Source organism: Phocoena phocoena, chromosome 8 (genome assembly GCF_963924675.1).
Source record: "Phocoena phocoena chromosome 8, mPhoPho1.1, whole genome shotgun sequence".
Lineage (NCBI taxonomy): Eukaryota > Metazoa > Chordata > Mammalia > Artiodactyla > Phocoenidae > Phocoena > Phocoena phocoena.
The window spans coordinates 43,884,129-43,956,217 of record NC_089226.1 but is presented as its reverse complement, the minus strand read 5'-3'; the positions used below and the strand labels follow the sequence as shown (position 1 = coordinate 43,956,217).

Here is a 72,089-nt window from a genome sequence, read left to right as displayed (position 1 = left end):
CTGTTTTGTATATAGGGTCACTTGTATTGTTTTTGAGATTACACATGTAAGTGATATATTTGTCTTTTTCTGTCTTCATCTAAGGAAACTTGACAATTCTGACAATTGAAGAAAAGTATTTTTAGCAGAATGATTAGACTTGTTGGATTTCTGGAAATTAGGAGTCTTTCAAAAATAATTCCTCCAAGCTTTCCTGGTGTGTGTGTGTGTGTGTGTGTGTGTTTGAAACTGCGGAAGGTAAGAAGTGAAGTCAGTTTAATAAATCCTCTCACTGTGGCCATTGTCCAGTTTGCTTATTGTACAGATTGCTCAACAATTTCAAGACAGCAGGAAAACCTTCTTGTCTTTCATATTCAGTGCAAAGCTGTTATTTCAAATGAAGATTGTTGACAGAATGCCTCAGACCTTAGCCATTATTTCTGCTGACAGCCAATATCTAAATACTGTGTTTAATAAATTTCTTCTCAAGTTACAAAGTCTACTTACCGTTTATTGAAAATAATTATGACCATAATATTTGATGGCTAAATAAATTCTATTTGATGGACATAAGTGACTCAACGTTCCCCCTATTATTGGAGAGTTATTTTGTATTTTACGTTTCCACAAGTATTAATAATCCCTTATAAATATCCTATATTTCAGTACCTAGATCAGTATATTTGGTAAAACATTAAATAATGAAATGCCTTGGATTACATATCTAGAAATGGAATTACTGCATTGCAAGATTTAAATATTAAAAATACTTATAATGTATCGCCAAAACTTTCCAGAAACATATCATTTTACATCCTCACCATTAACTTTACTCTGAAAAACAATCTTTAATAATTTGGTAAGAAAATTATTGTGAAAAATTTTGGTGTAAATGTGTAGCTCAAGTTTTAAATTATACTTCTTAAATTACAACTAAGATTGACTTTTTCGTCTTCAGTGAATTTAGCCATTTGTATTGGTTCATATCCTTTGCCCATTATTATCTAATATGGTTCTAGTGTTTTTTTCTCATTTACTTACAAGAATATTTTATATATTATGTGAATATTTCACATATTTTACACAGTATATGAACATTTTACGTATTGCTCATGTGAATATTTTACATGTTAAACCCTTTGTTTAATCTGTTCATAGTTTTTTCCCAGTTTGCTCTTTCTTTAATTTATATTTAATTTTAAATGGTTTTGGCATATATTTCATTTTAATATATTAAAATGTTGAGTGGGTCTTTTCCTTTGTAATGCCTTTCATGGTCTTTATGTTTAGAAAGTTAGAAAGTTATTTGCCCATCCAGAGACAGATAAATATTATCTTATGGGGTTGTTCATCTTTCCATGTTAACTGTACTTTTAATTTGGATATTAGTGATAACTTTAATTCTAACTGGGGTTTTTGGGTTTGTTTTATTAACTTTTTTTATTGTTTTGTGAGTATGGTATGAGGAATAAGGGAGATGTAAGTATGATTCCTAGTCCTAGTGTGTTGTGCTCCTCTCTATTAGTTTGTAGGAGCTTTTCTTTGTCCCAGTGCTCTTAAATTTCTTCCGTCTCAAAATTCTGGTTCTTTAGTTTTATGAAAACTTTTTAGTTCCTTCTTTGACAACTTCCTCTAGTTTTTCCCTCTGTACATTATCTCCTGTATTTGGATATCAGACCTCATGGACTGGACCTCCAATTCTTGTGTCTTTTCTTCTTCCAATTTTCTATCCCTTTATCACTATGCTTTATCTTCTGAAATTTTCTCTCATCCTTATCTTGTAAAGCTACTTCTATTGTCTTTTTCATTTCTCCTATAAAACTTTAAATATTTAACAGCTCATTTCCCCTTAGCTTTTTCAAGTGTATATAGCTTCCTTATCTGCCCCCCACCATTGTCCTATTTTTATTTCACAGGTGCACTTATTTCTTCTCTCAGAAAATACTAAAACCCGGACCCATATTGTGAAAACAAGCTTCATGTAACAATCCTTATGCTTAAAATTGACATCGCAATCTCGTATTTCTGTTGTATTCTATTTTGTTCCCGTTTAAAAAATATGCTGCTGCTAACCCATAAAGTCGTTTCTATGACCCACTAATGGCTCGTGTCCTGCAGTTTGGAAAGAAATATTATATAAATCATGTCAAGGCTTTTGATCTTTCAATGTCAGAGACACAATCACATTTGTTTTCTGTGCAGAAATGGACAGACTGGAGTGGCCCAGAATAAATGAAGACAAACATTTATAAAGATCCAGATGAGAGATGGTAGCTTGAACTGGGGTGGTGGTAGAGACAGAAGCAGAGAGCCTACTAGGGTGCCTTCACTCACATCTTATTATTTAATCTTATTTCCTCAGTGTGCCCCGTGGGGAACTGGACCAGAGCTTTCAGATGCTTGTCCAAGATGGCATAATCAGTGAGTCCTGAGCCAGATTTGAGCCAGGCCCGTCTGCTTCCTAAGCTTGGCCTTTCCTCTAAGTCACAGCAAATCCATGAGGTGAGCCTATAAAATAGGAGAGAAATTGTCAGAAGAGCACCTTTTGGAGCTTAAGAACCAATTCCTTGGAGGCTTCAATAACTGAAAAGGTTGACTATGTTTGGCCTCTGAAATGAAACCTATATTTATTTCTTAATTAAAAAAACAAAAAAAGGCACATACAGTGTGATGTCACAGTAACAACCTGACTTGGAGTCCCCTCTGATCTGGAGTTGATGACCCTGGTCATGTGGTACTTGTCCCTCAGCCAGGTCATCCCTACCCTTGTACATCTCTGCCATGTCCTCCATGCAAGGCTGTGAGGATTAGGGTTTTCATGGGATTTTTTAATATTTATATTACTGTCTAAGATTATACATGTTCCCCAATGTCGATTCATGTTGTCAACTCTAAACACAATTAAACAACTAGAAATCAATCCCTCTCTTTCTCAGGTTCTTTATACATACTCTATTATGCTACTTGTCATGTAAGGGTATTAATCGTTCCTCTGTCTCCTCTACTAGATCATGTACTTTGGGGTACAGGGTGGTCCCTTCTTATTCTCTGCGTCCCATTGGCTACCACAGAGTCTGGAGTGATAGATGTCAAAGTTGATAATTATGTTTGTTTGAAAAAATGCAGAATATAAAATTCTCAGTTTTTATGACTAAAGCATTTATATGATTTTAATTCACTGTTTTTCAAACTTTCTTGATCCCTGCCCCCCCACTTTGATAAGCATAATTATCTCTGCCACTACTCCCCCACCCACTTCGGGAAATTCTAGTTTTTCCCCAGACCCCTGTCAGTGACCAACACGCACATAACACAGAACATTTGCACATCCCACAGCCAGGCTGGTTTTGTCTACTTTAGTTCCTTTTACTTTATAGTACAAACAAGAAAGCTTCTTTTTGTGTGCCTGCTTTCCAAAGAGAAGTTATATGATGATATTGAGTTTACTTTTGCAAATTACAAATGTCCTCACCCCAAGATTCTAGAACACAGTACGTCATGGGAGTACCTTGATCTAATTAAAGTTTTTACTGACAGCTCATTCTAGGGGAAGCCTGTCTTTCCCAGCATCTTTATGAGCGATAATTCACTGTCTCCATTTGATCACCTCTGGTCCCTTTTCTTTGCCACTGACTCTCTTCTCCTGGGGACGAGGTTTCTAACCAGATCCTCTTAGGCCTCAGCACTCACACCCATGCCAATCCAACATGTGCCAATAGCTGTCAGCAAAGACCTGAAGGGGAAGAATAATGGCTGATGTGGAATAAAATGACATTCTACTTGGATTTCAGTAGTTTGGTTGATTCTCTTCCAAGCTGTTTGAAGACATGAGTCAAACTAGACCCTTCTGCAGCCCTGCAGTCCTCACCACCTCATCTCTCATATCCAGTTTTGAATCCCTTCATCCCTGCCAATCCATTCTGCAGCTGGAGTGACTTCCTAAAATACATATGATGACATCATTCTACTCTTACAGCCCGTCAGTCGCTCTCCATTTGCCTTAGGATGAAACCCTGCTCCCTACCTGCCCCCCAAACCACTGAGATCTGATCCCTTCCTCTTGGGCCTCACCTCTGGCCTGTGCCACCTGGCCATCTTTGCTCTGAGCAGTACTATTCAACTTCTTGCAGTTTCTACCACAGACAGTGCTCTCTCTTGTCCTTGAGACTTTGCATCATAAAATACTTCCCTTGGCCTGGAATTCTCACCTTGTATTCCCATCCCTTCAACTCTTTCATTTACCTTTTTTAAAAAACACAATCCAGCTAAACATTAGGTCCTCAAGCCATCCATCTTCCTAACAAGCATGTCCTCACTCACCCCTTCCCCTCCTCCTGCCCTACGTGATGTTAAGGGCCATTTCTGATTGTGCCTTTTTTTTGCAGCTTGTGGGACCTTAGTTCCCTGACCAGGGATCGAACCCAGGCCCCTACAGTGGAAGCACAGAGTCCTAATCACTGGACCACCAAGGAACTCCCTGATTGTGTCTATTAATCCCAGCATTTCCCCTGTATCTAATTGCTACCTTCCCCCTCATATATATACATAGTGCCTGCTATACAGTAAGTATTCAATACACGGATTAAATAAATGAATAAAAGAAAGGGAGAAAAACCCGTGAAATTTCATTTGGAGTTCATGGCTCTAGTTCATTCATTCATTTTCAGAATGTTTTTAAAACATCTACCATGAGCACTGGCTAGATGCCGAGTATTCAGGGAGGAACGAGGTTAGAATTGGTCCCTGCTCTCATGCCAGCACTTTGCAGGGCTCCATGGGTAACCAGAAAAGAAAGCAAAATTTAACTGATTCTCTGCCTTAGGCAGGGAAGAGCAACGCTGGGGAACTTTCACACCATGAGTGAGTTCTGTAACGTAGACTTCATGCTGTGTCACCTCTAGCCCAGGGCAAGACAGATACAGAACTTTGTACCCCAGATCTTGAAGTAGGTAGGGAAGACAGACAGACAGACAAGGAGTTCCGATACAGTGTGAGAAGTGCTCTTTAAGAGAGCTATGTGCTATGAGGGCAGAGAGGGTCGCTGTAGCTAATCTGGGGAGAAGTAGCTCTGGAAAGGCAGTAGCAATGGTGTAAAATCATACTTAATGATGAGATATGTTGAAACTGGCTTGTAAACTAGAATAATGATTAAATTTCTAGGTACCTGAAGCTACTTCTTTGTCACTCGTCTCTGTTGATTGTCAAACTCTTGTATGAAATTGACAGGTAGTGAGGAAATTAACCCCATTTGGATTATCCCTTGGGATACTGTTGCGTGATGGAGGTGGTTCGAGTGTTAGAACAGAAGTCGGATCTGCGGGCATTGTGCGCAGGTCGTGGTGAGATTCAGTGCTGAAAACAAGGGCGCGGGCCCGTTAAGCCGGCGGGGATTCGCGGTACCTTTGTGCTGCGATCTCATCTCAGGCTCTCTTATCCAGCTCTGCCGGACCTAAGCCTTCTTCCTGGGCGAGGCCCCAGGGGGGCTTCTTTACTCAGAGGGTCCTGTAGGGACCAGGGACCGCTCAGGGAAGCCTGGGAGCTGCCCAGACATCCCAGGCCAGGTGCAGCCGACAGGGGGCAGGCAAGAGGCAATAAGGTGCTCCCAGCGCTGGTGTTCCTCTGGGGTAAATACAGCTGGGATTTCCTGATTTTTTTTTTAAACTCATTATTATGCTAACTTAATTCATTTCTCTTAATAAAAATGTGTTAAGGGGGCTTCCCTGGTGGCGCAGTGGTTGAGAGTCTGCCTGCTAATGCAGGGGACACGGGTTCTAGCTCTGGTCTGGGAGGATGTCACATGCCGCGGAGCAACTATGCCCGTGAGCCACAACTGCTGAACCTGCGCATCTGGAGTCTGTGCTCCACAACAAGAGAGGCCGCGATAGTGAGAGGCCCGCGCACTGCGATCAAGAGTGGTCCCAGCTTGCCACAACTAGAGAAAGCCCTCGCACAGAAACGAAGACCCAACACAGCAAAATTAAATAAATTAATTAATAAACTCCTACCCCCAACATCTAAAAAAAATATATGTTAAGTTCTGACTGCCATATAAAATATGAAGAAGTGAGATAGCACCAAATGCTGGCAAGGATTTGGAGTGACAGAAGCTCTCATTCATTGCTGGTGGGAATGCTAAGTGGTACAGCCACTGTGCAAGAAATTTTGGCAGTTCTTACAAAACTAAACATGCTTATGTCCAGCAATCTCTCTCTGTTATTTGCACGAAGGAGTAGAAAACTTATGTATCAAGCACCTGTTCAAAGATGTTTGCAGCAGCTTTATTCATAATTGTTAAAACACGGAAGCAACCAAGTCTTCCTTCACTAGGTGAAGGGATAAATAAACTGTGGTACTTCCAGACAATGGAATAGTATTCAGTACTAAAAAGAAAGGAGCTATCAAGCCACAAAAAGACATGAAGCAACCCTAATTGTATACTACTAAGTGAAAGAAGCCAATCTGAAAAGGCTGTATACTATATATCATTCCCACTATATGACATTCTGGAAATGGCAAAACTATGGAGATAGTAAAAAGATCAATGGTTGCCAAGGGGTGGGAGAAGGGAGGGTGGAGCACAGAGGATTTTTAGGGCAGTGAAAAAACAAAACATTCTGTATGATAAACGTTCTGTATACACTTGTTCAAACTTACAGAATAAGTCAGTATACATTTATTCTATTCAAATAGAATATACAGCAACCAGTAAATGCTAATTTTACACTATGGACTTTGGTGATGACGTGCAATGTAGTTTCATCGACGGTAACAAACATTGCTTGTGAGGGAGGCTGTGCATATGAGGGAGCGCAGGGCGTATATGGGGATCCCCTTGCTCCACTCAATTTTGTGGTGAACTTACACTGCTCTAAAATATAACATCTATTTAAAAATAGGGCTTCCCTGGTGGCGCAGTGGTTGAGAGTCCGCCTACCGATGCAGGGGACACGGGTTCGTGCCCCGGTCCGGGAAGATCCCACATGCCATGGAGCGGCTGGGTCCGTGAACTATGGCCGCTGGGCCTGCGCGTCCGGAGCCTGTGCTCCGCAACGGGAGAGGCCACAGCAGTGAGAGGCCCACGTATCGCAAAAAAAAAAAATAATAAAAATAAAAATAAAAAAGAAAGCAGCCTTAAGAAATAAAGTGTATCAATGGCCTCAAAATTCTGGCCACATTTAAGACAATAACTTCCTTAAAAAGACAATGGGATTGTGTATGGTCAATAAAAAAAAAATCAACTTGTTTTTCCACATGTTTTGAAAAATACATTTGTCTGAAAAAATATCACCCAGATATAAGTCATTGTTAACCATAATATTCTCCAGTCCCCCACTGGTGCATTTTAATGTAATATTTCCTTAAGAATGTGTACTCCAAATAAGCAATCTCCAGCCATCCAGAAACAAATAGGGAATTTTTAAAATGCTAAAACACAAGCACAAATAATAAAATTAGTTGAAAATCCGTTTTCTTTCCATTAAAAAAAAAACTTTTAATACTACTTAGAAAAGATAGACAAAGGGAGACTTCTTAAGGTGGAGTAATAGACACTGGGTTCACCTTCCTGCATGAGACAAAAACCGAAATAATTCATGTCTCGTAGATGTATACCCACATTACAATGAATATAAACACAAAAAAATAAAGAATACCAGAAATTATAACTGCATGGGTAAATATATAAGACTTTTCTTGTGATATAAAAGCTCTTTTAAAGTAATTGATTACTGGGGAATTCCCTGGAAGTCAGTAGTTAGGACTCAGTGCTTTTACCGTGGTGGCCCAGCTTCAATTCCTGGTTGGGGAACTAAGATCCCTGCAAGCCAGGGATATAAATATATATATATATATATATATATATATATATATATATATGTTTTCGTGCAAACATAAACCTATTTCATATCTCTAGGATAAATGTCCAAGAGTTCCAAAGATGGGTCATAGGGTTAGCACATATTTAGTTTTGTGGGAAACTGCCATACTCTTTTCTAGATATATTATACCATTTTATATTCCCACCACAGAATGTGAATGATCTACTTCCTTCACATCCTTGCCTACATTTGATGTTGTCACTATTTTTTATTTTAGCCATTCTGAAAGATGTGCTGTGACATAGCATTGTGGATTCAATATGCATTTCCGTAATGGCTAATGATTTTGAATATATTTCCCTGTGCTAGTTACCATCTGTATCATTTTCAGTAAAAAGTCCATTCATGTCTTTCACTTATTTTCTAATTGAATAGCTGGTTTTTCTTACTGTTGAGTTTTCAGAATTCTTTACATATTCCAGACTCAAGTCCTTTGTCAAATATGTGGTATATAAATGATTTATCCTGGTCTATAATTTGTCTTTTCATTTTCTACAGGGTCTTTTCCAGGGTAAAGTTTTCAATTTTGATGAAGTTCAATTTTATAAATGTTTTTCTTTTTGTGAATTGTGATTTTGTTGTCAAGCCAAAAAATTTTTGCCTAGCACCAGGCCCCAAGAATATTTTTTTCCTTTTCTTTTTTCTAAAAGTTTTATAGTTTTACATTTTACATTTAAGTCTGTGATCCACTTGAGATAATTTTTGCAAAAGCTGTGAATTTAAGTCAAGGTTCATTTTTGTGCCTATGGATATCCAATAGCTCCTGCACCATTTATTGAAAAAACAATTCCCCCTTTGAATTGCTTATGCACCCTTTTAAAACATCAACTGGGTATGTTTGCATGGGGTTACTGTTTTTAATAAAATAAAAACAATATTCATCAGTTATCAAAGTTTAATATTTTGTAGAAGGCATACTTCTGAAAGCAGAATAAAACACCTTCCCAGGTCAAATGGGTCAATGTGCATAGTACTACTTCCTTTAAAATATTAAAATGATCAGCCAAGACTATAATAAAAACTTATTGCGTGAAATTGCTTTTTTTCTATACATTAGAATGAGTTTAAAAAGGCCCCTTATATCCTTGAATCAGTAAAACCTTAGTTCAGAGGCTGAAATGGATGCATTACTGCCACCTTGTGGAAGTGTTCTCCCTTTACAGTCTATCATAAAAAGCAATGAGGGTGTGTGATCCTGGCAAGAGCCATTTTCCGCTTTCCCAATTTCTTAAATATGATGCAACTTCTGGCCTTTTTCCCTTTCTTAAAAACACTTGTAGATATTTGCCTCAAGAAATTGCATTTACGATAATATATTTTAATAGATAGTTTAATTTGTTAAATAACGTGTCAGATAATAATAATACTGATTAAAATTAAAACTACAAACCAAGCAGGTTATTTTCCTGTGAAATTAAAATTATAAAAAATATTCCAATTAATCTTGAAGAACACATTTTGAAGGACTTGTACTCAGGATATCCACTTATTTTAAGAACTTGAGTCCCATTGGAGTTTGTATGTTTTCTAGACCAGTGCATATCTAAATTAAGGTACATTTAAGTTACCATGTGTCTTGTCAAACTGCAGATCCTTACCGCGTAAATCTAAATTGAAGCCTAGGAAATTCCCTGGCAGTCTAGTGGTTAGGAATCGGTGCTTTCACTGCTATGGGCCTGGGTTCAATCCCTGGTTGGGAAGCTAAGATCTTGTAAGCCACATGGTATAGACAAAAAAAATAAAATAAAATAAAATGAAGCCTAAATTGCTCTAAGGTGATACTGATGCTGCTGCTCTTTGACCAAACTTTCAGTAACAAGGTTAAAGACTAGTGGTTTGCAGACCTAGCTGCATAGTTACCTGGGTAGCTCTTTTTTTTTTTTTTTAAAGGAACATTTATTTATTTATTTATTTATAGGCTGCATTGGGTCTTCGTTGCTGCATGCGGTCTTTCTCTAGTTTTGGCGAGCGGGGGCTACTCTTTGTTGCGGTGCATGGGCTTCTCATTGCAGTGGCTTCTCTTGTTGCGGAGCACGGGTTCTAGGCGTGCAGGCTTCAGTAGTTGTGGCACGTGGGCTCAGTAGTTGTGGCTCATGGGTTCTAGAGCACAGGCTCAGTAGTTGTGGTACACGGGCTTAGTTGTTCCGTGACATGTGGTATCTTCCCAGGCCAGGGATCGAACCCTTGTCCCCTTTGTTGGCAGGCAGATTCTTAACCACTGTGCCACCAGGGAAGTCCCCTGGGTAGCTCTTAATTATATCAACACCTGGGATCAGACCAATTAAATTAGAATCTCTGGGACTGGGCTCCAATCACTGGCATGTTGAAAACTCCCAAGTGATTCTAATATGCAGTCATTATGTTTGAAACCTAAGAAACCCCATATGTAGAAAGAAACAGACATCTATAAGTTTACTAACTGTAAGGGGTATCATTGTCTCTAGCCTCCTCTTGGAAACCTCAAATGAATGTCAAAGTTGAGATAGGATCATACAAAATGATCCTGAAAATACCTAACATTGAACACATTGATAGACATTTGTATACAACCTGACCCATAGGACGTGAGGTCAGTTTCCTCAGACCACTATCAAGAAAAATGTCTAATAAATAAATGGAAAGGTATCCTGTGTTCATGGATGAGAAGAATTAATACTGTTAAAATGTCAACACTGTGAAAAGCCATCTATAGATTCATGAAATCTCTATGAAGTTTCCAAGAGAAATATTTTTTGCAGAAGTAGAAAAAACAATCCTAATGTTTATATGGAACCACAAAGATCCTGAATAGCCAAAGCAACCCTGAGAAAGAACAAAGCAGGAGACACGTCCTGATTTCAAACTATACTGCAAAGTTATAGTAATCAAAACAGTATGATACTGGCATTAAAAACAGACGAATAGGGCTTCCCTGGTGACACAGTGGTTGAGAGTCCGCCTGCCGATGCAGGGGACACGGGTTCGTGTCCCAGTCTGGGAAGATCCCACATGCCACGGAGCGGCTGGGCTTGTGAGCCATGGCCACTGAGCCTGTGCGTCCGGAGCCTGTGCTCTGCAACGGGAGAGGCCACAACAGTGAGAGGCCCGTGTACCGCAAAAAAAAAAAAAAAGGAACAAGTAACAGGTGCCCTTGCTCACTCCCCAAGGGTGGAGAGCAAGCTCGTTCCTTAAAAAATAAAATAAAATAAAATAGTATGAATTATATTGCTATTATTATGAGTTATACTGCCCTTGGTCACTCTAGCTGGTCAAGAAGAGGTACCAGTCTCAGCTCACTGAAGGAAAAGCATGAAATAATTTTAGCTTTTCCAACAACTGCCTCCAATTATAAAATTGTTGAAAACTGCTTTTTTGTTATTTTGTCTTGTTAGCAAGCCTTGGACAATACTGTAGAAGAAGGCCAGGAATGCCCTTAGCCACTGGCCATTTACCAATGCCTTCATCTGTAGGCATATGGACGTAATACACTAGCGCTCGGAGAGCACAGTACCACAGGCCTCCCTTGGGGATTGCCTGCTTCTTTGTGATGCTGGTGATCTCTGCTGATGTGGTTGTTTCCTGGTCTCTATGCACTTGGTCTGCATGTGTTTCCTTAGTGTTGTCTTCCCTTGAAGGGAGGCAAGCTTCAAAAGCTAGATCAAGTAGGTTTAGCTGCCACTCTAAGGAGTCTGAATTTTGTTTTTAAGTTTAATGAGAAAGCTTTGAAGGATTTTAATAATAACATGATCTGATTGACTCCATAGAGTTTTCTTCCTAAAGTAACAACAGGAGCAACAGTGGAGGAAAAGCCCCGCTAGGGGTCTGTTGCAGAAGTCTAGATGAGAGATGACTGTGGCTAGGATTAGATGAATACTGGTGGAGCAGCTGGATTCATGATATATTTTGATTGCAGAGCCAATAGAACTTACTGGTGGATTAGATGCAAGATGTGAAAGAACAGGAAGAGTGAAGGGCCAGAGGTGCACCAAAAATCTACAAGACAGCTGTCAAAACCATTGCAGAAGGTGGGAGAATATCTTGGTGCTCAACTGGGGACGATGATGTGAATAAGAAGCAGATGATATAATCAGAGGGTAGTAACTTCAAAAGAGAACACCCAGTGGTTTATGAAGTCAGAGCAAAGGTCCATCCTTCCTTTCTGACCCCATAAGTCCCTATGTGAATCATTCCTACTTCCCCATGAAGTGGATTTTTCTCTGGTTTTAGGACAAGGGGTATCATCAAGTAAAAATAGGTGTCAGGTAAGATGGAATAGAGAAAGTGCTGTCAGAAGGAAGATCAAAAATCTGGAGAGATTTATTCATAATCTAATGATAGGGAAAGTACACAGGGACTGAGGATGTAAATGAGGATAGAGGATGAGAGTGTTGGAAGAAAAAGCATGCGTGGTCCCCTGATCCTAGCACTATTATGTACAAGCTATCATGGAAAATAGGCTGAAGGTACATGTTAATTATAAGGGATGAGAAATACTGGATAGGAAAACATGGTTTAAAGGCCAAATAAATATAACTTACCAGCGCCAAGGTACCACCTGTAATGTTAGCATCATGGTACACACACCCTGTATTGATAGGAGGACATGGGTGGCAGCCCTCTCTCTGTTTTACACTTTAACTTGGTGGATCTTTTCTAATTTCTACATTTACTGTTGAGTAGAGGAATTGTGACATCAGGAGGAAATCATCCAATCATGGTTTTCTGCTTTTCTTTTAGAATTTCTCCTCAATTAATTTTATTAGTCTTTTACACTCTTCATACTATACTCCTGTCTCACTTCTCACCTGCTTTATGTGTTATGGTTTATTGTACAATATACTAACATTCTCACATCTTAAGTTTGAAACTAATTTTGGGCAGTTTTTGGACTCCAGATTTTAGAAATACTCAATTGGAATGTATTTTTTGTCATGAATCTCAGCCATCATGACATTAACTTTTCACTTTTTTGGGAAGAGAATGTTGCTATCTCGATGACCAGATCATCCTATTACCGTGTGACATCATTAATGGCATCATGTCTATATCTGTACAGTGAGCATCTAGGCGATCCCTCTTTTATGAAAGATAATGCAACATCTTCAGGGAAAATGTGAAATTTGACACTAGATATTATTTCTTCTCTATTAAATGTTAATTATTGGTATGTTTGTTAAGAAACCTACATATACTGCTTTATTAGTACACAAGTCACACTTTGTTTTCCAACCTTGCTGTGACCCATCTGATAGGATTTGGACTTTGAAGTTACAAGATTGCCTCTTCTAGAATGTGAAAGGAGAAGGGAAAAAAGGATTATATAAGAACAATTTAACTTCATGAATGGAGAAGATAGTGAGATCCTGTCATGTTAGAGACTCTGAATACTGAGCAGATCAAATGTGTTAAATACTTTTACTGAGAGATTGATTTTCCAATACTAAAAGTTTCCTATACAGTTTTTAGCTTTGCAAGAAAGACTGAAAGGGGTTGGCATAAATCAAACAATGTTGCTTTGTTAAGTGTGCTTTGTAAGATGCAAATATCTTCTAAGATGCTAATAATTAGAAACTGTGATAGCAGCATTCTTTTATATGCTTAATTAAGAAGATGAAACAGTGACTCTGTGTCTATATTTTTACAAAGGTGAAAGGCTTGCTGAGCCAGCTAACTGGACTATTTACAATGGATTGCCAAGATAAAGATTGCAGATGCCACCTATTAAGGCAGCGACAACCTTCACATTTAAGGTAATACTGCTCCTTCTTAGAACTTCTTACATTTAATTACCTATTCAATATTTGCCTTCTCATTGTTGTAGGCTTCCTAAAGGCAAGGACCATGTCTTCAGAATTTTTCACAATGTCTGGAATGCTATAGCCTCATTGAATGACGAATAATCTAATTTTAATTTGGGAGTATTGATCAAGTTGGGAAACTGTGCTAATTAATACACTGATCTCATCTATTCATCAACATATAATTAGCTATAAAAATTGAGATAGGAGTAGGAAAAAAACAAATTTCACAAATAACTTAGTCATTTTTTTTTTAACATGTATAGATGGGAGAGACCCAGAAGAATTGAGCAATTCCCCCAAATGGTCAAAACCCTCGCCTTAAATACCATCTTTAGCGAAAGACAAAAGGGGGAAGTAGTTTGGGACTTCAAAGGGGAGGAAAGTAATTCACATGGAGATAGAAAGCAGATGTGTAGTAAAAAAAAAAAAAAAGTTTGCTGAGCCAGGCAGAGACAATGGGACACAGAGGAATTTTAACAGATTTTTCCAGGTTCCTTCCAGTGTACCACACCTATTCATCCTATAGTTATCTATTTGATATCTCCATTCCTGCAACAGGTCCTCTAACTACATTCTTTTAGACAGTTAGGAGGAAGATCAAAGTTTATTCCTGAGTCTTTGGGGCCTTCATTGTTTTCATCTAGAAATAGTACCCATGCCAAAGAGACATTTTGAGGTGGCAAATTTTGCTCTACTACAGTCCTGCCTTTGAAACTTCTTTTAAGAGATTTCACAGTCCAGAAGTTGGGTTGATAGATTGCTTTATCTCACTGAGCCATTTTCTTAGTTCTGACAATAGGTCAGATCAGTTACTCATTTCAGGAGGCAGTGATGCAACTGGGCTCGCAAAGTTAGCCCTATAGGGTGTAAGTAATCAGGTATTTAATAAGATGCGTTTCTACGGAGACAAAAGAAAAACAAAGGTTAATGGTTGGAGCGAATTGTAAACCCAGTGTCTGAGTCCTGAGAGTTGCCAGTGGAGAAGATTTCTAGATCTCAAGGTTGAAGCATCTTTTGTAGTTTGAAATGTCTCTGATGATGTCATCAGGTGTTCAGGTAAACTTTCTGAGTGGCTTACAAAGTGACAGGCACAGAGATTGTCTAAACATGGGCTATTGTGGTGATCTCTCTTAAGTTTATATCAAGTTGTTCAGCTTTAGTTCTAAATGATTCCAAGTCAAAAGGGGGAGACAAATTGGAAACATTAGTTTGAACAGTTGTTGCCAAATATTTGAGGAGACTAGAAGAATTCAGAACCCAGTTCAGTTTATAGGTGGAAGAACAAAACTTCAAAGATGATTGATAGGGCTTCCCTGGTGGCGCAGTGGTTGAGAGTCCGCCTGCCGATGCAGGGGACACGGGTTCGTGCCCCGGTCCGGGAAGATCCCACATGCCGCAGAGTGGCTGGGCCTGTGAGTCATGGCTGCTAAGCCTGCGCGTCCAGAGCCTGTGCTCCGCAACGGGAGAGGCCACAACAGTGAGAGGCCCGCGTACCGCAAAAAAAAAAAAAAAAAAAGATGATTGATAGAACAAAATCTAATATTCATAACTGTGTATTAGAGTTTTTGCTGAAACGCAATTTTTTCTCTTTAAAATCACTCTCATTTCTACCAACGAAAGCCAAATTAAAACTAATTTGTTTGCAAAATAAGTTTAGTTTCATTAAAATTGGCCGATTATTTACTTAAGTCTAGCAGGAATAGCAATTGAGCACATAGGCTCTTTTTTTGGCCACACAGCACAGCATGCAGGATCTTATTTCCCCAAACAGGGATCAAACCTGTGCCCCCTGCAGTGGAAGCATGGAGTCTTAACCACTGGACCACCAGGGAAGTCCCAGACTGAATTTTTAATAGCTCTCAAGGCCAGCAAGCCAGGCCAAGTATTTGCCATCACACTTGCATGTAATACTTATAGATTTGGGTGAATTTCTCTCTTCTTGAGGTTCCCAAAATATCCTGAGGTTCTTGCATCTGCCAGGAAGCGACCATTCTTACTCACCTGGTAAGGCTGCTGGGAACACTGTAAGTAAGCAAGGTACCAGGCTGGTTTTCTAAGGGGCTTTATAGCTTCATAAAGTCAATCTTAGTTCCTTAAAGCTGTCTGGTCATTTCTGATTCAATGCATATTCTCAAATATTGCCTTCCAGTCAAAGCCTTGTTAATGTAAACAGTGTTTCCAATTGTGCCCTGTTACAAGGAGAGGAGATTATTAGTGACTTTATGTAAATACAAAGGTATTATACAAAAGTATAATTTACCAAATTGCGGTATGTCATTACACAAGAGGAAAGGTTTCCTCATATCTGAAAATGAAAGATTAAAAAACCAGTAATATTTCAAACAAAAAGTCATAAAAATTATAATAATATTCATCAGTTCATTCAATCATTAATGTAATTGATTCTTGTTGATCTTGATCTGCTGTTAGCAGTTTTAGGAAGCCATCAGTTTTTCAATTAGAGTTCTATAATTTGTTACCCAGTTCAGTAGTATGATCTGAAAGTTATCAGAAACCTATATTTCTTCTACAAAATTTCTGAAGGAAAAACCATCAAATACATTTATCAACAATTGCAGTGCAAGCAAAAGAAATTAGACTCTCCTGGCAACTTTTTAGGAGCAAAGAAAAGTGCCTTATCTAAGATTATCAGGGCCTCAGACAATGCAGTGAAGATTGGGGGTATAACTGTTATTGGAAAAAGTTAGTGTGCCTGATACACAGTGAGGCCAAATAAACCGAAATTACAATTAGTCACAAATACAGTCCTCAAGTTTTTTTGCCCATACGTATGAGTATTGTCTAAAACGTGTCTTCTTTGTAGCAGCTAGGCCCTGCCACCACTGTGCTTGGCTGAGCTCACAAATCTGTTGTAACCTGTAGCTTCCGTGTCACTTCTCTGGCTCTCCTCTCCTGCTAAGCTTTGTTTCCTGGCAGTAATCAAAACCTTCTGCCACTGCCATAGCTACTGCTGCTGCTGGAACCACCATAGCCACCTTGGTTTTGGGGTTTGGCAAAGTATTGGCCTCTACCACCATAGGGGCCAGAACTTCTGCCTCCAAAGTTTCCTCCTTTCATGGGTCCAAAATTTGAAGATTGATTATTGTGACTGCCAAAATCACTGTAGCTTCCACCACCTCCAAAATTGCTTCCATCGTTACCAAATCCATTATAGCCATCCCCACTGCCACCATATCCACCACCACCGCGGCTGCCACCAAAGCCACCTCGACCACTGAAGTTTCCTCCATGACCAAAGCTGTCATTCCCACCAAAACCCCCTCCATGACCACCACCAAAGTTTCCAGAACCACTTCGACCTCTTTGGTTGGATGAGGCACTAGCCATCGGTTGCTTAGATAGGGCTTTCCTTACTTCACAGTTGTGGCCATTCACAGTGTCTGAATGACAATCTTGTCTACAGAGTCATGGTCATCAAAGGTTATGAAAGCAAAGCCTCTCTTTTTCCCACTGCCTCGATCAGTCATGATTTCAATCACTTCAATTTTCCCATACTGTTCAAAATAATCTCTTAGGCGATGTTCTTCAGTGTCTTCTTTAATGCCACCAACAGAAATCTTTTTCACAGTTAAGTGGGCACCAGGTCTTTGAGAATCTTCTCTTGAGACGGCCCTCTTTGATTCCACCACTCTTCCATCCACCTCGTGGGGCCTTGCATTCATGGCCGCATCCACCTCCTCTACAGTGGCATATGTGACAAACCCGAAGCCCCTGGAGCGCTTGGTGTTTGGATCCCTCATTACCACACAATCTGTGAGCGCTCCCCGCTGCTCGCAATGGCTCCTCAGACTCTCATCGGTTGTTTCAAAGCTCAAACCTCCGATGAAGAGCTTCCGCAGCTGTTCGGGCTCTTTGGGTGACTCTGACTTAGACATGACGGCAGTGGAGGTGGGGGGAGACGTCAACGATGCTTACTCGGCGGCGTCCACGAGCAGAAAGGAGTAATCTACCGAACGTATCTCCTGTCAGTTTTGAGGTTGTAATGTGGTTAAGAAACTAATGTGTTATCACAGAGCAGCCAGGACCAGAAATGCTGCCCAAGTGTGACCAGTTATAAATTAGTCAGAATCTGGCAGCAGGGCAATAAACAGGGAAGAAAAAGCTGTAGTTAGATGCATCTGGCAGCTCCTGGAATGAAGCTGGTAAGCAGACTTCTTCAGGGAACAAGCAGGGACATTTTTAGTAGTCCCCCCGGACGCAGACTTTGTCCAGGATCAACAGAATGGGCGTTGCCTGCCAGCAAGCAGAATGTGTCCTCCTCCTGCAGGGCTTCCTCTCTCCCCTCGAGGCCCCCTGGAGATCGCAGGAGCCAGGAGTTTGGGGCCGGTTTCCATTCGCCTCTGGACCCACCTGGAGAGCAGAGGCAGGGCTTTGAGGAAGGTCAGCGGAGGCCACGGTCTGCCGCAACCTGGGCGTTCCCCGCGTTCCCGGGCGTTCTCTCTCTGTTCGCCCTCATTCCCGAGGCTCGCTCCGGTAGCCGGCACCTCCTGCTCAGTCCCGAGGAAGCCATGGCCGAGTCCAGGGGTCGTCTATACCTCTGGATGTGCTTGGCTGCAGCGCTGGCATCTTTCCTGGGTGGATTTATGGTGGGTAAGTGTACCGACCCCTTCCCCGGATCCCTCCAGCCTCCCCGGAGGAAAGCGGTAGAGCCTGGGGCTGAAGAGCTGGGCTGCGCGCTGGGCGCCGGGCCGGCTGAGCTCCTCGAATTTCAGCCCAACCGGAAACTGAATGGAATGCATTTCGGTCTTCCTAATAAAGTGTGCCAGAAATTCAAATTTATTAAATGCTCGCTGAGTTCAGGGTACTGTTAAGGGCTGTTAAGACAATTTAGAGTTGCCACTATCCGCAGGGGTCAAAAAGATGATTTAATTTCCAAGACCACTAATGAGTCAAAACTTTCAACTGCCCTTCTGTAATCATTTATTACATAAATATTTGTCGAATGCTCCCTGTGTGTCAGGCACTGTGCTATGAACTTAACCCCTATGGGAGAACAAGAAAGATAAAGACCCGTGCCTTGATGCATAACTCATGGGAAAATGAAAAGAATAGCCCTCACCTAAAACTTGTTTAACCAACTCAAAGTTACACATCAGAATTTGAAGGTTTTCTGCATTTGGTATGAATTTTTTGTAAAGCTCACCATGATCTGTTTCTTAAGTAAGGGCTTTTTTTTTTTCCTTCTTCCCCTTTGGCTTCTAGTTTTTATAAAAGTCAAAAGCAATTTCTTGTGTATGTAGTATGCATATGTGTATGTATTCTCCTCCCAGGCTGGCTTAGTAAGCCTCTCAAAGAAACAACCACTTCAGGGAACACTCACCAAAATCTAAGGTGGAAACTGGTGTCTGAGATGAAAGCTGAAAATATTAAATCATTTCTTCGGTAAGTTTGTTTTGTATACTTGATCTTAAAAATGGTGTTTAGGGCTTCCCTGGTGGCGCAGTGGTTGGGAGTCCGCCTGCCAATGCAGGGGACATGGGTTCGTGCCCCGGTCCGGGAAGATCCCACATGCCGCGGCAGCGGCTGGGCCCGTGAGCCATGGCCGCTGAGCCTGCGCGTCCGGAGCCTGTGCTCCACAACGGGAGAGGCCACAGCAGTGAGAGGCCCGCGTATCGCAAAAAAAAAAAAAAAAAAAAAAAATGGTGTTTAAAATATTGCAGAGTGAGAACTGTATGAAAACTGATGTTATTCATGTGGGTAACCTTTGTGTGAAATTATATGATATCACATTAATTCATGGTAGTTTAAATGTTCCTTTATTCCACTCTTGGAGTCAAATCTACTTGAATGTTGAAGGAGCCTTTCTTCCCCAACTTCATCTGCAGAAAAAGTATCTGGTTACTTTATTAAGAGATGTTTCAACTTCATGTACTTTGGACTGCAGCTCAATGTTATTCTTTGTTCCCCGTGCCTGGGTTTAATCAGGAATTTTATTTAAATGTCATATTCTGCCAGGAAGAGGAAGATGGTTGTAAACTCTGATTTAGAGGAAAGGAGATTAAAGTTTCGGATTCTGTCCACTACAAATTAAACCTTTATCCCGTGTTGCAAATATAAGTAACACAAATAGGACAAAGTGAAAGCAAAAGGATCAGTGCAAACCCACCAGTCTCTTGGCAAGAGGAGTGACATTCATCCAGGGGAGTGATTATGAATTCCTTGAAGGCAGTTTGACATTTATTTCTATATTCCGACTCTTTCAAAGGAGTATCATTAAAAAAATTTTATTGAATCATAATTTACGTAAAATAAGCTGCATCCATATAACGCCTACGATTTGAGGGTATCGACAGATGCACAATACACTCAGCAAACGACCTCCTCAATTAAGATACAGAAAATTTGCATCATGCCTTTGCAGTTTATTCCTCCCTTCAACTCCCTTCCTTTGGACTCCTTCATATTTTCTAGAACTTTATATAAATAGAATCATACAGAATGTGCTTTTTCGTGTCTTTCACTCAGCATAATGAAGGATTTTGGAATTCATCCAGGTTGTTGCATGTATCTGTAGTTTATTGCTTTTTATTGCTGAGTAGTATTCTATTGAATGGAGAGACTCCAATATGTAGTTGATGGATCTCGGGTTGTTTTTAGTTTTTCATTATTGTGAACAAAGTTGCTATGAGCATATGTTTACATATGATTTCATTCCTTTTTGAATGGCTGTGTTGGATGATAAGCACGTGTTTAACTTTTTAAGAAAATGGCAAACAGGTTTCAAAAGTGGTTGTACCATTTTACATTCCTAACTTAGTATTGTCAGTTGTTTTCATTTTAACCATTTTAGTGGGTGTGTACTAGTATCTCATTGTGGTTTTAATTTGCATTTTCTTTTTTTTTTAACATCTTTATTAGAGTATAATTGCTTTACAATGGTGTGTTAGTTTCTGCTGTATAACAAAGTGAATCAGCTATACATATACATATATCCCTATATCTCCTCCCTCTTGTGTCTCCCTCCCAACATCCCTATCCCACCCCTCTTCTCATGCACTTATTGGACACTTGCATGTCTTGTTTTATAGGGTCTCTGTTCACTTTTTAAATTGTTTTGATTTATTATTGAGTATAGGAGTTCTTTCTTTATACATTCTTTTGTCAGACATTTTTGTGAATATTTTCTTCTGTTCTATGGTTGGCTTTTTTTGTTTTCCTAGTGGAGTTTTTGAAGGGCAGAGATATTTAATTTCGATAAACTCCAGTTGAACAATTTTTGTCTTATGTTTCATACTCTGTGTCCTATCTAGGCCTATGAGAAGTTGTGAAGATTTTCTTATTTTTTTTTTAGAAGTTTTATAATTTTAGCTTGCACATTTAGGTCAATGATCCACTTCAAGTTAATTTTTGTGTGTGGTATGATGTAAGAGTTGATGATTTTTTAAATACAATTATTTAATTATTCCTGCAAGATTTGTTTAAAAACTTTTCTTTCCCTGTTGAATTGCCTTGGTACTTGGTCCAAAATCACTTGACCATAAATCCATGGCCTGTTTTTTTGATTTTATATTTTCTTCTATTGATCTATTAATCTATATATCTCAGTACCACACTATCTGGTTTAGTCTAGCTTAATAGTAAGTCTGAAAATCAGGTAGAGTTAATCCTACAAATTTTTCTTTTTAAAAATTGCTTTGACTGTTTTAAGTCATTTGCGTATCCAAATAAATTTTAGAATCAACTTCTCAATTCCTACCAAAAAAAAAAACCTGCTGGAACTTTGATTAAAATTGCATTGAATCTGTAGATAAATTTGGAAGAGTCTTTCAGTCTCTTCATTCATCATAGGGATGTACTACAGTTTAACTTTTCACCCACTGAAGGACATTTGTTTTGCTTCCACTTGTTGGCTATTATGAATAAAGCTGCCATTAACATTCATGTACATCTTTTATGTAATCATAGGTTTTCATTTTTCTGGGATAAGTACCCCCGAGTGAAAATTGCTTGTTTGTAGGAAAAGTACACTTTTAGCTGTTGAAGAATCTGCCAAACTATAGTATAGCTGTATCATTTTATATTTTTCATTGGAATTATTACTCTTTTTAATTTTACCCATTCTGACAGGTGCATAGAGATACCTTATTATGGTTTTAATTTGCATTCCCTAGTACCTAATGATATTGAACATCTTTTCCTGTGCTTATTCACCATCTGTATACCATCTGCAGTGAAATGTCTGTTCATGCCTTTGACCTATTCACTATTTGGATACTTTTTTTTTTTTACTGAGCTTTGAGGGTTCTTTATATTTTCTATATACAAGTCTTTTGTTGGCTTTGTGGTGTACAGATATTTTTCCTAGTCTGTTGTTTGTCTTTTCACACCTTAACTGTGTTGTTTGTACATCAGAAGTGTTTAATTTTAATAAGGTCTAACTTATCAATTTTTCATTCTATAGATCACGCTCTTGGGTTCATGTCTAAGAACTTTTTGTCTAGCCCTAGATCCCTTTTCTCCTCTTTTTACCCCCAAATTTTATAGTTTACATTTTACAATATATTTTGTGATTCATTTTAGAGTTAATTTTTGCATAAGGTGTAATGCTTGGTTGAGGGTCATTCTTTTTTCACCTGTAGATGTCCAGTTGCTCTAGCCCCATTTGTTGAAAGGCTATCCATTGCTTTTGCTCCTTTGTCAGTAATCATTTGGGCATATCTGTGTGAGTCTCTTTGAGTTCTCTGATGCTCTGCTGATCTATGTGTCTATTCCCTGCCAGCACCATGTTGTCTTGATTACTGAAGTTATGTAGTAAGCCTTAACAATGCATAGGGTGATTCATCCCACTTTATTTTTCTATATCATTTGCCTATTCATATAAAATATAGAATAAATATATCTATATCTAGAAAAATCCTTGATGAGATTTTGATAAGAATTGCTTTAATCTTACAGAGCAATTTAGGGGCACTTTGTAGTTTTACTATGTCTCAACTTCCCATCCATGATTATGGTAAGTCTCTACAATTATTTAGGTCTTCCTTTAACAACATTTTGCAATTTTCAGGATGCAGATCTTGTATATGTATTGTTACCTTTATATTGAAGTATTTCATTTTCTTTGCAGCAGATGTAATATCATATTGTGTTTAATTTCAGTTTTCACATGTTTGTTGCTACTATATAGAAATACTGTTGATTTTGCATTCTGTGGCTAGTCTAAACTCATGTGTTAGTTCTAGGAGTGTTTGTAGATTCATTAGGATTTACTTTCTATGTAGAAAATCAGGCCGTCTTCAAATAGGGACCATTTTATTCCTCTGTTTTCACACTGTATGCCATATATATATAGTCCTTACTGTGCTGATTGTAGTTCCAGTACTGCATTGAGTAAAAGTGATGAGAGCAAACATTCTTTCCCTATGTCTGATCTTAGTGGGAAAGCATTCAGAGTTTCCCCATTAAGTGTGATGTTATATGTAGATTTTTTGTAGATATTCTTTACTGACTTAAGGAAATGTCCCTCTATTCCAAGATTGCTAAGAGGTTTGTTGTTTTTTTTTTAAATCATGAATGGGTATTAAATATTGTGTCAACTGGAAAAGAGAAAAAAGCACAACATGAGACAGCTGTGAGTTCACTGTTATTTGGGGACTTACAGAGGACTATACCCAGGAGACATTCTCTCAGATAGCTCTGCAGAACTTCTCCCAAGAGGTGGAGTTGGGGATGGGTGGAGGTCCAGGTCCATATATATATGATTTTGGTGAAGGGGGTGCATGCAATCAAGCGCACATCTTGGTACACGGTTGCTACTAGTAACAAGAAGGTTGCTGCTAGTCACAAGGAGCAGATACCTCCGTTAATAATTTTAGTGCTTTTCTATGTATGAGAAGATACAAGAAATTGGGTAAATAAAATTTTCTCCTGAAAATATCTAACTGTCTGAAGGCCTGTTCTGCCAGTTTTTCCCAGAGCATAGAGTATCTCATTCCTGATCTCCACCCTGAATTCCTTTCAGAGTGTGTTGGAGATCAGCAAATGCAGTGGCTGAGCTAATCCTTGTAGAGCCAGATGGCCAGTGACACACTTTAGTTGGAAGTTGTAAAATGGTTTTGCTCCCAAAATCTTGGCTCCCTGTACATCAATGCTGAGATGAGATACAGAGGCAGAGTTTTGGAGGAAAAAGAAACGGTGGCTTTATTATTTGCCAGGCCAAGAGGGGAACACAGCAGGCTAGCACCTCAGGAACTGTGTCCCTCTCCCTGGGGAATAGGGAGAGGTCTTATAGTCAGGGCTCCTGGTCTGGGGTCTGTGATAAGGATCAAGGCAGTAACAGTCCTGCATTCTTCTTTCTTTTGCAGAGTTTCAAAAGGGTGGGGTTTCTGACAAGATTAGGGTGTGTGCAGGGCCTCAGGTGGTTTCCTGGCTGCTCCTCCTTTGATTTGCAACTGTTGGAAGGTCGTGGAGGCTGGAGTCTTGCCTACAGGAAATGGTAGACAAAGAGGCCTCTGTGCCTGGAAGCCGGTAGGGCCCCCGCTCAGTTTCAGTTTTTCTGCAACAATTTATATGATCATATAACTTTTCTTGTTTTCTGCTTTAGCGGATTACTATGGTGATTCCTTTATTTCTTCACTGACTTTTTGGGGGGATCAAATTCTGTCAAGAATAGTGTTACAATCTCCTCCAGGAATGTGAAATTGTCTATTTCCCCCATTAATTCTGTTAATTTTTGCATTATGTATTATGAAACTCATTTATTAGACATATACACATTAATATTATGTCTTCAAGACAGAACTAACCTTTTATCTTTGTGAAATGTTCTTTATCTTTGGTAATAATCTCTATATTTAAGCATATTTTATTTGGTATAAATTAAGCCACATTTGCATGATATTGTATTCTTCCATCCAGTTACTTTTAAAATGTACCTTCTATAGAGAGCATGTAATCGCCACTTGCTATTTTATTAATTTTGGAATCTTTGCCTTTTAATTTGAATATTTAGTCTGGTAATATATAATGTAACTTGATATGGTTAAACGTAGGCCAACCCCTTTACTGTTCTCTGTTTGCTCCCTTTATTTCTGTTCCTTTACTTCTCATTTTCTGCTTTTTTTTTTTGGTAGTGGGGAGAGTATTTGAAATTTTATTTCATTTCAATTTATCTTTTGGCTATACCTCTTTGCATTGATTCTTTTTTCTTTTCTAGTAGTTACTCTAGAGATTACATTATACTTGTCTAACATTTCACTATATTTTTAAAGTTACTACTGTACCATTTAACATGAAATGCAGAAAACTCACATTTCTGTATGTCCAGTTACCATCTTTCTGTCATCCTTTATATGATAGTTGTTGAAAGTATCATATACACATACAATGTAAACCTAACAAAACAATGTTATAGTTTTTTTCTTTGAACAGTTATACCTATTGAAAGGCAATTAAGAGTTAAATATCTGAGAAATGTAAAATATTATTTTTTATTGCTTCCAGTATCTTTATTTGTTTCTGAAAATTTAGGTTATCCTGTGGTATATCTATTTAGTCTGAATAACTTTCTTAAGCATTTCCTGTAATGTCAGGTCTGGTGTTGACAAATTCTCTTAGTTTTCCTTTGTCTATAAAACATTTATTTCATCTTAATTCTTGAAGAAAATTTCTCTTGGATATAGAATTCTGAGATCACCTTGTTTTTTCTCCTTTCAGAGCTTTAAATATTTTTTTTTTTTTTACTGTCATCTGGCTGGTAGTGGCATCCAGTGAGCAGGCCACAGTTATTTAAGTTATATATCATTTTTGTCTTTAATTTTCAGCAGTTTAATATGTGCCTAGGCATAGTTTTCTTCAAATGTATTCTATTTAAGTCTCTCTGAGCTTTTTTTTTTTTTGCGGTATGCGGGCCCCTCACTGTTGTGGCCTCTCCTGTTGTGGAGCACAGGCTCCGGACGCGCAGGCTCAGTGGCCATGGTTCACGGGTCCAGCTGCTCCGCGGCATGTGGGATCTTCCTGGACCAGGGCACGAACCCGCGTCCCCTGCATCTGCAGGTGGACTCTCAATCACTGTGCCACCACGTAAGCCCCTCCCTGAGCTTTTATTCTTTTATTTTTGGCCACACCACATGGCATGCAGGATCTTAGTTCCCCAACCAGGGATTGAACCCATGCCCCCTGCAGTGGAGGCATGGAGTCTTAACCACTGGACCACAAGGGAAATCCTCTCTGAGCTTTTTGACTTTGTAAACTTTTGTCTTTCACTACTTTAGGAACACTACTTTTTGTTCTTTCTTTCTTTTTTTTTTGAAATATTTATTTGTTTGTTTCTTTGTTTATTTATTTGGCTGCTCCGTGTCTCAGTTGCGGCATGCAGGATCTTTTAGTTGCAGCATGTGGACTTCTTAGTTGTGCACACGAACTCCCAGTTGCTGCATGCATGTGAGATCTAGTTCCCCAACCAGGGATTGAACCTGGGCCCCCCACACTGGGAGTGTGGAGTCCTACCCCCTGGACCACCAGGGAAGTCCCCTGTTCATTATTTCTTGAAAATTTTCTGCAGCATTCTTTCTCTTCTCTCCTTTTGAGACTCCAATTAAACCCTAGAATCAAATGAACAAGGTGAAGTTCATATGGTGTAGTATATTTCCTCCCCATCTGTCCTGTGATTTGATGTGATCACAAAGTTCGATCTTACTTTTGATGGATGAACTATATCAAGCTGAAGTAGAGGAATGAAAACAGCTATACTCTTTCTTAGAAATTTGAGCTGATTTATGACTGAGGCACACAGGTATCAGGAAAGCTTAATCAAAATGTCTGTTTTGAGGTGCTTGTTTGGAGATAGAGGAAAAGAATCTATAGGCAGTAGGGTGGATGTCATTTGAAGAAAGTCTCATTCTATATTTCTCATGCAATACATGAAAATAGCCAATTGTCTTATAAGTAAGACAGAATGCTTATATTTAAAAATGTGGGGAATTCCCTGTGGTCCAGTGGTTAGGACTCAGTGCTTTCACTGCTGTGGCCCGGGTTCAATCCCTGGTCAGGGAACTAAGATCCTGCAAGCTGCTCAGAGTGGCCAAAAAAATAAATAAAATAAAACAAAATAAAAATGTGTAAAAGACCAGGTGAAATGTAAACACTGTTGAACTCTGTCTGCAGCATATCATAGTGTTCAGAAGAAATTACCTAGAAAATTATCAATACATGAGGTGCCAGAAGCAAAACTTGGTGGTGCTCTTGACCAAACATTAAAATTTATGTCTTTATTTTCTCTCTCCTTTGCTTTAATGTATAATATAGCATAAGGTGATAAGTTATGTATGAATAGTTTGCATGATGTCATCTTGTTAGAGTTGGCTTTTCTTTTCTTTACATCCAACTGAAGACAGAAGTTGCATACCAAGAATGATGACAAGAATCGAGGTAGAGTGAAAAGCGTTGAATTAGGAGCCCAAGACTTTAGTGAGTGAAGAGGGAGTGATCCACATTTTTGACAGCACCTAGAAGGCATGGTAGGTGGTGACTTTTGGTATGAGTTTTAAAAGAGTTGTTATTTTTGAGAGAAGATAAAGGAAAAATATTTGAAAGAGCCCATGGAGAGTAAGCAGGACTCCTCAATGATCATCTGGGCCTGAGGTATGTGGAAGCATGAGCAGGGTCCCTCAAAGAAACCAGTTAAGGCAAAGAAGTCAAGTAAACATTCAGGAACGGGCCGAGGAAATAGAATTGATTGATTATAGAATAGAGATTTATGACCAGTGAAAGAGTCTCCCAGGGAAAGGAAGGTTTCAAGATTGGTTTAAAGGGATTAATGTAGTGGGAAAATGTTGATTTCTCCCCAGCCACTTCCTTTTTGACAGAGCCTCAACTGCTCATGTTCACACTCCTTAAGGGGGACCTGTGTTCAGTGAGGGTTACCTTCCATCCAGCCCAAGAATCTGGTCTATAATCCAATCACTATAACTTCCTTCTGACAAGGGTTAGTTGGAGAAGGGGTATATGACCCTATTATCCCTGATGAAATGGGAGAAAAATTTAGCTGAGATCCTCTACAAAAAGTTTTCCTTTGTTGAAAGAAACACAAAAGAGGAAATAGCTTTTCTTGTTTGTACTTGCTTCTCCTGAATGTTGCAGCATGAATATATGATGCCTGAGCTGCAGTGTCCCACTTGGGACCATAAAGAGAAATTCAGTAAAGTTATTCCCTGTTGCTTTTTGTTTTTTGCACTTGTCTTTCATTTCAGTGGGTTGCCTAAAAGATGGGAGGCAAAACTTCATGGTTAATCCTCCATCTTAAATGAAGGAAATATACTTATTTTTTTGCTAATTGTAAGAATATTTGCTCACTACAGAAAGTAAAACAATAATGAATTATATGAAGTAGAATTTTATTTTTAAAATAAATTTATTTATTTATTTGTTTTTATTTTTGGCTGTGTTGGGTCTTTGTTGCTGAGTGCGGGCTTTCTCTAGTTGTGGCGAGCGGGGGCTACTCTCTTCGTTGCGGTGTACGGTCTTCTCATTGTTGTGGCTTCTCTTGTTGCGGAGCACGGGCTCTAGGCCCGCGGGCTTCAGTAGTTGTGGCATGTGGGCTCAGTAGTTGTGGCTTGTGGGCTGTAGAGCACCGGATCAGTAGTTGTGGCGCATGGGCTTAGTTGCTCCGTGGCATGTGGGATCCTCCCGGGCCAGGGATCAAACCCATGTCCCCTGCATTGGCAGGTGGATTCTTAACCACTGCACCACCAGGGAAGCCCTGAAGTAGAATTTTAAATATCCCTAGCCTCAGTGGTTTTACTATGCATGTAAAATAACTTCTGTCTACAAACACATTAATATTTTTTTACAAATATTGTACAATATTAAATATCAGTAACTTGCAGCTTTGATTTAATGATATAGAAGTGGAAAGCTTCACAGAGGAGAATATGCTTGGAGAGTCCTAATGGATGATTAATAGCCTACGGGGGGGGAAGGTGAATGACTAGCAGTGGTGATACAGGGAGATTCATGTAAATAGGATGATATTTATATCTGAGAGATCTTGTGCAAAGGCTAACAATGGTGGTCATTTTAGGAGACCAATTAGCATATTAAATGATATAGAGTGAAGAAGTTTATAAGGTGAGTGGTGGGAAATGAAGCTGGAAAGGTGAAACAGTGGATTAGTTGAAAAAGGGCACAAATGCCATGCCTAGTGTGAACTTTATAATGTAGAAGATAGAAGGGTTTTATAAGCAGTTGATCAAAATGATCAGATGAATGATTTAAAAATAACACAATTTCTCAAGGTCAGACAACTGCAACTTTCAGATGCCAGCCCTGGCATTTAATACTTAGGAAATTATGGACAAGGTATTTAACTACTCTCTGTTTCCTTATTTGCAAAACGGGGACAATGGCAGAAGGGTGGTGAGGATTGATTGAGAAAGCCCATGTGAAATACCTGGTCCAGTTCCTGGCATATAGTAAGTTTTCAATAAGTACTGGTTTTTCTTTACTGTCTGTCTATTTTGCTTGTACTATGGTTGATTAAAAAAACAATCTATGAAAGTATCATTACCCTACTTATGGAGGGAGAGGGTTTGGGAAACTTTTAAAATATTATTTACCTCAAGCCAAGTGAATTTCATTCAGAACTATGTCTGTGAAGTCATTTAACTGTTCCAAATCATTTAGACTCAGAACCTAGAGAACATTGCTCAAATTCAGTTCAACAAACCTGTATTGTGTAATTCCTGGGTAACAGGCCAGTATTGAGCATTAGAGAATATACAAATAAAAATGCATGGACTCTAGCTTCAATGAGATAAATAGACAACTGCGTACAATAGGATGAAAACAGCAGTAGAAGTGTATGTTAACAAGACTGCCCAACTGGTCTCTGGCAAACATTATGATCTGTTTTTCAGAATGTCCTCATTTCCTGTTAAGCAGCAAGAAGTTAGCACCGCTGATGTAGACGCATGCCATCCTTCCAGCATGTTTTCTCATACCTGAACCTCTGCTGATTGAATGTGTTCACCATGGGATGTGTTCTTTCCTGTGGGAACATAGTGTGAAAACTGCAGTTACACACAAATATTTAAACACTGGCATATCTAGAAAGCTCTAGCTGGGTTTTTTATATCCCTGTTATAGAAATGATAACTTAATGCCTAAAATATGAGTTATGCATCTAGAATAGTTCTTAGGTACATTTTCTGAATATAGTCTTTAACTCCTCCTTTTATTTTCATGTTAGTTCTTTTACAGAGCTACCTCATCTGGCAGGAACAGAACAAAATTTGCTGCTGGCCAAGAAAATCCAAACCCAGTGGAAGAAATCTGGACTTGATTCAGCCAAGTTGGTTCATTATGATGTTCTCCTGTCTTACCCTAATGAGACAAATGCCAACTACATATCAATCACGGATGAACATGGAAATGAGGTGATTGTTTTACAATATTGTGTTACTTTCAGGTGTATAGCAAAGTGATTTAGTTTTTTTTTAATATATATATATTTTTAGATTATTTTCCATTATAGGTTATTATAAGATATTGAATATTGTTCCCTGTGTTATACAGTAAATCTTTGTTGCTTATCTACTTTATATATAGTAGTGTGTATCTGTTAATCCCATACTCCTATTTTATCCCTCCCCCTCTTCCCTCTTTGGTAATCATAAGTTTATTTTCTATGTCTGTGAGTCTTTCTCTTTTGTATATAGATTCACTTATATTATTTTTTAGATTCCACATATAGGTGATATCATATATTTGTCTTCCTCTTTCTGACTTACTTCACTTAGCATGATATTCTCTAGGTCTACCCATGTTGCTGCAAATGGCAATTTCATTCTTTTTTATGGCTGAGTAATATTCCATTGTATATATAAACCACATCTTATTAAAAAAACAGTCTGTTGATGGGCACTTGGGTTGTTTCCATGTCTTGGCTATTGTAAATAGTGAACATTTGGGTGTATGTACCATTTTGAATTAGATTTTTTGTCTTTTTTGGATATATGCCCAGGAGTAGGATTGCTGAATCATATGGTAGCTCTATTTTTAGTTTTTTAAGGAACCTCCATACTGTTCTCCATAGTGGCTGTACCAATTTACATTCCCACTAACAGTGTAGGGGGGTTCCCTTTTCTCCACACCTTTTCCAGCATTTGTTTTTTTTTATTTTTTTTGAAGTATAGTTGATTTACAGTGCTATGCCAATCTCTGCTTTACAGCAAAGTGACTCAGTTATACACATAGAGACATTCTTTTTTTTATATTCTTTTCCATTATGGTTTTTTCAAGCATATGTTGTTTGTAGACTTCTTGATGATAGCCATTCTTACCACTGTGAGGTGATACCTCATCGTGGTTTCCATTTACATTTCTCTGATGGTTAGCAATGTTGAGCATCTTTTCCTGTGTCTGTTCAACATCTGTATGTCTTCTTTGGAGAAGTGTCTATTTAGGTCTTTTGCCCACAAAATGCATTATTCCTTAATAGCAATCCGAAATAATTCTAACTTCATGTGTTTCAATTCTTGATAGATTTTCAATACATCATACCATGAGGCACCACCAGATGGATATGAGAATGTTAAAAATATTGTACCACCCTATAATGCCTTTTCACCGCAGGGCACACCAGAGGTAAAATAAAAGACATTTTTTATTCAACTCTTTAAATCTTTTTTAAAGAAACCTATGTAGAGGACTAAAACAAAGATTAGGTGGATCATACATGCTAATTCATACTTTGAGGTTTGATGCTATATACAGCCTTCCTAAAAATACTTTTTAAAAAAGAAAAAGAAAAAAATAAAGAAAATAAGTACATGAAAATTGGACCCTGATAAGCAGATGTCACTCTTTGAAATAATTAAGAAACTGCTGAACATGTCTTTAATTCAGTGATGACAATAGATGGTTTTCAAGCTTTTTTCTTTTGTTCATAGTCTGACTTTGTTATAGATTTATAGATCTGAATTTATAAATCATACCACAGAAATTCTTAAATTAATACCATGGTTGGAAATCAAACATAGTTAAGATTTTAAAAATTACTTTTATTTATCCTATTTCCCATGGCTCAGGATATGCTAATAATTTCCTCAAGACAGAGCACACTGTCTAAAATGTTTTACATATTGTCTTTTTTTTTTTTTAACTTTCAGGATACTGAAATATTTTTAAAGACTTCTACAGAATTAGCATGGATCTGTTTATTAAGCCCAAGACAGGAAAGATAACTTTTGATGATGCAGTATTGTGGAGCAAACTTATTCTTTGGTTTACTCTTTAATTATAGCAGTATCATGTATTTTTTATTTTGTTTGATTTTTGTTTTCCTACAGGGAGAGCTTGTATATGTGAACTATGCTCGTACTGAAGACTTTTTCAAACTAGAAAGAGAGATGAATATCAACTGCACTGGAAAAATTGTTATTGCAAGATATGGGAAAATCTTCAGAGGAAATAAAGTATTGTGTTATTTGCTTTTCTAGAGGGAAAAAGACAGGATATAACCTGTGAATATAAATGGTCAGCTTGCATTATGGTTTCCAAAATTGCTTTATATATATATATATATATATATATATATATATATATATACATACACACACACACACACACACACACATATATATATATGTAAATTTGCTATTTTCATGGTTGCACAGAAAATCCTGGTTTATTTTTGAGGTTTTTTTGTTTGTTTTTTTGCTACGTCACATATCTAGAAAGGGAAATTATTCTTAATAGTTTTATTACTAAAGCATGTTATTTTTTATTTAATTGAAGAAATTCTATATAACCTAAAAAATGAAAATCTCCCATGTATTACTCAATTTCATTGCCCAGACATAATCAATCTTAACAGGTCTTTCCAGGCCTATGAAATATGAATATAGTATGTGAATATAAGTATTCTCCATATACTCATATTAAATAGTTTTTTTTTTACAAAGAGGGCATTAGATACTATATATTGTATAACTTTATTTTTTCTCTCAATAATAACTCAAGGGTATTCTTCCATGTCAACACATCGAGAGCTGTATAATAAAGTGGTTAAGAGTATAGGTAGCTAGATCCATACAACCTTGGTTCTGATCTGGTCTGGGCCCCCTATTCTCTAGATCTTTTCCTGTGAGCAAGTTAGTTAACCTCTCTGTGCCAGTGTTTCCTCATATATGAAATAGGAGTGCTAATAATAACACTAATCTCTTAGAACCCACAGTAGGATTAATCGACTTTAGGTTTGAAAGCGCTTAGGATAGTTACCAGTACTTAGTAATTTCTTGGTAACTGCTTATTAAGTAAACACCTCATTACTTTAGATGGCTATATAGTATTGCACAGAATTGATAAGCAGTTTATTTAACCATTGCTCTGTTGACAGATCCTTGGCTTGTCTTAAATTTGTTACCATTACAAATAATTATATTGTTGGCATCTTTGTCCATATGTACTTGAACATTTGTGTGAAGATTTTTGTAATATAGATTCATTCCTAGAAGTTGAATGACTAAATCATAATGCACAGTTGACTCTTGAGCAACACAGATTTGAACTGCATGGGTCCACATATACGTGGATATTTTTCAATAATAAGTAGTACAATACTACATGGTTGGACGTTAGTTAAACCCACGGATGCAGAGAAATGGCGGATACAGAGGGCCAACTATAAGTTATTCTTGGATTAACCCTGCATTGTTCAAGGGTCAATTGTATATTATTTCAAAAGTTTGATGGGCATCATTGAGTTGTGCCAGATTTCACTCTTTCTAATATTATAAAAGAGTGCTTTCTGAATACTGGAAAGTGTTTAAGTTGACTGCTAGTTATCTATCTTTCGCTATAATACTTCCGGTAATAAAGAATTCAGTATCTTACAGGAGAGATTTTCCTATTTGTGGTCAGTTTGAATTGTTAGAAAAAATGTTTACAAAACACTATGGGCAATGTTTCACACACTATGTTTTGTGTAGAATTTTATGTTTTATGTTATGTTATTTATTTTTTGACCACACGGCGTGGCTTGTGGTATCTTAGCTCCCCAACCAGGGATTGAACCCGGGCCCTCTGCAGTGAGACTGCAGAGTGTTAACAGTGGACCGCCAGGGACTTCACCTGTGTAGAATTTTAAATTAGTTTAGCTCCACAAATATTTACATCATGCTTACTCTATGATGTACTAAATGTTGGAGGGTAGATAGTTAAAAATGAGTAAGACAGGGTCCCATTCTCAAAAACAGCCTCAATGTAGTAGGGGAGAAAGATGTTTAAAACGTATTTTATAATGCTTTAATCCATCTTGTAATATAATTATATACAAAATATAGAAGACGTACCAAGAAGGGAGACATTAATTTTGCCGTTTTAGTGATAATAGGAATGCTTCACAGAAAAGGCAATAACTTGTTTGGAGTTATGTTGAATAATGAGAGTTGTTAAGTCTACCAAGACAGAAATTGTATTCAAGGCAAAGAGAACTGAATGTGTGATGATAAAAGTGTGTAAATTTCCTTATGTCATTAAATTGATTTGTTCTTAGATTTGTAAATCAGTCATTTTCCATTTCTACATTATGGATTGCACATCGCCCCTGTAGGTTAAAAATGCCATGTTAGCAAGAGCCAAAGGAATCATCTTGTACTCAGATCCAGCTGACTACTCTGCCCCTGGGGTACAGCCATACCCAAAAGGATGGAACCTTCCTGGGACTGCAGCCCAGAGAGGGAATGTGTTAAACTTGAATGGTGCTGGTGACCCGCTCACTCCAGGCTATCCAGCTAAAGGTAATAGATAAGCCTGTTATGGTCCACTCATTTTTGCAAAAATATTACTTGCCCTTATAGAAGGCATAAAAGCAAGCAAGCATCTATAGAATAACATTAAAACTATGTGCAATTATATTTTGGATTGCTATTGCTAGGAATTCAAAAGCATTTCCCTTTTATTTCAGTTTTAAATTTTCATGAAGTGAGGACATGGAGAGGGGAAGGGGTCAGTTCAATTCTCTCTCTACCTTTAGTAGAGGTTCAGAAACACAGATTCTTATGCCCAAAGTAATATTACTCTTACCAAACCAGAACTTAGGGTTTCTGAATTGTCTAACGATTTTATTCTTCTGTAGATCATGTATTTCTATTTTTAAAAATACCAATGGGTTTTTTGTGTTATTTAATATGTGAAATGTGAAAAGTTTTGACATCTGCATAACCATATCCACAATCAAGATAATGAACATATCCATTACCCAAAAAAGTTTCCTCTCATCTTTTTGTAAAGACTTCCTCTCAACCCTACCCCCTCCCTGCCAATCCCTAGGAAATCATTGATTTTCTTTCTGTCAGTATAGTTATTTTGAGATTCATTTATGTTGATGTCTGTGTCAGTATTTCATTTCTTTTTTTTTTTTTTTTTGATGAATGGTATTCCATTGAATGGATACTCTACGGTTTGTTTATTCATTTACTTTTTGTTGGAAATTTGGATTGCTTTAAGTTTTGGAGATATTACACATAAAGCTGCTATGAACAGTTGTATGCAAGTCTTTATATGTACATATGTTTTTATTTCTCTTGAGTAAATACATAGAAATGGCACGGCTGGATAATGTGATAGATGATTTTCAAATTGTTTTCCAAATTGGTTGTACCATTTTATATTGCAGCAGCAGTGTATGAGTGTTCCAGGTGCTACACCGTTGTCAACACTTAGTATGGTCAATCTTGTTAACTTTACGTTCTAATAGATATGTACATCCTCCAAGTTACAAGTCTTTTTCAAAGTTTTGGTAGCTATTCTAGGTCCTTCCCATGTGAATTTTAGAACCAACTTATGAATTGCTACCAAAAAGTCTCCTGGGAGGTTGATTTGAGATTGAATTAAACCTATAGATCAGTTTGAGCAGAATTGACATTTTAAAAATATTGAATCCTCTGATCCATGAATATGGCACAACTCTCCATTTACTTAGGTATTCTTTACTTTCTCTCAGCTTGTTTGTAGTTTCACTGTACAGACCATGCATGTCTATTTTCACATTTACCCATAAAAATTTCAAAGTTTTATGCTGTTTTAAATTACATTTTAAATTTCAATTTCCAGTTGGTCATTGCTAGTAAATAGAAATGTTATTTTATTTTTAATTTTATTTATTTATTTATTTATTTATGGCTGTGTTGGGTCTTCATTTCTGTGCGAGGGCTTTCTCTAGTTGTGGCAAGCGGGGGCCACTCTTCATCACGGTGCATGGGCCGCTCACTATCACGGCCTCTCTTGTTGCGGAGCACAGGCTCCAGACGCGCAGGCTCAGTAGTTGTGGCTCACAGGGCTAGTTACTCCGCGGCATGTGGGATCCTCCCAGACCAGGGCTCGAACCCATGTCCCTTGCATTGGCAGGCAGATTCTCAACCACTGTGCCACCAGGGAAGCCCTATTTTATTTTTAGAAGAAATATATTGATCTTGTATTATGAAAACTTGTTAAACTAATTCATCCTACTCAGTTTTTGTGGATTCTATCAGAGTTTTTGCATAGATGATCATGTCATCAGCAAATAAAGACAGTTTTATTTCTTTGTTTCTAATCTGGGTGCCTTTTATTTTCTTTTCTTATTGTAGCGTCTGGTACCTCTAGAACATTGCTGATAAAAGTTGTTAGAGCAGATATCCTTGCCATGTTCCTGCCCCAAAGACTGTCCTAGTCTTTCTCTGTTAAGTATAATAGTAGTTGTATATTTTTTATAGATTCTTTTTATCAGATTGAGGAAGTTCACTTCTAAAGTGCTATGAGTTTTATCTTAGCACATTTATCTCATTTCACTAGCAGTATGTATTGGATTTTGTCAAATGCTTTTTAAAATTTTTAAATTTTTGGCTGTGTTGGGTCTTCGTTGCTATGCATGGGCTTTCTCTAGTTGTGGCGAGCTGGGGTTACTCTTCCTCATGGTGTGCGGGCTTCTCATTGCAGTGGCTTCTCTTGTTGCGGAGCATGGGCTGTAGGCACGCAGGCTTCAGTAGTTGTGGCTCGCAGGCTCTAGAGCACAAGATCAGTAGTTGTGGCACACGGACTTAGTTGCTCCACGGTATGTTCGATCTTCATGGGCCAGGGCTTGAACCCACGTCCCCTGCATTGGCAGGTGGGTTCTCAACCACTGTGCCACCAGGGAAGCCCCTTGTCAAATGCTTTTACTGCATCTATTGAAGTGATCTTAAGTTGTTCATATTTATGTTTTTTCAATTATACAGATTGATGGGTTTTTTTTTTTTGGCCATGCTGCACAGCTTGCAGGATGTTCCGCAACCAGGTATTGAACCTGGGCCATGGCAGTGAAAGCCCAGAATCCTAACCACTAAGCTACCAGGGGACTCCCCAGATTGATTTTTGAATGTTAAACCACAACATCCTGGGACAGACTCTACTTGGTCACAGGATTTTTGGCTTTGGATTTTTGCTAAAATTTTATTAAGAGTCTGTCTTTAGTAATAAGGGATATTGTTTATCCCTTATTGCTATCAATTTATTTTCTTGTAATATCTCTGTCTCATTTTGGTAACAGTAATGTTGGCTTCATGGAATGAGTTAAGAACTATTTCATCTTCTTCATTTTTCTGCAAGTGTTTATATAGAATGGGTTTGATTTTTGTCTGTGAATGTCTGTAGAATCCTACAGTGAATCCATATGGGCCTGGTATTTTTTTCGCAGGAATGTTTTTAACTACAAATTCAATTTCTTTAATAGATATATGGCTGTTTAGGTTATCTATTTATTCTTGAGTGAGATTTGATAGTTTGTGTTGTTTAAGAATTTTGTCCATTTCACCTAAGTTGTCAAATTTATGGGTTTAAAGTTGTTCATAATACATTCTCTCTCTTTCTCTTTCTCTCTCTTTTTCTGCAGGTACTGGAGTGCTATTCTTGTTTTTATTCCTGATATTAGCAATTTATATCTTTTTTCTTCTTTTCCTGATTTGTCTTGCTAGAGATTTATCAATTTTATTAATCGTCTCAGAGAACCAGCTTTGGATTTCATTGATAATCTCCATCATTTTTCTGTTTCCTATTTCTTAGATTTCTGCTCTGATGTTTAGTATATCCTTTCTCCTGCTTATTTTTGCTTTATTTGCTCTTCTTTTTTACTTTCTTAAGTGGAATCTGATGTCACTTGTTTGAAAACTCCCTTTTTTCTTCTTCTTTTTAAAAAATATTTATTTATTTGGCTGCTCTGGGTCTTAGTTGCGGCATGCAGGATCTTCGTTGTGGCCTATGGGATCTAGTTCCCTGACAGGGATCAAACCTGGGCCCACTGCATTGGGAGCTCGAAGTCTTAACTACTGGACTACCAGGGAAGTCCTGAAACCTCCCTTTTTTCTAAGATAGTGGTAATAATGCTCTAGAGAACTCTATTTTGGCTGAAAGCCAAAGTCCCAATTAGGTTTTAAGCCTGACAATACTTTTCATCTTCCTTTAAGGAGAATATTGTTACTGTTTGAGTAAGAACCTTATCACTTATTCACAATATCTCATAAATTCCCTTTAATTTTTTTTTTTTAACAATTCTTTCTAATTTCAGAATCTGGGATGCATTTTCCAGGTATGTGGTTAACTGAAGCTTCTTTAAGAAGGATTTGAGATATCCTTGAGGAAATAAAATATTCTTGTAAAATTCAAGAGAATTACATGAAATGTCAAAGCAAGTTGGGGAGTCTGTAATCCCTATAACTGATTTTATATTAAAGTGTAAATGATTTAATTTCTTACTGTCAAATTAAATAGACCATATTAGATAAAACAATAATTGACTTTTGGGGAACTTTAAATTTTGAATATCATTTCAAACATATAGCTAATTTGCAATAGTAATAAAAGAAATTCCTTTATACCCCTTGCTCAGATTCTTCAGTCGTTTTCCTCTTATGCAATTGATTTTTGCAGAGTACACCTTCAGACTTGATGTTGAAGAAGGAGTGGGAATCCCTCAAATCCCTGTACATCCCATTGGATATAATGATGCAGAAATATTATTACGGTATAATTTTCTAGTTGGATTTGAGAATAAGATATTTTACACTAGTATGCCCATTTTCTCTTCCAAAACGAATATGTTTTGTATCAGAGTGGCTCCTGAAATTGGAAAAACAGACCACATCTTTTTTTTCCATAAGAGAAGAGCAGTCAGTTTAATGACTAAGAAATAATAAGAAAACATTACTTTGTTTGCTACAAATGAAAGTCTCAAAAGCAAAACTATGTCCAAAGGTAAAAATACTGATTTGAGATTTTTCAAGCAGTTAGATTTTCTTAGATCTTCATTAGATATTTGTATGTGACCTGCATTTTAAAAATGTGGTAATGTCTACCACTTACCAGATGTGTGAACTTATACCAGTTACTCAATCTTTCTCTGACTCAGTTTCCTTCTCTGTAAAATGAAGACAGAAATAGTTTCTCCCTGACAGAGTTATTATGAGAAATAGATGAGATCATGTATATAAAGTATCTATAATATGATATTCAATTAATGTTTGTTATTATTGTATTGTATAACTGTGTTGCTTTTCAAATCACCTACCTTCTATTTTTGTTTAATGTATGTACCAATACAATTTGGTAATTGCTTTGTGAGTGGCTACTATGTAATCAGCAGCTTTTCTAGAAATTTCTTCTCTTTAACACAGTCATGAATTTCACATGTTCAGGATTTCTTGGACCTAATGCTTCCCTATGTAAATAATTAAAGTCAAAAGTAGAAAGGCTGATGCTTCCCATTTCCCCTCACTATATTGGGTGGTTTTTTTCTCCTTAGCTCTTTTTGTTTTCTTGCCCATGCTGTGGGGCTTGCGGGATCTTAGTTCCCCGACCTGGGACTGAACCCAGGCCCAGGCAGTGAAAGTGCCGAGTCCTAACCACTGGACCACCAGGGAATTCCTCTCCTTGGCTCTTATCAGTAATACATTAAACATTTTCCTCATTTATCTCAGTTATGGCTCTCTCACTAGAATGTAAGCTCCACAAGGCAAGGAAATTTTACAGTACCTGGCACTTAGTAAATCCTCAATATATACTTGTTAAATGAATGAGTGAAATATCTCATCATCACACTTTATGATTTCTTTTAAGAAATGGTGATGCTCAGCATTTATCTGTAATTTTTGTGTTCTCTTGACAGCTATTTGGGAGGAACTGCTCCACCAGATGAGAGCTGGAAGGGAAGTCTTAAGGTGAATTATAATATCGGGCCTGGCTTCATAGGGCATAATTCTTTCAGGTAATTTTATGTTACTTTAGTATCCTAGAAAAGGTTTACATGTTTAATGGAAAAATGTCAAGATAAATATTCTGCCAGGTATATTTTGCTTATCTTCTTTTTCTCATTTTTCATAATGAATAATTATTTTATATTGCTTAAGAATTACTTATGGAATGATGTATTAAATTCTTCTTCCAACAGTGATATCACAGCATTTGTTTTGTAAATCTCAAAAATTACATTTGAGTTATAGGTTTAACATTTTAACTTCCCTCTTCACCTAACCTTTTTAAGTTTTTCAGATAACTGTCAAAATGCTATGCATGTGAAGCACTAGGTTAACTTGAGGGAAGGAGTAAAAGAGAAGAGAGAAAGGAGCCAACCTTTGTTGATCACTTCCTGTGTGGGTGGGTTAGATGAGTTAAAATGGGTAAGCAAGTAACTACTGTAAGGCTCAATACACTTAGCATTTTGGGTATTATTGTTATTAACCCATGAGAGCACTTCGAGGAGTGATCACAGAACCTGTGTTCATTGAGCTTAATTCTACAGAAAAAATAGTTTTCCACTGTATCAAGATAGGCAGGAAATGCCAGAGGCAGAGAACAGCTTATACAGAGTTGCAGAACATCATGACATGATCAGAACTTTACGTACTTTGATTTGCTTGAAATGTAGAGAGGCAGGGAAACTTAACACTGATAAATCAGAGAAAATATAGTTGTTTATATTAAGCTAAAATGATTAAATCAGTCTTGTTTGCTAACAATTTACTTTAACAATGTGAAATTGTATTCTTAGAATGTTTTTTAATTTCTGTAAGAGTTTTTTTTATTTCTGAACTTTTAAAGTATTAGAAGTTCAATTTTATTTTATGGGGATTTTAGAAATATTTTTATATAAGTGCTTATTTATCTTTATCTCTCAATTAGAATGGAGTTCTTTCAATATAAAAGACTTTATTGTCTAATTATTAATACTCTCTAGAGGCACACAATGAAAGATATAGGCCTTTCTGATTTATAAACAGAAACATACAAACAGAGAAATCAATAAACATATAGCTTCAGTCACAGTTCAAGAGTAAACTCAGAAAGAGAACATTTACTTGGTCAAGATATCAAAAAACTGTTCACCTTCACCATGGGCACAAAATCCTATTTGATTTTAACTCAAAATGGGCAGATACACAAATTTTTTTAAAAATTGCTAAAAACAAGACTATGTATGTAATTTCTCACCCAAAAGAGATCTTGATAATCTATGGATCCATTTACAGAGATTACCAAATGACAAGGCATGAAACCTTAAATTCTTAAACATTGCTACCACAAATAGGGAATAATTTACCTACTGTAAGCAAACTAGAAACATAAACAAAACACAGAATCAGTAGAAAAAAATTAAGTTAGAGATACAGAGTTTCAGCAAAGTTAAAATTCTACTGCTGCTTGGGACTTACATCTGAGAGCCAAAAGAAGACATGTCTGGTTTTAAGCTTCCCCCTTCTTGGTTCTTCAAGCAGAGTCCATGTACGTCTCCGTGGGGCTTCCAAAGACGATAAAGGATTTTTTTTTAAGTAAAACCATAATTCTCATACAAATATAAACTGAACATGTATAAAAATTTTATTTAATGCGTTAATTAATAAGGGGACCAGAAAGGAGTTAAAACTGGTTCGAAGGAGAATTCAAAGATGATACAAAAATGAGCTCCTTAGGAATGCCGAAATGAGTGTGCTTAATAGCTGAAAAACTGATTTCTTCCACATTGGGGGAAGTAAGTCGGTTGAACGTTCACTAGAGAAATTGTGCATTTCAGTGGGCATGAATTATTTGTATTACTACACTACTACGAGTTGAGTTCTGTCACTACAGAGTTGTAAAATAGTCTAGTCAAAGATAATGATAGGCAGAGGTAACTCTGATGGTTGAGCTAATGTTGTTCTCAGTTTTTCCATACAGAAGTATATTCATTCAATTCACAATTATTTACTGAGCATTTACTATACCCCTGGTACCATTCTGGGTACTGGGGATTCAGCAGTGTACAAAACAGGCAAAAATCCCTGCCCTGTGGAGTCTACATTCTGAAGTTTAGTTTATTTGGAACATGATGAGTTTGAGGTGATAACAGGACAAACAAATACAGTTGACCCTCAAACAACACAGGGGTTAGGGGCACCAGCCCCCCGCCTGTCAAAAATCTGCGTATTACTTTACAGTTAGCCCTCCATATCTGAGGTTTCATATCTGTGTATTCAAACAGCTGTGGATCATGTAGTATTGTAGTGCATATTTAGTGAAAAAAATCCACATGTAAGGGCACTTATGCAGTTCAAACCCATGCTGCTCAAGGGTCAACTGTAGATAATTCTTTTTTTTTCCTTTGTGCATAATCTCTATTTCAAATATTTGTTAAAATACCATTAGATTAGATCAAGAACAAAGACAAGAGCAAAGACCATACTCTTCAGAAACTTAGGAACTATGTACAGAACTTTAAGGAATAGAGGACAACACTTTAGCTGAAACCTGCCTGCTGACCAGAGAAGGGTGTTCTGAATAGACTCAGCAAAGAAAAGGAAATCAGGCTGTTACCAAGTCTAAGCTCTGTCGCTCGCTGTACGACCAGCCAATAATTGAGAGATGAGCTGCTGGGGCAAGGAATAACTACTTTATTCGGAAAGCCAACAGACCGAGAAGATGGCGTGCCCCAAAGAACCATCTTGCCTGAGTTAGAATTCAGGCTCCTTTCATACTAAAAGGGGAGGGAGTAAAGTCAAACATTTCCTGGTTCCTGTCAGCCTGCAGAGGGGATGTGTTAATTTCTTCCTCCCTGCAGTCGTTCACTGGTAGGCCTGGTTAGGTTGCTTCCTGTGAGCTTAAAAAAAGGTCTTTTAACTTAGTGTTCATTACCTGGGAAGCAGGGTTCCCAGAGATGGGCCATTATGTATAATTTAAGCTTATAGGCAACATCCCTTAATGAATTACTTGTAATAGAGTACAAGAAGTTCTTTTCTATTACAAGGCAGGGAAGGAAAGGTGCCCATCTGAATCAAACATCAGTTGCCATCAGGGCAAGTCGTGTAATGGTCACAGGTGGGAGGCACTGTGTTTGGAAGGTACAGATACAGCACAGGGGTTCTATGTGTTTTTATGGCTACACCCCTGGCTGAGGTGCCTTTAGGTCATTGTCACTCAAATTCCTGTCCAGCCAAACTCCCACAGCAAAGAGTCCCAAACTGAGGATCAAATTCCTCTGGAAGTCATTCCTATCGGTGGTGAAGCAGTAGACGCCCCAAAGCCAATCTCCCAAGTTGTCCGGAATTTCAGAATTTCGGGAACTTTATTTGCTGAGCCCACATCGTTCACACCAACCCCACTGGAAGCCATAGCAGCACCTCTCTAGATAATTCTTTTAGGTACTTCTGGAGTCAATGATACTAAAAACCAGGAAGATATAAGGATTAAAGATGTAGATGAGCTTCTTTGAGAATCTGAGCAGATAGCCAGTTTATTTTCATGTTTAGATTAAAATAGATTTTTTCCTCATTCCTCATTGTTACAGTATTCTTTACTTAATTTTCTTCATTTAATGACATACATCAATGAAGCTGGCTTTCTTACTAATAGAGCTTAGGCTCATATACTTAGAAACATGCTAAAGAGTATTTTTGCTATTAATTTTTATCATTCTAGTAAAAATAAATCTTTTACTTAATGTCTTAAAATGCAAAACAACACCCATTGATTAGTTTTCCCCCAAAGGCACTTTTAGTTGAATACTGCACATGAATTACATATACATTCAGAAGCAGAGTGTACTTTTAGGGGAAGAAAAACCAGAATTTGCACTTAATATACAGAATTTGACTTGTTTGTTTTTCCATTCAAAAATGAAGTACTGGGCTTCCCTGGTGGCGCAGTGGTTGAGAGTCCGCCTGCCGATTCAGGGGACAAGGGTTTGTGCCCCGGTTCGGGAAGATCCCACATGCCGCGGAATGGCGGGGCCCGTGAGCCATGGCCGCTGAGCCTGTGCGTCGGGAGCCTGTGCTCCCCAACGGGAGAGGCCACAACAGTGAGAGGCCCGTGTACCGAGAAAAAGAAGTACTATGTAGGTTCCCGGCCCACCTTCTGTAAGCCCACCATAGATTAAAAACTTTTGTTCCTTTGTGAAAAAGAGGCTCAACATTTTCCCATGTCATTTTGATTTATAAAACGTGAATGACATTTTTTTCTGACTTTCTGAGCTTGATTGTTCTTTCCCGTGAATTCTAATTTGGTTAATTATAATTGATGAATGAATATTTAAAAGGCAGGCCCAAATCAGAATCAACAGTGATGACCTGGAAAAGTTTCATCGTATAGTTGTCTTGTACATTTTAGCAGGTGCTTCTCAAATTGCCATTTAACAATAGAATTTATCATGTTTCTTATAGGCAGCATTCAGTCAGCCCTTTAAAAATGTACTAATAGACTATTTCAATAATCTTGGAAAATGTTACCAAATAGCAGGAATTAATATAAATATAAAACACATTAAAAATAAGCTTCTTTGACCTTTAATAGATAATGGGCTGTCTCCCTTATTTTTTGTAATTGTATAGGGTGTATTTAAAAATTTTAGAATGAATACCCAAGACATGTTTAATAATAGAATATTTTGAACTTTAAATAAATATCAACAGTAGAGCTATGAGGGAGGAAAAATATAAAATATTGATGTTTGGTTTTTAAAATTTGGCTTTAAGGAGCATGCTTAAGTACACAGGAGTGACCTGTCATGATGTCTGCAACTTCCTTGCAAGAGAATCAACAATATTACAATTATTGAATTTATGTGGTGGGTATTTGGGAATTTATTGTCCTATTATACAGTTTTCTGTACTTTTGAGATTTCTTATAATAAAACATTGGAAGAAAGCAGTTAGACATAATGTTCTATGTGAAGTAATTTGTTTCCTTTGAAATTCTAGGAAGGTTAGAATGCGTGTTCATAACATCAATAAAATCACAAGGATTTACAATGTAATTGGAACTATCAGAGGATCTGTGGAACCTGGTGAGTTGGTGGATTATTTTAGGCGTTTTGTTTTTACAAAGATTACAAGAGTAAGAGAAGATAAATTTTAGTCAACAATTGATTTTTTTCTGGCTGATGTGAAACAACTAAATTTGGAATAAAAAAGTATAATTCTAAAAGAAGACTCTATCTTACGGTGTTGATTATTTTCTATGGGGAAACTCAAGCGAGAGGAAGCTTAATTTAAAAACATAAATTACTACTCTCTATAATGTATTCAAAGTTGTAGTTCTTTTGAACACATTTTTTCCCAGACAGGTATGTTATTCTGGGAGGTCATCGGGACTCCTGGGTATTTGGAGGTATTGACCCAACCAGTGGGGCTTCTGTTTTGCAAGAAGTTGTTCAGAGTTTTGGCAAACTGATGAGTAGAGGTAAGTAATGTTTCTTTGGTAGGTGATGACAAAAAGTGACTCGCTGAATTTTCCTTTGTTTTTAGGCAGGTGTACCTAACTATGTATGTTAACAATGATTACAGGCTGGAGACCAAGAAGAACTATCATTTTTGCCAGCTGGGATGCAGAAGAATTTGGACTTCTGGGTTCCACAGAATGGGCTGAGGTAAATAAGACAGAGAAGTTCTTATTTTCTTGGTCAACAGGGAACAAATATATGTATCTGGATAATCGCACATAGGTTCCATTACCTAATATGGTTTTAATTTGGATAAATACCCAAGAGAATTTAGGAATTAGAGTTTGCTTTTACTATCATATCAGATTGGCAGAACAGAAAATCCTCTTAGTTACTGGGCTACAAACAAATTTATTTATTATTGTCAAAATATTTTAGTTTCTATTTGTATTTGTTTTGTAAAAAATCTGTTAAGTTCCAAAAGTAGTTAAAACTAGCACACTGTTTCTGACAAATGAATTAACTTATGTAAAAACTGATACAGATACTTTGAGTTAATTTTCAAGCTTCTGAAGTTTCCTTAGAGTTCTTCCATCTAAGAGAGCATAAGATGTTCTGTTAAGGTGACTATACTTTGATTGTAATTTCACATTTAAAGATTCTATGTATAACTGTAACCATAGGTATATTTTACCATTCACAAAAGTTCCTGATTGTTGAGTATAATATGATAATTTTGTAAACTGAGTTACAATTTCAAGGGTTTATTTTTCCTTCAGTTATGATTAATTTTTATTTGTCACTGGGTCTTAATGCTTAGTCTTTAAGTGTCTCTCCTAGGCCCCCTCTTTTATCTTCTTCCCTTAGCCTCTCTGTTGAGTATCTCTAAGTTCTTAAATGTGCAAGGTAAGCTTGTGCATTTTTATAAAGGCAAGTGTGCCATAAAGCACTTTCCCTCCACCATCCTCTATTTATCTTTTATAAGTCCAGATATTATAGAATTGTTTTAAAGTATGTCTTATAATTCTTGCCATTGTGTCTAGTTTTCAAGTGCTTTCCTTCTGACTCCTTTCCTCTTACTTTACTTTAAAATAATAATATGAAATAAATAAATATGGGAGTAAAATCACACACATACAGTCATTTATATCACTTATGCTTTATTCTATTTATATTCCGAGGTTTTACTATTATGTTGGTATTATGAATATGTATTTTGGAATAGACTGTTAATTTAGATGAATCAAATTTCATTAAGGTCATTTACTTTTAGAAATATGTAATTTCTTATGAATACATGTATATATAAATACATGTCTCTGTTCCTATAATTTCAGCAGCTTAAAATAAATCCAAGATATAATATGCCTTGCATTAATTTAAATACATGTGGGTTAAAAGACAGTTTCAGTACTGCTTCCAGTTTTCTACCAGATTCTTGATCACATTCACATTCGGATTCTTAACCACTGAGCCAGCAGGGAAGTCCCACCTTCCTTAAATATAGTTAAGGAACCTTCTTTATTTCTACTGTAAATCTGTTATAATGGGAACGCTTACTCTGTCTACAGCAGAGTCAGGTGTGATCTGGCCTGTGTGGGCAACTGTAGAGGCAAGAATCCTCATTTGTGTGATAATCACTCACAGTTTTAAATGATTTTATTGTAACATGTTCTTATAAGGTACAAAGCTAGAGAGAGAGAGAAGTAAAGTGGTCTCTCAGCATATTCTCATCTGAGGACGATGACATTAGTTTTTCTCTGATTTATTTTTCTTGGATGTGTGTGTGTGTGTGTGTGTGTGTGTGCGTGTGTGTGTGAATCAGAGAAAGAGAGAGAACATCTTTTTTTATTGTCCATCCTTCTTTCTCTCTTGTTTTTTTCTCTATTCTCTTGCTTTTTTGTTCTTTTTCTTCATATCTTTTTTAAAAAAATATTTAGATAAATGGAAATTTCCAACTACTCACTTTTAAAATGATGAATTTCCATGAGTGTCCAATTTCAGTGGATCTCACACTTTAATGTATGTAAGGATTGCCAGGGATACCTTTTAAAAATTATAGATTTCCAGGCCTTACTTTGAGCAATTCTTATTCAGCAGATGTGGGGTGGGGCTGAGATTCCTTGAGGTTTACCCTTCATATTCTGCTGCAGGGGATCAAGGAACCACATTTTCAAAATGCTGTTGCCTCAGGGCTCACTGCTACTGCTATAAACAGTAGCTACAGCATCATAATATTTTTCTTACTTGTTTTAACTGAGTTAATGTTGTCAACCAATCAGATAATTTCTCAGAAATTATTGCCAAAGGCATAGGTATTTGATTTATAAAGGTATTTGCAGACCACTCTTATACTAAATTATTTTTTTTACATTCTCACAATTGTAAATGCTGTGAGTTAAGTAACAACTTTTGCTTCAACTATAGGAGAATGTAAAATCACTTCAGGGGAGAAGCGTTGCTTATATCAACTCAGATTCATCTATAGAAGGTAAATTTTATTTTGGGTTGTTATTAAATAGTATACCATCATTTAAGTCTGTAAATTCAGCTTGTAAACTTTCTAAGATTATCCTCTCCTATGAGACACCTCGATAATACTTCCATTTTCCATTTTTACCAGAGAGAAAATCATTATGATTCAAATGAATCAATATGATTCATAACTAAGCTATTGATCTTAATTTCTTTAGTATATTTACCATTTGCCTATCTTGGATTACTAGTTAAGACTCTAGTACTTAATTACATTCTTCATGTGGAGATAGTAAAAGGATTGGTCTACAGAATATTTCATACAGAAATACTTCCTGTATGTACTGGAGCAAATTTGAAGTGAGTACAAACTACAGACTTCCTTTTGACCCTGACATGTGACATTTATATCTATAGGCTTTCACTGTATTATTACTTCTAGATAAATGTCAAAGCACACTTACTAGCTACTGACATACTGTAGTCTAATGTCTTGATATATACTATTGAATGGAATGAATGAGGGAATTCCCTGGCAGTCCAGTGGTTAGGACTCAGCGCTTTCACTGACGTGGGCCTGGGTTGTATCCCTGGTCGGGGAACTAGGATTCTGCAAGCCGAGTGGCACAGCCAGGGAAAAAAGAAAAAAAGGCTGAATTGAATGAATGAAGAAAGAATACTGTGGCCTTATCACTTCCTTTGCTAAAGTCTCCCTAAGTGATGCTCCCTTACTGAAGGATGAGAGCTGCTGCCTTAGCAGCACAATCCAGCTGTGCCCTCCACTGTCCTAAGTGTTTACCGCAGCCTCTCTCACCCCTGAAGAATTATTTCCACACTATTTTTAATTCTCTGGGAATGATGCCTTCAATTTGAAGTAATTATATCTTGTTTATAATTAGAAAATAAAGTTAGAATTAAATAGATTGGAGTTTCATTGGGAAGTATTAAAATACTCTGTGTGTCTTATTTTGCAGGCAATTATACTCTCAGAGTTGACTGTACACCCCTTCTTTACCAACTGGTGTATAAACTGACAAAAGAGGTATATAAGTAGTTCCGTCTTAATGTTTTCTGATGAATAGTAAGTGAATAACTTGTTTTCTAAATTAGTGATACTTATTTTTAAACTGGCGACACAGCTGATTTGTATTGATATAATAACTAAGCAGAACAAAATCTTTAATATAATATTTACTTAGGTGACATAACTATGAAAATAGTAGCGCTAGTTTCTGTCCTAATAATAGTTCTTAATAATTGTATAAATTTGTTATAAAGTATGGGGTCTGTCATTTTGTCTGGCATGGGCATTTTTATATAACAGAAAGAACGCTGAGCTGGAATGAAAAAGCCTTGATTTCAAAGATTGCCTTGGCTACTCATTCATTAGTTCAGTCAACAAGTGTTTATTACATGGTTACTATGTATCAGGCCCTATAAAATGAATTCTAGCAGCAGCAATGATAAAAGGAAAAGATTACTGAATCCAAATACTCTGTGATCTAGAGAGGATACAGACCTATAAATGAGGAACTATATATATTTCACTAGAGTATTGGATACTATATACAATGGAGAACAATTGTGGAACAGAGAAGCTAAAATCCTGGGGCAGCTGGGGAAGTGGGAAAACATTAGAGGATGTTTCCTGAAGAATTAATGGTTGGGCTGTAATATGGAGGGATGTGAAGGTAAGGGAGACGCTTTCTCAACAGAGGATGCAGTACCTAAAAAAAGATGTGGAGATATGAAAGAACGTATTTCTTGACCTGTAGGTAACTTAGTGTGACCTAAGCATAAGGTGTTGGTGAAAGGCTGGTACAAAATGGGGCATGACAAATAGGGGTGCAGAAACTTGGTGATGGAGAAATTCAAGAATCTTTAACAAGGTTGTACATCATCATATTTATTCATTTAGAAAGATTACTGTATCAGTGTAGTGAATAGGTTAAGCTGCAGTAAATCTAAAAGCAAAATGGAAATAATTCCACATGCTTACTTATCACACAGGAATTTTATAAATATTATTGATATATAAAATACTCTGAAAACTCTAATGTACTCTAAATCTCTAAAAATTATGTAATCTGTTCATTAAATATCTGTGTACATCATTAAATAATTACCTGTTATAGGATTTAACTATAGACGTATTTCTTTCAAGTAGGTATCACGTAGATGACAATGTGAAGTAGGTATCCATTTTCTGTAGGTACTATTTCCCAATCTTCCTTAATCTTGCCCTTTCCTTTTCACGGTTAGTGTCTTTAACATCTTATTCTCCCAAATAAGAGTCCTCTCATTATTCTTATCACAACTCTCTCACTGTATTGGGTAGCTTATGTCCTTGATCCTTTCATTGGAATGTTCCATAAAAACATCTCATCTGAAAGCAAGTTGTAAAGACAATCTTTTTTGGGAGAACCCTCCTCAAGGTAGCATTCATGTTCTACAGAGGTGGCTCCTGCCTTTGATGTGAGGGATAATAATAAGCAGAAGTTTCATTCTATCCCCCCTTTGTACAAAGGCAGATGCTTATCTGTGGCCATACAAAAACCCAGTAGAGAAAGGAGACTTTTATCCTCCTAAACTGTTTATTACAATTTTATCAACCCCTAGTGTGTGTTGGCATGGTCAAACCATGCTGGGGAGTGTGGTGGAGAGGGCTGAGCTTAGAGAGAAGGGAAACTACCTGCCTGATAGAAGCAGGAAATGGACAAGTTGTTGAAATAATGGGGGAGAATCAGCAATTATGACAGTGCATATAGCTGAAACAGAAAATTCTGATCTTAGCTGTACAGGCCGTAGGGACACAGTTCTGGCTGCTGCTAGACCTGGATGGTATGATTCCGGAAAATGAAGAGGATTTTGCAGGGAATTCAGTTCAAGCAGTTTGTAGGAATTGGAGCAGGATCTCAGCCGTTGCAAATTGGCAGAAGCAGAGTACAGAGTAGAACCCAGTCATTTGGCTGGAAATGAGCAGAACATCCCTGAAGCTCCCACAAGCTGGTGGGAAGGGGGTGTCTCTGTGGAGTGCTGAGACTGTTTTTAAGCTGAGGACCTCGTATGCTATGATGAGGGAATAACCAACTCTGTGTAAAGGCCTGAGAAGATATCAGAGAAGTTATTGTTTGGATTAAGATGGGTACCAGTATCCCCATTTCCACATGTGGGAAACTAGGGTTTAAAGAAAGGAAGCAATACACCAAAAGTTATAATGCTTTCAGCATTTCATAAGTAGGGTCTTTCTTTGGTCCATTTTTGAACAAAGCAGAGCTGTAAACCAACAAGCAAAATGCAGCCAATATGTATGATGATTTTTCTACCACATGCTTCTGCTTTTCTTAGAGTGGAGACAGAAAAGGAAAGTATAAGTTTGTAAGTATATGTTTAATGAGGGTAATAAAAAATGTTTATGTATATACATAAGTTCTTAAAATTCCCAGCTAGAAACCTGAGGTTATGTAGTTTTTTAAAAACCCATCAAATTCCAACATTGTTTAAACACAGACTTTCTAAAATAACAGTTCCTCCTCACCCCACCTGCCCTACAAAACCAGGACTCATATTGAGAATTTCAAGCTCAGCTTCTTAATGTCTGTCTCCTGCCCTAAGGCCTCACTGTAGGTCATCTTGGACAAAAGCAATTTACTAAAGTAAATATTATATATATAAAGTTTTCTCCCAGTGACTTCCCACTGAAAGAAATCTAAGCTGCCCAACACTGAACTGATGACACTTGTTAAAAGTCTGAAATGCTATTGAAAAGTTTACCAGCATAAGCAAGAAAATTTTTCCTAAGGACAAGTACAAAAGTACAAGTAAGTGGGAATTACAAACGAACAAGAATTTGGGCTGGATTTTTTTCTTGGAATTTGCAAAAACATATTTTTCTGTAAAGAATATGATACACAAATGTTCACATAGATAAACGTAGAAGTCGATATTAACTAACATGTGGTTTTATATTGGAGTAAATTTAGTTATTCTACCTCTTATTCCCAATATTTGATTTATCTTTCCAGATCTCCAGCCCAGATGATGGTTTTGAGAGTAAATCTCTTTATGAAAGCTGGTTAGAAAAGGACCCTTCATCTGAAAATAAAACTTTGCCTAGGTAAATTACTTGTATGTACGTTTTCTACCACACGATCAGTTGAGTTCCCCTTTGCCCCTTGTTTCTCCAGACAGGCAATTCTCAGATGTCTCAACAATTTGAGAGTATTTTTGCAAATTTTTAGTAAAAAATTATTAGCCATTATTTTGCATTCTTGCATAAAATTACATTAAGATATATATTAAATACATTAATAAATACAATTCAAATGAAGTAAAAAAATGAATGATGGATTATTTCTTTCTAAATTTATTAAGGTGCATTATCAGTAACTACCAAGTTATGTCTTTACCTTTAATTAGTTTAGATTTTATGTAAGAATTAACTTTTACTTCTCATTTATACAATAGCAGCTTTCTTGTATTTATTTTATATTTATATTTGTTTTCTACTCCTATACTATTTCTAAAACCAGCTGGTGGTAGCAATTTATAGCTTCATTCCATATTGCAAATAAGTCTTGTGAAAGTTTAAATGTATCTCCACTATATTTTTTTTCTTATTACAGGAATTAAAAAAAAATATTTATTATTTTATTTTGGGCTGCGTTGGGTCTTAGTTGCAGCACGTGGGATCTTTCGTTGTGGTGCGCAGGCTTCTCTCTCTAGTTGTGGCGTGCAAGCTCCAGAGCGGGTGGGCTCTGTAGTTGTGGCATGCGAGCTCTCTAGTTGTGGCTCACATGCTCAGTAGTTGTGGCGCATGGACTGAATTGCTCTGCAGCATGTGGGATCTTAGTTCCCTGACCAGGGATGGAACCCACATCCCCTGCATTGGAAGGCGGATTCTATTTTTTTTTTTTTTTTTTTTTGCGGTACGCGGGCCTCTCACTGTTGTGGCCTCTCCCATTGCGGAGCACAGGCTCCGGACACGCAGGCTCAGCGGCCATGGCTCACGGGCCCAGACGCTCCGCGGCATGAGGGATCTACCCGGACTGGGGCACGAACCCGCGTCCCCTGCATTGGCAGGCAGACTCTCAACCACTGCACCACCAGGGAAGCCCCTCCACTATGTTTTAAATGCTTATTCAAAAAAACACTAGAGTAGAAAAAAAGATTTAAAAAACATCCCAAGGTCTCAATCTCAAAAACATGTCTAATAGTTTGGAAGTATATAGTTAGGTTCTTAATGCATGTGTAATTTTATATTCTGTTTTATTTTTACTAAAAATTTTTAGTAAAAAATTATTAGCCATTATTTTGCATTCTTGCATAAAATTACATTAAGATATATATTAAATACATTAATAAATACAATTCAAATGAAGTAAAAAAATGAATGATGGATTATTTCTTTCTAAATTTATTAAGGTGCATTATCAGTAACTACCAAGTTATGTCTAAAAATTTTTACTAAAAATTTTACTTACTTTACTTCTGTTTTATATTCTGTTTTATTTATTTTTGAATGAAAATCTTCTATGACATTACATTTTTTTAAAAAAGTTTTTATTTATTTATTTTTGGTTGCAATGGGTCTTCATTGCTGCGTGCGTGCTTTCTCTAGTTGCAGCAAGTGGGGGCGACTCTTCGTTGTGGTGCATGGGCTTCTCATTGCGGTGGCTTCTCTTGTTGCGGAGCATGGGCTCTAGGTGCACAGGCTTCAGTAGTTGTGGCACGAGGCCTCGGTAGTTGTGGCTCGCGGGCTCTAAAGTGCAGGCTCAGTAGTTGTGGCTCACGGGCTTAGTTGCTGCGCGGCATGTGGGATCTTCCCGGACCAGGGATCGAACCTGTGTCCCCTGCACTGGCAGGAGGATTCCCAACCACTGCACCACCAGGGAAATCCCATCATTACATTTTATATGTATATATTTATATATATGTATGTAGTGGCTTCTTAATTATATGCAAAGCAATATATTATAATTAGATTTATTTCTGAAATAAACTAAGGCACTTTTAGAGTCTTCATGATCTTAAATGTAGACTTTCTCATGGCAGTTTTCTTACTAGAGTATAGTTCTGAGGGCAGAGACCGTATCTTACTTGTTTTTCCCTCAAAACAAATACCATAAATGCTGAAGATACGGACGATATCATAGTTACCAGGTTGCCATATTTAGTGTCACTGCCCAACTCTGGTTTTAGTCAGTTCAGATTTATAGGTTTATCACACATATAAATAGGTGTGGTGGTATACCTTTTCTTAATTTTTATAAATGTGCCATACAATTCCTTGCAGTTCTTGGGGCAGGATTCATGGTGCCATCTATTTAATTTTGTATTATTTATTTATGCATTGATTTTTTCATGTGTGTATGTGTATGTGTATCATATTTTACATTTAGAATCAACAAGCTGGGATCTGGCAGTGATTTTGAAGCTTATTTTCAGAGACTTGGAATTGCTTCAGGAAGAGTCCGGTACACTAAGAATAGGGTAAGCCATTTTATTATTTTGGATACATAGCACTTCATCCACATTCTCTTTGTTAGGAATTCTGTCATTTAGTTGTTGGGTACCAGGCACCGAGTGTACATGTGGCCTGGGAAGAATTGCAGGGATAGAGATAGCCTGCAGGTCCCTTTGTAGATGGACTAGGAAATAATTTGTGTTATTTTGTTAATGTTCACTGCCAGGGTTATTCAGTGAAGTGGTAGTTGATAAGAGTAATGCCAGGTATTTAGCTGGTTATCACTACCAAGAGGTTTGCATCCTTTTCCTGATGCGGGCTTTGTTGGAAAATCTAATTCTTCTTTTCTGATCTGCATTGCCTGCATTGCACCATTGCCACTCAAACACATTGATGATATGTGAGTACACGGGTTTTGAACCTATACCGTGTTTGTCTTTTATAAATTATGTCATAAACCAAACTGAAGATTACATCAGTAAACTCAGATTTGTCACAGATTTTAATAATTTTCTAATCATAATTGCAGTATGCCAACATCTTGCTTATCTAGAATACATATCCCTTGCAAATTTGACTATCCGGTATACAACTAACAGAGAAGTAAGCAAAAACAACTTCAGAATAACCCATAATGAATACATAAATCTGTATACTAATACTCATTACACTTCATACATAAAAGATGCACTTTACCTCTGTCAAAGCTTGTTCACTTTTATACTGTCATCATTCTGAACAAAGTTAGCTAGTTTCTAAGACAATGCAGATTTAAAGCAGAATATCAGATAGAGGGAGAGAGACTGATAAAGGGATGCCTTTCAGTGATATTAAAAGCAATAAGAATGATAGCTTTATGGCAAAGTAGCAGATAGGTAAAAACTAAAGTTAGGAAAGGCAGACCTAAGAAGTAAAACATATTTATGTGGAGTACCACCCTGTAACAATTTATGTTTATAATGGTAACCCTTAATTTTGTAACAAAGGTTAAATGGCATGTGGTTATATACTGTTTGGGAAGGGAGGGAAGGGGCTGAAATGTTGACCTTTAAACAACAGGGGTGCCAACCCTCCCAGCAGTTGAAAACCCATACATAGCTTTACATTCAGGATCATGTAGTCCTGTAGTACATATTTATTGAAAAAAATTAATGTATAAGTTGAACCCCTGTAGTTCAAACCTGTTAAAGTGTCAGCTGAATAATCCTTCAGCTATAACAATACTTAGCTGCTCAGAACCTTTCATCCTCAATCAGTTGATAGATAATTTTAAACTGTGCTGGTATGCAATTTGAGCATGTACTCCTTAATTTGTCAGCAAAGCAATAGGGAAAAGTTTCAGGAAGCAGTGTTTTGAATAAAGATTATATGAATTATAAAATGAATAATGGTAAAATTTTAAATTGGTGAAAATTTGGCAGGGGGGTTTTAGTTAATTAGATTTAATGTTTTCACTCATTGTGATAAAACTCAGGGTGCCATATGGTTATGTTTTTTAATACAATCATTTTATGATTCCATAAAATATTATAATTTGAATATTTAATGTTTGTATATACTCGGTCCCCCCCACCTTTTTTTTTTTTTCAGAAAACAGATAATTACAGCAGCTATCCAATGTACCATACAATTTATGAGACATTTGAATTGGTGGAGAATTTTTATGACCCCACGTTTAAAAAACAGCTTGCTGTAGCTCAGTTACGAGGAGCACTGGTTTATGAGCTTGCAGACTCTAAAATCATTCCTTTCAACATTCAAGACTATGCAAAATCTTTGGAAAACTATGCAACAGGTATCTACAGCTTATCCAAGAAATATGACCAACAATTAAGAGACCATCAAGTATCATTTGGTAAGAAATGGCTGGACAGATATTTTATAATCATCAAGTTAGAGTTTTAAGATATCACCTCCTATTGTCATCCATGCACACCATTTCATCCTAGAATTTATCCCTGCCTCATTTCCTAATCCTGACTTATAGAAAAAAAAACTTTAAACACCTATTAAAGAATGTCATTTAGTTTGATATTTGTAGGATGAATCCATTTTGCTAAGTTAGTGCTACAAACATTGGGTTGGTAAATATTTTCCCCATATTGCTGCCTTTAAAAATGTTTTGTTATAAGAACAATACTATTAAAATGTAACAATATTACACAAAGATTGGAAAGTAAAGAAAGCCACCACTTCTACTACATATATGTAGTATTACATTATTATCATTATTACTGCAGCATTTACCTATTAATGTTTTTCTACATGGAGGATTTTTTCCACGGTTTTCAGCATTCTTTCCTTTTATATCTGGCCATTTTGTGGTTGCTATTCCACATCATGTATCTCCTGCAAAGCAGAAGTGAAATGTGGTGTAGTGTAGTGTAGCAGCATTAAGCATTGGGTCTGGAAGCGGTTTCCTGGTTCAAATCCTGGCTCTAATATTTAATCATTGTGTGACCTTGAGAAAGTTACTTAACCCCCTATGTATCAGTTTCATTATGAGTGAAATAGTAAAGTAAAATGTTTCCAAGATTGCTGTGGAGATTTCATTTGGTTGGTATGTGGAAACAATGGTGACTGTCACTTAGTGCTCATAATGTTAGCTATTATTACTGTTTTATTGCAACCATTTTCTTTTATTAATCTGGGAGTACATATTCTTAGTATATATCAAAGTTATCAAATATGTACTGAGTGTCTACTGTGTACCAAGTGCTATGTTATTTCCTGGGAGATATAAAGAAGATTAAGAAATAGTCATTGTCTTCAAAGAGCTTAAATTCTCATGGGGAAGGAGAAGACAAAATGCAGGGGAAAATCTATTAAAGGGGTTCACAGAGGGTACTATAGGGGTGCTGAGAATGAGTAGCGGGTGGTCAGTAAAGCGAGAGAGAGGCATGGACATATATACACTACCAAACGTAAGGTAGATAGCTAGTGGGAAGCAGCCGCATAGCACAGGGAGATCAGCTCGGTGCTTTGTGACCACCTGGAGGGGTGGGATAGGGAGGGTGGGAGGGAGGGAGACGCAAGAGGGAAGAGATATGGGAACATATATATAACTGATTCACTTTGTTATAAAGCAGAAACTAACACACGATTGTAAAGCAATTATACCCCAATAAAGATGTTAAAAAAAAAAAGTAACCTTCAGAAAGTTACGACAAGCAGCAGGCACTAAGATCTAGAAACTGAAGCAAAGAAAATTTAGAAAATTGTGCTTAGATCTATATGAATTGTCCCAATAAGTAAGTATTGAATGAATAAATAAATGAATGCTGGGTTTCTGATAAATTGAGTTAAAAGGATTTTTTAGTCTTAAACTCTTGAAATTTGTTATTTCCTTAAGAACCAATTTTGCCATTTTCAATGTGATACATTATTTCTTTGTTACAATATTTTCTAATAATTTCCATGTATCTGAAAGAAGACTCAGTAGAAAATAGTTTCAACATCTATTTAGTCACAGCAATCTGGAATGGGCGGTGGGTTGGAAAATGAACCTTTGAAATATGAAGCACTCATGCTTACTAATCTCCCTTCTACTTTTCTATTTTTTAAAAAAGATTCCTTATTTTCTGCTGTGAAAAACTTCTCAAAGTCTGCTTCCGATTTTCATAGAAGACTTTCACAAGTTGATCTGAATAAGTAAGTTTCAAATGTAAAGCTCCCTACTGTTTTGAAAAGCAGTCTGGTTACTGGAATGAACTGGGTACACTTATAGAAGCATTCAACTCTGAATCATTGCTACTCAAATTATGGTGTGCCAGCCAGTAGCATCAACATCACCTGGGAGCTTGTTAGAAAGGCAGAATATCAGACCCCATCCAAGACCTGCTTTATTAGAACTCTGCACTTTAACAAGACTCTCCAGGTAGTTTGTATTCACATTAAAGTTTGAGGGGCATAGCTGTTGAATGATAGACTAAAAACTCATCCCATGGCAAGGGCCAGGGAGACATGTCTTTAGAAGTTTGCATGATAAGAATTCTGACTATTTCTGGTAATTCATAATTCTATGGGTTTAAGTGCATTTGTAGCATATTTTACTACAGTCACAATATTCCTGTGAATGGTGTAGAAATTCTTTCTTTACTAATACTTTTTTTGCGTTTCATTTAACCTCATGCCATTGTTAGGTTGAAAAATAATTTAAAAGTTACACTCAAAGCATTATTTAACAAGCATAATTTGTTCCACCTTACAGTCCATGTCACATTTCTTAATTTTTTTCAGATTTATCAGAATAAGCTTTCCCACCTCCCATCTGGGCAGAAAGCTGTATCAGTCATTGTGAGGGGCCTCTCTCCCTGGGGTTGTAGGACAGCCTAGGGAACTTTTGCAGCACCCCAAAAGAGAGTTGGCAGATTCCAAGTGTGGAAAGGACTCCCTGCCCACTAGGAGCAGCTGTCTCCCTCCTTGCAGACTCCTGCAACTTCCCTTCATTCTGTCTTGTTTAGCCTTTACTCTGCTCCTTTCTTCCACAGTAGAATTAACTGGTTTATCAATAACAACTTGGTAGTCCACCCTACCTTTGTAGGCTCTCCTCCTACAAAGAATTAAAAATGTCTTTCACTTCTTTCTGGTCTGTGATCTTGAAAAACAAACCATTTCCCAATCAGTCTCTCTGCTTATTATAAATAATAGAAAGATGCCCCTGCTGTTATATGTAGCTTACCATATGAGCCTTACTGTGTGTTTTATATGCATTTTCTTTAAAAAAATCTATGAGTTTAGAAGGTTATTTCCTCATGCCTTATCCTTATTTAATGTTTTAAAATGTGGTTGCATGGTAAGGGTTTTAATTATCCATTTCTTATTCTCAAAGCCCCACTACAGTGAGAATTATGAATGACCAACTGATGTTCCTGGAAAGGGCATTCATCGATCCCCTTGGTTTACCAGGGAGGCCATTCTATAGGTAAGGAGGCAACAGCTGTTCCACTAAAGGACACCAAATACGTCACTGTGACCAAAACCAGCATACCCAAGGTGTGCTTCAAACTCCTGCTATCAGACAAGTGTCAAGTGGATATGTATACTGAAGGGAATACGGGTGAGATTATGCATAACAGTATAACTTGTACTATCAGAAAAGTTAATTTCATATCGTGTATTGCTTTGCTGCAGATGTAAATGGCAGATGATAGTTGAAAACCAAGTCTTGTAACAAAATCGAAAAGACACAGAATCTTAAAGGGGATCTGAGAGCTCATGTAGTTCAATTTTCTACATGAATCTTTTCTGTAGGATCTCAGAAAAGTAGTTATCCAGCCACTGTTTGAATCTTCCAGTGAATGGAAGCTTTCTACCACATGAGGAAGTTTATTCTGTTTTAGGAAAGTTCTACTTAATAGAAAGTTTTCTTCATAAAGATATATTTCCCTGTAATTTTCTCCCTCTGACCCTGTTCTGCTCTCCAAAGTCAAAAAGAATTATTCTAGATCTATTTCCATATAACATTTCAGGTTTTTGAAGATGGATGCCATAGTTTCCCCTAAAGAAATATCACTGTTTTTTTGATCTCTATCTCAGGTTTTCTTTCAGTATCTTGGTTGCTTTTGGATAGCCTCCAGTTTTTTGAGTTACATTTTAAGCCGTGGTTTCTTGGTAAAAATTAGAAAGGTCCTAGTATTTAGAGTCAGAAAATCTGTGTTCTAGTTCACTTGCACATGTGTGATTTAGAGCAAGTCATATCTAGGGTTTGCTCATCTGAATTAGGATGGTGATAATTGCTATTTTACAAGGCTGTTTATCATCAAATGACATATACAAAAGATATTTCTATGTTACCTTTCTTATAAATATTAGTAATAATTTAACTGATTACAAGCCCAGGCATTTAGAGCCCAGCTCTGCCAAATACTAAGTGTGACCTGGGCAAATTTACTTCTCTAAGACTCAGGCTCCTCAGCTGTAGATGGAGATTACAGTGCTTTTACCCCATAGGTCTGCAGATTTAAGGCATGCAGAAGATTCAGCTCAGAGGGGGTATACTCAGTAAATGGCTGCTATTTTTATAACAGTTTACATAATGTAAGGATACATGTTTATCAATACAAATGAAATAGCAGCCATCAGTTAAGTATTTACAAAAATCAAATCAAAGGTTGAAAGCTAATCTACACGTTAATCCTCTCTTGCCTATCATTAGTCCATCTTTATATATTTATATTTTTTATTTTTTAAAGGTTTTTTTAAAAATTATTTTTCTGGATGCATTGGGTCTTAGTTGCGGCATGTGGGATCTTCTGTTGCAGTGCACAGGCTCTTTGTTGCAGTGCGTCGGCTTCTCTCTGCTTGTGGCGCGTGGGCTCCAGAGCTCACGGGCTCAGTTGTTGAGGCGTGGGCTTAGTTGCCCCATGGCATGTGGGATCTTAGTTCCCCAACCAGGGCTCGAACCGGCGTTCCCTGCATTGGAAGATGGATTCTTACACTGGACCACCAGGGAAGTCCTTATTTTTTAATTTATGATTTATAAGCAAAACATCTCTTTTTCAAATTCAGGCTCTATACAATTATATAGAATAAAAAGGGACAGTGCTAACACCCGGACATTTCTATTATTTCCTTCAGGGAAAATCAGTGATGAGTTTGATGTTAAATTTTGAATGCAGTTATGTACACATGTATAGTTATTTATTATTCATTTCTGTTTACATAAATGGGACCATATATCACTTTGCAACTGCTTTTGGTAAAAATTTTTCTCAGATTTCTCAGAGATCTATGTCAATATATATAACTTTATTATTTTTTACTTATTTATTCCTTTGGCTGTGTCAGGTCTTCGTTGCTGCACGCGGGCTTTTCTCTAGTTGCAGCGAGCAGGGGCCACTCTTTGTTGTGGTGCGCGGGTTTGTTGTGGAGCACAGGCTCTAGGTGTGCCGGGTTCAGTAGCTGTGGCTCACAGGCTCAGTAGTTGTGGCTCACGGGCTCTAGAGCGCGGGCTCAGTAGTTGTGGCACATGGGCTTAGTTGCTCCAAAGCATGTGGGATCCTCCCAGACCAGGGCACAAACCCGTGTTCCCTGCATTGGCAGGCAGATTCTTAACTACTGCGCCACCAGGGAAGCCCAATATATAGAATTTTAGCTCTTCTCATCTGCTGCATAGTGTTCCACTGTATGGCTTTCGTGTGTAAATTTTTTAGTCCTTATTGAGTTTTTAATTAGATTTTGCCCCCCAATTACTTAGTATTATGAAAAGTACTGCTATGAAATGTCCCTGAGCCCTACATGAACATTTGTTTTAATATCTCTATAATCAGTACCTGAGATTTCAGGGTCAAAGGGTAAACACACTTTTTGGAACTATTAATTGAACATGAAGACTATATTTTAAAGCCAGGGAGAGGTGGTTCAAGATGACAATGTAGGAAGATACTGAACTCACCTCTCCCAGACATACCAAATCTACAGCTACAGATGGGACAGTTTCCTCTGAAAAAGACCTGACGATTAGCCGAGCAACTCCTTCAAATCAGGCAAAGGAGAAAAAGGCCATGTGGATGTGGGTAGATGAGCCTGAGGCCCAATCTTGCCACCAAGCCCACTCCTGGGGCAGCAGCCCACAGCAAAGGGTTTGTACCCAAATCAGCCACCTCAACTTACCTCTCAGCCCTGTGCCTGAGAGGTAAGCCTCCCAAATATCTGGCTTTGAGAACCAACAAAGCTGCTGCATCCCTAAGACCAAAGGGATGTACAGAACTGGGAAACTGCTCAGGCTGAAAGGACTCGCTGGAACTCATCTGCACAGGGCCCAGCACAGAAGCAGTCCTTAAAAGCACCCAGATTTTATGTGAAAGAGATTCATTTGCTGATCTTAAAGCACCGGCTGGAGGGGCAGGGGCCTGGTGGGATACTCTCCAAGATGGGGGCCGGTGGGTGCCGATTTCCACTCTTCCTCTGCCTTGCTAAAGCTCGTGGGCACTATCTTTCTTTCCCTCCTCTTCCCTGAAGGTGATGATCTTTATGCATTCCCTCTGCTGATCTCCAGAGCGGAGCTTTTATTTGCAGCTGGTGCTCTGCCTTTTGCATCTGGTGTCCTGGTTTTTGTAGCTGTTGCCAGGAGACACCTTGATTGCTTGGCTCAGGGTAGTGGGTGGGAGGGCTTGCATTCCTGCATCCCGTGAGGCTGTAACAACTGGAGAGACAGTTCTTGGCAGACTACCATCCCCAAGGTACGAGCAGACTGAAAACACCCCCAGTCTTTCTGAGAAAGAGGCTCATTTGCTTGTCCAGGAGCTTTGGCCTGAGGAGAGGGCTTTCGTTCCAGTGCACTTCTAAAAGCCCACGGAGTGCTCTCTCGGGGAATGGAGGCTGGTGGAAGCACTCTTTGTGCTCTCCCTCTGCCTCACTCCAGCTTGACCTTCTCTCTCAGAAGGGAGCTTATACCCTTTTCTGGCACCCTGATTTTTGAAGCTGCTGCTGGGGATACCTCTACATTGCCTGGTTCTGGTGACCAGAGGGGATTATGCTTGCGGGTGTCATAGGAATAGATATTAAACAGCTACCACTGTCAGGCACAGCAAGAGAGAGGCAGCAGAACCAAGGGCTGTCTTCCAGGGAAAGAAGCCTATAAGCTTATAATCACAGCTGCAGGCCGAGAGGCAGGATTCTGATTAAACACATTACCCATCTAAGGGCTGACTGTAAACTGTACCAGAGACCTAGGAGGGCAGGTGCTGTCTTCATGCTCTCCTTTTGCCACGCTCCAGAGAATGAGCATCTCTCAGGGGAACTCTTACACATTTGATGCCTCAGCTTTTGCGGCTGCTGCCCAGGGGATACCCCTTCATCCCCTGCCTCTGGCGGCCAGGTGGTATTGCTTTCCTGGGTCCCACAGGGTTACAACGATCTGAGAGTCAGTGCGTGGGAGGCTGCCACCTTCAGGTCACTGCACAGATAGCAGGCGGAAACACCCCCCCACCTTTCCGTAGAAGAGGCCTATTTGCCTGTCCTGGAGCTTCAGCCTGAGGGGCAGCCTTCACGCTTGGCACACATCTAGAGGCCTGTGGAGCTCCTCTCAGAGAACACGGGCCGGGGAACGCCGTCTATGTTCTCCCTCTGCTCTGTTACAGCTTGCTAGTATATACCAGAAAGGAGCTTATGCACTTGTCTGGAGCCCCGAGTTTTGACTGCTACCCAGGGGACACCTTCATATGACCTGGCTCTAGTGGCCACCAGACCTACTCTTGTGTTTCACAGGATGGTATACATTTGCATACTTTAAAAGCTGCTGCCTGAGGGTCTGGCTTCCAATCATCCTGAATCTAAGTGCTGACTGAGATATTCCCCTTTGGTACACTGACAGGTCTTGGCACACACTCAGCTATTGGGAGCTATTAAAAATAGGTGGCTTGGAGAATCACAGAGGTTTGAGAGACAACCAAGAGCTAGGGAAAGGTTGGACAATAAGGTTTATCACATGAGGCTACTCCATCAAGACTGCTGGTTTCTATGCATTAGATGAAACAGCCACCTCTTCCAGAGAGTCAAGCAAAATGAGGAAACACGGAATATGTTACAAACAAAGAAAAAAAGACAAGACCTCAGGAAAAAAACATTTGAACAAATGTAAGTAATCTACATGATAAAGTGTTCAAAGTAGTGGTCATAAAAGATGCTACTGAATGTGAGAGAAGAATGGATGAACGCAGTGAAAACTTTGAGAAACTTGTAGAAAATATAAGAGTACCAAATAGAAGTCATGGTGTTAAAGAAAGAATACAATAACTGAACTGAAAAATACACTAGAGTGGTTCACTAGCAGACTAAAAGAAGCAGAAGAATCAGTGACCTGGAACACAGGTAGTGGAACTCACATAAAAAGAGCAACAAAAAGCAAAAAGGATTTTTAAAAGTGATGACAGCTTAAGGGACCTCTGGGACAACATCAAGTGAAACAACATTTATGTTATAGAGGTCGCAAAAGAAAAGAGAAGGGGGCTGAAAACTTCCCCAACATGGGGAAGGAAACAGACACCCAGATCCAGGAAGCTGAGACAATTCCAAATAAGATGAACCAAAAGATACCCATCTAAGACAAATTATAATTAAAATGGCAAGGAAGGTAGAAATAAGGAGAGAATCTTAAAAGCAGCAAGGGAAAAACAACTTATGAACAAGAGAATCCTCTTGAGACCATTAGCAGATATTCCAGCAGAAATTTTTCAGGCCAGAAGGGAGTGGCATGATGTATTCAAAGTGCTGAAAGAAGAAAATTCCCAACCAAAGTGAATAAAAACCATATAATCATCTCAACAGAGAAAAAACATTTGGCGAAATTCAACATCCACTTATAATAAAAAGTTTCAACGGGACTTCCCTGGTGGTCCAGTGGTTAAGACTCCGTGCTCCTACTGCAGGGGGCATGGGTTCGATCCCTGGTCGGGGAACTAAGATCCCACATGCCGCAGAGCAAATTAAAAAAAAAAAGTCTCAACAAACTGGATACAGAGGCAGTGTATCTCAACATAACATAGGCCATATATGACAGACCCAGAGCTGCCATCATGCTCAATGGTGAAAAACCCAAAACATGACAAGTATGCCTACTCTCACCACTTTTATTCAACATAGTACTGGAAGTCCTAGCCACAGCAATTAGGACAAGTAAATCAAAGACAACCAAACCAGGAAGAAGTAAAACTGTCACTATTGCGGATGACATGGTACTGTTTGTAGAAAAACCTAATGATTCCACAAAAAAACTATTAGAATAAATGAATTCAGTAAAGCTGTAGGACACATAAGCAATATACAGGGACCTATGGCATTTCTACACACTAATGATCACAAAGAAATTAGGAAAACACCCCATTTACAATTTCATCAGGTTTACTTGATTGCTATATCAATAATATTGTACTATACTCTCCCTTTACAATTCTCCAGAAGACGGCATGTATAGTAAGGAATACCTATGACCTGTATCTCTAATCTCAGCTTATATATGTCAGAATATTAATGTTTATAAACAGTTTAGCACATATACCTGTTTTAATAAGAAAGATCCATTTGAGGCCATACTAAAATTTAAAAGCCAAGAGCGATAAATCCTGATGTACTTTGGGAAATCTAAATGATTACATTATAAATTTCTCTTTGATCATTAATATAGTGACTTTACATAGAGTTCCATGTTGCGTCCTACAGTAGATTTACAGCTTGAAGCAGCTATAGGATTTGACTATTGGGCCTAATTCCTGATAAGAGTGTTTAATAAAATATGTACATTTGTGGAAGGCAGAATTCCACACACTGGGGAGAGAAGTAACTTGATCTCTTGAGCTACTTATGAGGTAAAGTAGGAAATCAACTGCAAACTTTCCTTCTAGATCAAAAAAGTGTGCTTTGTGGGCAACCCATATATAGCCATTTTACCTTTGTGGAATGGGCTTTATTATCCTTGCCACTTGTGATATTTTTGTAATACAAGCTTCTTTATTGCTTTTTAATGTCTGAAGAGTACTGGGAACAACTGTCATTCTTGTTGAATCTCTAAAAAAGGCAATACAGCGGTATTTTTTAATCTTATTACACATATCCATAAATTATCCATGCTTCATGGATGTCAGTTTGTGGATGTCTAGGCAGTTAGACAACTAATGCCCATAACTTACAGGAAAGAAGCTACTTACTTCCAAATGCACGGGTTGGCAACATATGATTCACGAGATGCATCTTATCAACTCCTTTCTTTGCTTAAAATTATACCATTAACTAAATATCTCAAACCAATTATATGTTTTTATTTTGGAGTAACAAAAGTAAATGCCAGGAGGAGACACAGAATACTTAGTAAGATACGGTCTAACAAAGCAGAATGAATAAAGAAAAAGCATATAAAGAGTAATATATGTATATGCTTCAGTTCAACCTGTTCTCTTTGTTTTTTTCTACTAGGCACATCATCTTTGCTCCAAGCAGCCACAACAAATATGCTGGCGAATCATTTCCTGGCATCTTTGATTCTATATTTGATATTGAAAATAAAGCAGATCCTCGTTCAGCCTGGAAAGAAGTAAAGAAACACATTTCAATTGCAGCCTTTACAATTCAAGCAGCAGCAGGGACTCTGAAAGAGTTGTTATAGTAAGGTCTCAGCCAACTAGCTGCCGTTAAAAGTCTGAGGATAAAATCCGTCTTTCTTTCTGATAACACATGAAGCCAGAGCTTGCTTTTCATGTCATGTTTTGACTTTAGACTTCCACCTTGTTCATCTGCAAAGAGATTTTTGGCCCTTTGAAAATTCGTAACTTCATCATGAAAGTGCTAATCCAATAAAACAAACCAAAAAACCTCTAGTCATATGGAGAAAGAGATGAAGTAAGTGAAAGTTCCCTAAAATAAAATATGGCAAGGAACTTGAACTCTTCAGACATTGGTGGCCAGAAAGTGAAACAGTACAACCACTTTGGAAAACAGTCTGGCACTTTCTTATGAAGTTAAATATATACTTATATTATAGCTCTAAAATTCTACTTCTAGGTATTTACTAAGGAAAAGCAAAAACATGATCACCAAAAGACTGTTGCATGTTCATCGCAGCTTAATGTGCAAATAATGCCAATGCCCATCAATAAATGAATGGATACATTGCAGTATATTCACAATGGAATACTACTCAGCAATAAAAACGAAATAACTGCCAATACATGTAATATTATTGGCAGACATTGTTGAGGGAAAGAAGCCAGACACAAAAGAATGCCTAGTATGAGACTCAATTTATATGAAGAAGCAAAACTAATCTATGGTATTAGGAATTAGATCAGTGACTGCTTGGGTCAAGTAAGGGGCAGGCAGGGAGGAAATCTGCTACAAAGAGGCAAGTTTCTGGGATGATGGGAGTTTTCTGTATCATGATCTGGATGATGGTTACACAGGAATATACAGTTGTCAAACTTCATCAAACAGTAAACTTAAAATGTGTAACAATGATACCTTATAAATAAATTTGATTACCAAGAAAAAAAATGTCTGGCCAGAAGACTGGAATAGCACACCTTCTCTTGTGAAACCATCATGGAGTATAAATGGTAAGGAAAAGTGAGTAACAGCTATACTTTTGATAACTTCAACTCTACTGAATAATATATATCTGATAGGTGAAAACAGTTGACCCTTGAATAACATGGGGGTTAGGGGTGCTGACCCTCTGTGCAGTTGAAAATCCATGTGTAACTTGACACTTGGCCTCTCCATATCCTTGCTTCTGCATGCATGGATTCAGCCAACCATGGATCATGTAGTGCTGTAGTACGTATTTAGTGGAAATAAATCTGCGGATAAATGGACCTATGCAGTTGAAACCTGTGTTGTTCACAGGTCTACTGTAGTTGCCACAAGTCTTCATACTCTGACTCCTATTGAACAGAAGTATATCAGCATGTGCAAACTTTCATGCAGAGCCTAATGGTTCAGAATTGTGGGTAATCTGAGATGAAAGCTTCAAAAAGCTTGGTCGTTTAATTACTTTGCCAGAAAGAGTTGAGAATCAAAATTAAATGAGCCCTCATAGGCAGGCACACTAACTACAAGAAGAAGCTTTAAAGGGCAATAAAAGACATTACTCATGAAGCATGAATAAATTGATAAAGCATATTAAATTAGACTTCTGTGACAAGTTTGTTTTAGCAAATCTATGAGTTTAATTTTCTACCATACTATATTACCTTAACATAAGACTTTATTTTAGGATAGAGGAGTAACTGTATTTTAACTTTTGACTTAAAGCATTGTCTTGTAGAGACAATATTGGGTTTTCTACTGTCCCAACTGAGTAAATCACTACATAATTCTGGGCATCAGTTTCTTCAAGAGTAAGGATTGTTAAGGTTCCATCTAACTCTATTATATCATTTCTAAAGGGGACAAAATACAAAAATTTATAAATCTCTTTTATGTTTTTCCTACTGGCAGCTTTCCAGAAGAAAGATATTTATTGCTAAAACAGCATGTATGGTTAGAAATATGGGTTTAGAGAAAAGTAGTAACCTTTTCAACTTACTGTTTACTTGGTAAGTTATTTTGTTTTCATCATCTTTAATCAACAATTGACCATTCGAACAGAACAATGATTGTGTGGTAGGAGCTGTAATAAACTCAGGATATTAGACAGAGAATATGTACTACCACAAGTTCAACACACAGAACGTGTTTGAACTACTTTTTTAGTCTTTTTCCTGGAGGATTATTTTATCTCTAAGATGTTTACGCTTGGTAACCACATAGCAAAAATCTAGAGTAGTCATGAAACATGAAAAAAAGGGAGACGGAGCAAATCACCGTGGAAAATCACCACTTTACAAAGGTAGACAGAAACAGAGGGAAAAGCAAAGAAAGGAGATATAAAACAACCAGAAGACAAACGATAAGATGGCAGTAGTAAGTCCTTATTACATATCAGTAATCACTCTAAATAGAAATAAATTCAATTCACTAATCAAAGGCACAGAGTGGCTGGATGGATTAAAGAGACCTAACTATATAATTTCAGCTCTAGAGATACACATAAGCTCAGGGTGAAGATGTGAGTGGATGAGGATATTCCGTGCAACTGGAAACCAAAAGAAAGCAGGTATAGCCAGACAAAACAGACTTAATACCAAAAATGATGAGACAAAAGGTCATTATATAATGATAAAAAGGTCACTATATCCAGAAGATACAACAATCATAAATATATATATACACCCAACATTGGCACACTGAAATATATTAAGCAAATTCTAATAGATCAAAAGGGAGAGACAGACAATAATGCAATAATAGGAGAGGATTTCAATATCCCACTGCCAGCAATGACCACTGATCATCCAGACATCAAATCAATAAGAAATGCTGGAATTTAAGCATACTGTATAACAAATGACCTTAACAGACATATCCAAAAGTAGCAGAATATACATACTTTTCAAGTGCACACAGGACATTATCTAGTATAAATCATGATATGAGAAGAAATGAAAACAACACGTCTCAACAAATAAGAATACTGAAATCACACCAACTATCTTTTCAGATAACAATCTATGAAACCAGAAATCAACCATAAGAGGAAAGCTGGAAAATCTACAAATATGTGGAAAGTAAACAAGATACTCCTAAACAATGAGTCAGAGGGGAACAAAAAGGAAATTAAAAAATTATCTCAAAACAAATGAAAATGGAAATACAAACTATCAAATCTTATGGGATGAAGGAAAAGCAGTTCCGAGAGGAAAGTTTATAGCAATAAATTCATATATTGAGAAATTTAGAAACATCTCAAAAAAAAAATCCCCCTAACTTTTACACCTCAAGGAACTAGAAAGAGAAAGCAGGAGGATCAAAGTGGAAATACATGAATACCAGGGAGGAAAAAAACAGAATTAACAAAATTAAAGCTGGCTCTTCAAAAGATAAACAAAATTGACAAACCTTTAACCAGACTAAGAAAAAAAGAGAGAAGACTCAAAATTAGAAATGAAAAAGAAGACACTACAGAGATACAAATACTACAGAAATATAGAAGACATATGAGACTATTATGAACAATTATATGCCAACGAGATAACCTAGAAGAAATGCATAAACTTCTATAAACACAAACTACCAAGACTGAATCAGGACAAACAGAAATTCTGAACAGACCATTAATGAGCAAAGAAATTGAATCAGTAATCAAAAACCACACAACACAGAAAACCTCAGGACCAGATGGCTTCACTGGCAAATTCTACCAAACATTCAAAAGAGAATTAACAACAGTCCTTCTCAAACTCTCACAAAAACCTGAGGAGGAAATACTTCCAAAGTCATTTTACAAGGCCAGCATTACCCTGATTCTGAAGCCAGATAAGGACACTTTAACAATAGGCTAATATCCCTGATGAATGTAGCTGCAAATTTTTCAATAAAATCTTAGCAAACTGAATTTAAGAACATACAAAAAGGGTTATACATCATGACCAAATGGGATTTATCCCTTTGATGCAAAGATGGTTCAACATGTAAATCAATAAATGTAATATATTAATGAAAGATAAAAATTACATGATCATCTCAGTTGATGCAGAAAAGCATTTGGTAAAATACAATATCCTTTCATGATTAAAAAAATGCTAGGCAGGGGCTTCCCTGGTGGCGCAGTGGTTGAGAGTCCGCCTGCCGATGCAGGGGACATGGGTTCGTGCCCCGGTCTGGGAAGATCTCACATGCCGCGGAGCAGCTAGGCCTGTGAGCCATGGCCGCTGAGCCTGCGCATCTGGAGCCTGTGCTCCGCAACGGGAGAGGCCACAACAGTGAGAGGCCTGCGTACTGCAAAAAACAAAAAACAAAAAAAAACGCTAGGCAGACTGGGTATAGAGGAACATACCATAACATAATAAAGGCCATATGTAACAAACCTACAGTTAACATGATACTCAATGGATAAAAATTGAAAGCTATTCCTCTGAGATCAGGAACAAGACAAAGATGCCCAATTTCACAATTCTTATTAAATATAGTACTGAAGGACTAAATTGCTCAATATAGAGCAACTGGGCAAGACAAACAAAAGGCATCCAAATAGAGAATGAAGAACTAAGTGTTGATATTTGCAGATGCTACCAAAGACTCAACCAAAAAAAAAAAAAAAAAAAAAACCAAAAACTGTTGGAACTAATTAATGATTTCAGTAAAATCGCAGGATACAAAAATCAATATACAGAAATCAATTACATTTCTATATGCTAAGAATGAAACATTTGAAAAGAAAATAAAGAAAATTATCCCAATCACAATAGCATCAAAAACAATAAAATACTTAGGCATAAGTTTAACCAAGGAAGTGAAAGATTATTGCTGAAAGAAACTGAAAACAAAAGTAATAAATGGAAAGATAGCCTGTGTTTATGGATCGGAATAAGTAATATTGTCAAAATGTCCATACTATCCAAAGCCATCTATAGATTCAACAAAATTCCCATCAAAACACCAATGGCATTCTTCACAGTAGAAAACAATCCTTGAATCTGTATGGACCCACAAAAGACCCCAAATAGCAAAAGCAATTCTGAGGAAAAAGAACCAAGCTGGTGGTATCATACTTCCTGATTTCAAACTATATTACAAAGCTATAGTACTAAAAATGTATTATAATAAACAATATAACCATATGCCTAAAGGAGGCAGGAAAAGAAAAACAAAACCCCAAAGTTAGTAGAAGGAAATAAATCATAAATATCAGAACAGAAATAAGTAAAATAGAAACTAAAAATAGAAAAGATCAATGAAGCTAAGAGCTGGTTTTTAGAAAAGATAAGCAAAACTGATAAACCTTTAGCCAGACTCATCAAGAAAGAAAAGAGAGGGCCAAATCAATAAACTCAGACATGAAAGTTATAAAAGACACCAAGGAAATACAAAGGAATCATAAGAGACTACAATGAACAGCTATACGCCCATAAAATGGACAATCTAGAAGAAAATGGAAGATTCCTAGAAATGTATGATCTTCCATGATTAAACCAGGAAGAAACAGAAAATATGAACAGACCAATTACCAGCAATGAAAGTGGAACAGTAATAAAAACTATCAGAAAACAAAAGTCGAAACCAGAAGGCTTCACGGGTGAATGCTACCAAACATTTAGAGAAGAGTTAACACCTATTCTTCTCAAACTGTACTAAAAACTGCAGAGGAACATTTGTGAACTCATCCTACAAGGCCAGCATCATCCTGATAACAAAAACAGACACCACAATAAAAGAAAATTACAGGCCAATATCACTGATAAACATAGATGCAAAAATCCTCAACAAAATATAATCAAACCAAATCCAACAATACATTAAAAGGATCATGCACCATGATCAAGTGG

At 37.4% G+C, this 72,089-nt stretch overlaps 1 protein-coding gene and 2 pseudogenes across 2 annotated transcripts; 1 reads left to right on the top strand and 2 right to left on the bottom strand.

The window, feature by feature from the left end:
* Window positions 1-16,576: 16,576 nt before the first annotated feature.
* Window positions 16,577-17,532, bottom strand: LOC136126852 (heterogeneous nuclear ribonucleoprotein A1-like; annotated as a pseudogene).
* Window positions 17,533-18,165: 633 nt separating this feature from the next.
* On the top strand, window positions 18,166-66,444 carry NAALAD2 (N-acetylated alpha-linked acidic dipeptidase 2). 2 transcript variants are annotated; one of them, XM_065881401.1, is made up of 19 exons: window positions 18,166-18,247; window positions 18,928-19,039; window positions 29,844-30,030; window positions 31,139-31,240; window positions 31,945-32,070; window positions 34,209-34,395; window positions 38,540-38,633; window positions 39,774-39,872; window positions 44,833-44,918; window positions 45,194-45,313; window positions 45,418-45,500; window positions 47,721-47,784; window positions 48,743-48,810; window positions 51,794-51,885; window positions 54,170-54,260; window positions 55,825-56,089; window positions 57,804-57,885; window positions 59,066-59,158; window positions 66,145-66,444. In XM_065881401.1, the coding sequence occupies exons 1-19, from the start codon at window positions 18,166-18,168 to the stop codon at window positions 66,332-66,334; spliced, it is 2,223 nt and encodes a 740-aa protein (XP_065737473.1). In that variant the 3' UTR covers window positions 66,335-66,444. The 2 variants fall into 2 exon arrangements, with proteins under 2 accessions (XP_065737473.1, XP_065737474.1); XM_065881402.1 differs by lacking the exon at window positions 39,774-39,872 and having other exon boundaries at window positions 66,145-66,334.
* Window positions 43,017-43,249, bottom strand: LOC136127552 (mitochondrial import receptor subunit TOM6 homolog pseudogene; annotated as a pseudogene).
* Window positions 66,445-72,089: the final 5,645 nt, after the last annotated feature.

What these genes read in the sequence shown, in the direction of transcription:
- NAALAD2 (XM_065881401.1), top strand. Translation starts at nt 18,166, where the DNA reads ATGGCCGAGTCCAGGGGTCGTCTATACCTCTGGATGTGCTTGGCTGCA. An exon ending in TGTATAAACTGACAAAAGAG is followed by an intron (nt 48,811 to 51,793) that starts GTATATAAGTAG and finishes TTATCTTTCCAG; the next exon opens with ATCTCCAGCCCAGATGATGG. An exon ending in GAAAATAAAACTTTGCCTAG is followed by an intron (nt 51,886 to 54,169) that starts GTAAATTACTTG and finishes TTTTACATTTAG; the next exon opens with AATCAACAAGCTGGGATCTG.